General features: G+C 41.2%; 2 protein-coding genes and 1 long non-coding RNA gene across 3 annotated transcripts; all 3 read right to left on the bottom strand.

Moving 5' to 3' along the window:
- Positions 1-4238: 4238 nt before the first annotated feature.
- On the bottom strand, positions 4239-9690 carry HOXB9 (homeobox B9). Its single transcript, XM_048830368.2, has 2 exons — positions 8794-9690; positions 4239-5731 (listed from the first exon to the last, which is right to left on the bottom strand). Exons 1-2 carry the CDS (start codon positions 9299-9301, stop codon positions 5496-5498), a joined length of 744 nt encoding a protein of 247 aa, XP_048686325.1. The 5' UTR covers positions 9302-9690; the 3' UTR covers positions 4239-5495.
- A 10188-nt stretch (positions 9691-19878) lies between these two features.
- On the bottom strand, positions 19879-25000 carry LOC142068322 (homeobox protein Hox-B10a-like). The gene is made up of 2 exons (XM_048830366.2): positions 24133-25000; positions 19879-20054 (listed from the first exon to the last, which is right to left on the bottom strand). The coding sequence occupies exons 1-2, from the start codon at positions 24671-24673 to the stop codon at positions 19879-19881; spliced, it is 717 nt and encodes a 238-aa protein (XP_048686323.2). The 5' UTR covers positions 24674-25000.
- On the bottom strand, positions 20523-23985 carry LOC142070182 (uncharacterized). The gene is made up of 2 exons (XR_012666183.1): positions 23759-23985; positions 20523-21389 (listed from the first exon to the last, which is right to left on the bottom strand). It is a non-coding gene; the product is annotated as an uncharacterized LOC142070182 (long non-coding RNA).
- Positions 25001-61268: the final 36268 nt, after the last annotated feature.

Genomic DNA, 61268 nt, shown 5'->3' with positions numbered 1-61268 from the left:
TGTATTTGGGTTTTTAGCATATTTAAATACAATTTAGAGCTATTTAAATTTTAGATTTGTAAACAACATATTAAATTCTGCATGGGAAACTATTGCTTTCAGTGGTGTATCCTTTTAATTTTGTTATATTCCGTTCCAGAAAATTATATACTGAAAAGTCATACATTTGTTGTATCTGTGAAGAGAAGCATTTATCCAGAGAATGTTTTGATACAAAAGTTTAAAAGAAATCTTATGTTAAAATTGTATTATTGTATTGCCTTGTTTTGCTTCTTCCTTACCTATATGTGTGTGACTATATTTTAACAATTATTGATTCATAATTTGGAGGGGGGAAAGATCAGAATGAAAATGAATTTACAGATACAAAACTTTATATCGTTGTTGTTGCTAGACCAGTGGAATCTTTCTAAGTATTTCAGCACGGTAAATTTACTATTTTTGATTAACTTTATACTGTGGTTAGGCTCCTTTCTTATATTTTCTTAAATACCTATGGACGCCAGTTGAGCAAGCAATCAGCAATGTAATGGAACCGCTGGGCAAAAATACAAGCATACACAGTGCTTCAAGAGCCGTAAAACATGTGTTATTGAGACATTATTTGGTGTCTATGAGTGTAAACAATTTTAAATAAACAAATGAGAAAGGACTGTACAAGCATTTTTAAAAGCAAAAAACACGCTCCCCCCTCCCCGCGAAATCTTTGATTCATTCTTTTTCATTTCTGAACATGTAAATCTTAGATTTTAGCATAATTAAAATGTTGGCGTATAACAAACCGAACTAACGGCGTAGAAGACAAAATAGCAGTTTTTCAGATGGACGTTTAAAACAGATGCGTGTTTCATCCCAAATCCTGCTAGCATCCAGATTCCCAGATTTACCTTCTTTTGAATCTCATATAATTTACACACGCAGGAAAAAATAGATGTGGCCTGTAAAATCCGCAAAGTAGCTATAATTAACCCTATATTTTATCTCTCAGGATTATTCATACTCTTCCGCAATACCCAGTTTGTTGTTTCTAATGAAATCAAGGTGTTATTAAATAGCCTTAATGCTGAGGAACGGGCTCGTCTGCGATTTTTAACATGGAGCAACATCGCCATCTAGCGACCATCCGAATTAAAAATCCCCCTAGCCACACAAACAGATGAATCCAATAAAAACAGAGTAGGGGAAAGGTGGAGGGATGGAGGCGCGGGGAGGGTGGGGGGAGAGAGAAAACTTATTTGTTGAGGGAGGGGTGAAGCATGGAAATCGGGAAACCGTTCTTGACATTTTGCGGATAGGTGGTTATAAAAAAGTAAAAGCAAGCCCCAGAGTTTTCTGCAAACTATTCCTACCATCCAGTCTTTTTAGTAGCAATAAAGCAGGGAAAACGGGTTTGCTTCTGAAAACCACTATTGTTTCCAATTCCGAGACTAAACAATTGGGCATTCTCCTCTGGAGGGGGAAGGCTAGGGCTGTAAACAGATAAAGAGCTTCCCAAGCCCAGACGTCTCGCCAGAACTTCTGTGTATGTGTGTGTGTGTATGTATGTGTGTTGTTGTTGTTGTGAGTTTATGGCTCGGGATTCTGGCAGCCTGGAATTGCTAAGAAAGAAAGAACAAAGGGAAGCATCCAGAGTGCTGGATTTTCACGGCATCTGCAAGAAAAGAATAAAGAAGAATAAATTAACATACTCCCTTCCCCCCACCTCCACCCCTTAAAAAAATCCCTTAAACAAAAACTTTGTATGTGATTGAGGCTGAAAGAAGAGTATTTACGTGTTGGGTTTCCCCACATCCTCAAGTCATTGTAGTAATTTAGGAGCTCCTGAAAGTTTTCTTGCACTGTTTGCTTTACAGCCGTTTAGTTCTTTAACCTTCAGAAATTTATACCCTGTAAAGTTTTATAGCGGTCATATTCTTTTATTGCAGCACACTGCACGTATTTTTTTATGACAAGTTACTTCCCTTCCTCTCTTTCTCCAGTAAGCTCCAAAAATCTTTTAACTTATTTTGTTTTCTTTGGGCTACCCCATAGAAAGAGGATTTTCCCCCCATCTTTTTAAAGTAAAATGTTGCCTTTTAGAGCACTCTTTCTTTATGTTAACAAAATTAGGGGAAAGAGAATCTTGACTGTATTTCTCATTGTTTCCTGCTGATCTGAACTTTAGGGTCTAATTTTTTTTGTTTGTTTTACTTTCCAGGCACTTATGTTTCTGCATGAGACATAAAGTGTAAAACGACTTCTAAATCAGGAGTTACTTATCAAGCCCTGGGGAAAAGGAATCCTATGTTATATATTCTGGTCATTCCTACCATAGGTGGGAATATTTTATTTCGTTTGCAAAGAATTTTTTAAAATTCCCCACTCACCTTATGGCCATTGTAGCCTATCTAGATTTAAAATAACGGTGCATCTAACCCAAGAAGGAAGGTCTCAGAAATACTTTGCAAAACTGATTTAGAAAGGGAGTAGGTTAGAGTAGAAGCCAGGAAACACTTACTACACTGGAAATGAATAAATTTCATTTCTTCTATGGACACTTTTCCCCCACCTACACTGGCAAAAAATTGATCTTTATAATACACTTAACGAGCCACTGTAGAACTCAGGAAAACACACTGAAAATATTTCTAAAATTTTAGATGAAGCAGTATAACACAATGAGAAATAGGTATTGTTGTTCTAAAATCGATTTTTATTCTGGAGCATTAAACATCTGTGGAAAATACATTTGGGCTTGTGCAACAGAAAACAGGGTTTCCAACAATTTGTTCTTTAAAAAAACAAAATCCTCTACTAAAACGAAGTAACATTTTTTACCATATTTAAAAAGCTTATTTCATTGTTGCCTTAAAGATATCCGCTCATCACCACAATGCTAAGGAAAGTGAAAAGAGATGTTATATCCTAGACTCCAGTAGATTGAACAAGTGAATTAAGTTATGGGTATTATTTGATCGTTTGTTTGTTTCTAAATAGTAAGTGTTTAGATAAGCCTGTCTTGGATCAGTATGGAACCATATGCCAGATTTAGGCAGTATATTCAGTTCGTTAAAACTAGACTTTAGATTCATTTGTCCTTCTTTAAATGAAGAGAGAGAGAGAGAGAGAGAGAGAGAGAGAGAAAACAAAATATAATATACAGAACCTCAAACTTTAACAGGCCCAATCCTTGCTTTTCAATTCAGATGATTTTGAAAGTAAACCCAATGATCCTTTCCCCTTTTTTTTCAGCTCAAAATGGGGGGAAATCCTGGTTTTTTTGAATTTCTTTTGAGAAGGAAAATTTCCATACAATGTGAAGTTTAGGTTAGATTTAACACACTGACGCTCTTCAGCAGTTAAAGTTGGAAAGTTTTACATGAGAAAGTCGAGGCTTAACAAGCATCTGAAGATTGGCCTTCAACATTTTCAGATCTGGTTTCTAGTCGACTGAAACCTTTCTTTTAAAAATGGGAGAAAACTAAACTTGTGTAAATTGCAGTGTACAGAACAGCGCCGCTATTGCCTCTGATCTTCAGATAATCTGAAAAGCAGGCGCAGGCTCCGAAGATGAAAATATCCCTCTCGAATCTCTAGTAGTATAAAAATCTTTTCCTAAAAGTACAAGCAGTTTTCTTGTCTATGAAATTAGAATTGTATTGTTCTGCTCACACATCACCAGAAATATATTTCTTTTTTCTCCTTTTACATTTTTTTTTTGTCATTAAAACTTGCCACCATACACTGTGTTATTCCTAGAAAGACTTTTGGTAGCTTGGTATACAAATGTGCACACGAAAAAAAAAAAGGTAGGTTTATTTTGATCTTCGTCATCATTCTTTGAAAAGTAACAATTGAAGATCTCAACGTATACTCAAAAAGCCACATTGGAAACAAAACAAGCGTCAACGTCCACAGAAACACAATCACAGACACATTTTACAATACCCACCATATAGTCAACTTGTACTAAAGTTACTCCCCCACCTCCCTATCTCCCTCCCGCTCCTCTCCCACCCTTATTTCCCCCCTTCCCACCCCCCACCCCCCAAAAAGTTAAATCTTACAGAGCGATAAAGGAATCACAGTCGTGGTTGGACGGGTATAGAGAAACCTCCAAGAGATCTTTCAGATGAGAATTCAATTCCTTCCAGCATGAAATGAGACCTCTTTTGTAAACAATTAGGATACATATTTGTTACGTTAAATGCACACACACACACACACACACACAAAAGCCAACCACAAGACAATCACAATTCTTTTATGTCACTCAACCAGTAACAGTGTTCTTTTTCGTGTGGAAATGCAACAGCACGTATTAGAATGTAATGTAAACAAGGTATCAGTGTAAAACGTGACTAACTCCTTTCTAACAGATCAGAAGGAAATATTCAAGTATAAACTTCTTATCTGAAATATCAGGGGAAAGAAATGTACAACCAACAGCCGTGGCACTTTACCTCTGAAACAATCTAATTCGTTAGGAAAATTCATTTCACAATAAATTATAAATACTCTAACACTAAGAACACAAGTTTACCTTCTCTTATAGATCTACTTAGGTAGGGTTTTTTGTTGTTGTTGTTGTTGTTTTCTGTTTGTTTTTAACTAGAAAAATGTCATTTTTCCCTCTAAAAGTTAGAAATAAGTTGGAAGGGGGGGTCTTTTTTGTCTTTTTTTTTTTTTTCTTTTTGTTTGTGGGGGGTTGTTTTTTGTTTGGGTTTTTTTTGTTTTTGTTTTTGTTTTTTCTAAACAATTAACACTTTTGTTCTGATAGACTTTTCAAATGATCCCGTATAAAACTACCAGGTTGGGAAGATTATTTCTAAGATTATACTAAATTATCTGGTCAAAGTCACTCAACCACCACGGAGCGATTAAAACAATTTAAAAACTAAAACAGAGGCGCAGTGGGATATTTGACTGTCATTAATCTGAATACACCGGTATAAAGTTGGTGAATTGAAAATGGTGTGTTGTATGCAATTAAACTCGAATTTTAAGAAAGTGTCTGCCTTCTAGTAAATGGTCTGGTTTCTTTGCCACTTCAATTTATGTATGTGGGGATCGGTTAAGAGACACAATCATGTAACGTGATTACAGAAAGACAATGGGATGTGTCGTGGGCATAGACTATGTTTATTTATGACAAGGTAGTGGTGGTTGTTGGAATTTTTGTTTGTTTGTCTTTCATTTAGAAAATAAAGGCATCATATCCTGACGGCAACACAGGCTAGGGACCTGGCATGTCTACACTGTATGGGGGGAAAAAAACCACAACAAGGAACAGAAACAAAACTCAGCACGTGTCCTAAATCAGGATTTTCACCTTCACATTAGTAGCTTTCTAACTGGCAACAATACGAAAAAAATTATAAACTTCCGGCTTGCAAAGGTGGAACCAAATCCCCCCTCCCCATGTTTTATGTGTCTTCATTAGTATAGTTCGGAAGCTATCACCCATAAATATAGAGGAAGCTGGGAGACAGAGCATGGTATTTGCCTCCTGTATCTTATTCTTTGCCCTGTTCCTTGTTCATTTTCTTCATTTTCATCCTTCGGTTCTGAAACCAGATTTTGACTTGTCTTTCACTCAGGTTGAGGAGTCTGGCCACTTCGTGTCTACGGTCCCTGGTGAGGTACATATTGAACAAAAACTCCTTCTCTAGCTCCAGGGTCTGGTATTTGGTGTAAGGGCATCTTTTTTTTCTGGAGGAGCGGGCATGGAGCCAGTTGGCCGCTGGGTTGGCTGAAAGACAAGCAGTAAGGTCAATAGTCTGTATCCTGTTCTTTTCTCAGAATGGTCTTAATCAATAATACCACCAAATTTATATAGATGAATAAATGCCCACTGAGTTATGAGGTACCAGGAAAAGGCTACTTGAAAAGCATATACGTTGACAAAAGTACATCCACCCACCTGGGAGTATGGTTGATGTATAGGATCCCGATCCTGCAAACAATTACGCACGTGCTCAGCTTGACCACCTGCAGTGGCCCCATTGTTTTCCAAGGTAGCACGATTAAGCACGCCCTAAAGTGTCTGCAGGATCGGGACCTATACGTGTATAGATGCATGTATGTGTACATGTGCCTAAATCCACACACACACGCGTGTATGTAGATGGACAGAGAGTAATTTAGGCATCTGTAGGCATATTTTGCAGATATGTGTGTATACATAGGACTATATCCATTCCTATCTGCATTGTACTTAAGAAAATACATAGATTACTTCTGAATAAGGCATCAGTAAATCATGCCTATTTTTGCTAAGTGCCAAGCAATAATCCTAATAAACCTCCCTTCGGTGGGCTCTGGTCAATGTTATCCAGAAACACAATTGCATTTGCAGTTGTATTATAAATGTAAGTAATGCAATAGAAAAGAGCAAAGTTACATACACACCATCCTCCTCCCCTCTTAACGTGGCATTGGAAAGAAGAACATTTTATAAACACTTTCCAATAATTTCATCGAATCAAAGTGGAGACAAAAAGATTTTGGAACAAAGATCAGAAATAAAGTCTGATGAGTACAGTATCCCAGATCATTTGCATTAACAGCACACTAGCTTTAGGTGCCAAAGGTATGCTGGTGAATTTGCCACCAAGAAGGTGTGCTGAAATATTTTTTGGGGGAGAAATGCTTTGCACACTTTTACTAATTACATGTAAACATTGAACTGATTTGGGGGAATAAAATTAAAAGATTATGACCCAGATCACAGTCTTCTGTTTTACTTCCTTTGCCTCTTCTGAAATTATAGATAAAGTCATAAACCTGAACATAAATTAAATGGAGCATTATATTTAAAAAAAAACACGCACAGACCAACACAATGTTTCCTCTACGTAAAAGGAAATGTATTGAATATTTTAAAAATAATCCTGTTAATCTCCCACTGTAAGTACTGCATCTTACAAATTTGCACGGCTATTTCCTTAGTGGAATTGACTTGATCTAATATGCAGAATTAAATATTAAAGAGGAAGAAAGCTGTTAATAATTGATACCGTTAGTCCTGCTACCTATCTTTTAATGGCAACGGAGAGGCTCTTCTTCATAAAAGATCTTCTTGGAAAAAAACATGACATTTTATACAGGAAGAATAGGTTGATCTAGTGACTCTACACAATGCTTTAACCCAGCAAAGCCAATGAGAAATGATTTTTGGGGCAGGTCGTTCTTTTAAAATCCAACAAATAAATGAAAATCTTGTGGTGACACGAGCTTCCTTATTATGTAATATTAAAAATAAAATGAAACAGCCAGTGAGAGTGGTGGGAATGCTCTCTGAAAATCAGCTCCCTCTTCCAGTCCTGTTACAGATTTTTTTGCTGGCATTCTATCAACATCCGCCAAAATCAAACTGTTATTTAAAACACAATTTGCGTCTTAACCACATACTGTAGAAACCACAGAGTAACCTATTAGCGTGGATACCTGCACCTTCACAACGCTGTCCTGGACAAGATTCGTATTTATTCCGTTTCAGGGACATTGAGCACCGAGCCTGGCTCTGTTAATTCTCCCAAATCATTCACCTCACTCGCAGTTTGTTCTGGATCTCTGCCCAGTACAATAGACTAGGACTTTCTTTTTGTGCACGGGGTAAGTTAAATGATGGACATAACGCCACCACTGCACACCGGGAAAATGTATATTTTTATTTGGAATCACGTAGTTGCAATTGCAATATCCGTTACACGTTGCAAAAATAAATAAAATAAAGATAATTTAAGAGGGGGGAGAAATCAATGTGTAATTACACATTCTAAACATGCTGGAGAGTTATTCCTTCTGCGAATATTGCTCCTGGATACACTATGAATTGGGCTGTCAAGTTCGTTTTAAAAACGTGTGCATTCCATGCAAAATATTTATAACGGGACTGAATCTTGACTGGTTTCACCCTCCTCTTTCTAGACTGAGAAGAGCCCTGTTTTACCTTTCAGGTACAATAAAGAAGCACGAGCTAGCGAGAAGCTGACACGCGTGATATTTTGCTCGAATGTCCTTGTTTTGTGTCTAAAGCTGTGTGGGTGTCCATCTAAAAGTGCAGCTTTATACATATATGTACGTATTATAAATGCAAGCGTTTGCTCCACGTTGCAGAAAACAATTCACGAAAGAGACACAGGATTTGGTTTAACAGGTCACCAATCTGCTTCAGTACAAATAAAGACTTAAGTTCAGACCCCCTTTCCTGTTTGGAAGCGTGGCTCTGAAGTATTCATACCCTACATTTCATAAACAAGCAAAGAAGAGGCAACTTGACAGATGAAACAACGAGGCAGACCGTCAGCTTTGGATCTCTCAAGGTAAATAAGAGCAGCTAGCATGAAATAGACATTGTTGCTGTTTACTTCTCCACGTGAACTCTTCCACCTTTTTCTTTTCTCACCCCCTCCCCCGGTTTTATTCCATTTTTCATCCTCCATTCCCTTTCCTCCCAATATTTACGGTTTTTTCCCCTCCCCACAAACATCACCCTTTGCTAGGAAAAGCGACAGTTTTGGAGCTTTGAATGAGTCTGGGAAGAATGCATGCCAGCAAAGAGGAAGGCTTGATCAAGCTTTTTGCATTTGCCCTGGACTCCACACTGCGTAAGGAGTTTTAATCAAAGCAATGCCATTCTCTTCCCCACCACCACCTCTTTCCACCACCACCACCTCCTGTCCTTTAGGTTGGCACCAGTAATCTGAGAGATTTTCTTTCAGACATGATTTTAACTTTGCTTTGCATTGTCCCGTTTTATTGCACCGCCTCAGCTTTTATACTGTTTACTTCCTCACTTTTATAACTTACTTTGATCTGGCCTGTCTTTGTCCTCGCTTCCTTCACAAACTTTATTGTCCTCGAAGCTGGGCCTTTGATTGGAAACGATCGCCTCCCTTCCAGCAGAAGTTTCTAAATTGTACTCCTGTGCTCCTTGTTTATGGACTTCCCCGGGGTGCCCCAGCAGAGGCTCTGATTTAACTGATCCCTGCCCGGGTATGTTCTCTGTTCTGGGCACTGGATCCAGCCAGCTTCGTAGATACCTGCTATCAGAAGGGACGCTTTGATGTTGAATATATGGATGATAGACCGAAGGAAGGGTACCAGAAGAATGTGGATTCAGAGGAGTCCAGGAGGCGCTGAAAACTGGAGGTTTTGGCTGGAAACTACAAGAGGGGAATTCTAGATGATCATTATGTCCAGCTTGCCTGGAACTTGTATATTGCCCAGTTGAAAATTTAGCTGAAGGCGAGTCTTCACTGTCATGACTTATAATAGAGTCGACATAATAATTGCTAAGAGTCCCAGAAATGGACATTCTCAGACATCATACAAAGCACGGTTCAATGAAGGGAAAAAATATAGAGAGAGAGAGATAGGACAGATCTAGATTTGTACTCTACCCCCTTCTCCAACTTCCTAGCCAACAAAGTACAGTTGGGCTGCTGTGTTGTGAGCTCCTAGCAAAATGATTGGTCAAACTTTTTTCGAGCGCCTGATAAAGCGTCCGTGGAGGCGTAAATCAATCGAAGGCGAGGGGGCTGAGCAGCGCTGTCATTCGCCCTTGCATTCCATATCAAGGATGGATTGTTTTATGTTTATGCAATGTTGCAAAGCGTCAGTAGTTTAGAAAGCCACGAAACATACAGTGAGGGGCTAATACGCCTTCATAGATTTGCTTCTGAAACATAAGGGGCGGGGGGCGGGAGAGAGACACAACACGCGGATCTCTCTAGCTTTAATAACCATCGTCTGGCGGGGAATAGAAACGAAAGCAAATCTTTGCCATTCAGTTGCCCAAGTGCAATTGTAACAAGCCGGAGAATGTGGTACAATTCGGCCAAAAAGTTAGTTATTAGAGAGAGACGTTGATGCATTGTTAAACGAGGGAAGGCGCTGTGGTTATAAAGCGTTCACCCTTCTGGAATGGGTCAAAAATTGGATTCTTAACACAGGAAAATAACCGGAGTAGATTTGAAATTTCAGATGTCATTGTAATGTATCTGACATCATAATTTTGCCGGGCGGACCATAATACCTCCATTGTCTATAGATGGGTTTGTCTAAAACGGAAAAAGTAAGAATGCATGTCTCGGTACTTCACCAGTGTAACCCCAGGATTGCGTTGCTAGGGCTGAAATAGTCGCATATACCGCTCGAAACTAGAAGCCTTCCTTTAACTTTACAAGGCTAGTAAAATACAGTGTGGCACGGATCCTGCTTTGTTACAGAATGCGTTACACTTGTGACGGTTAAATAGTTTAATAACACTTACATTAGCTTTCTTTGATTTTTATAGCCTTGAATTTATTGCCTGTGGAAAAGAAAGGGGGGGGGGGAGGGAAGGAGGCTTTCACATTGTAGACTGCAGCTTATGGCTCGCCACCTACCCCACTCCCACATTCACATACATGCATGTATGAAAAAAAATCCACTTGTATGTAAACATGATTTTTTAAAACGGGGTGGATTTCTTTTTGCTAATAGCTCAGGAAACGAGTAACAGGCTTTAAACGAGATACAGCTACTAACTAGTCTGGACCGTAGAGGAAACAGCGTCCGTCCAGCCAAATTATGGCAGATGCATTCTTTCCAAGAGGGTTACACTAAGATTTTAAATGCTGGTTAAATTCTGCTGTGACTATGTGCAAAATTATCCCCGGTCTTCAGCTGAGCTATATACAGTCTGGACGGATTTGCCTCCTTGCATCTCTCTAGAGTTCTCCTAACACAGAATTCTTTTTAAAGTTAATCGAATATAACTTGCTCAAAATATTACCCATTAAGAATATTTTCTAAGTGTACTCTGATGTATATTTGATATGTCTTTAGGAGTTTACTAATAATCAGATATTGGGTGTTAAGTAACCATCTTCCAGTTAAGAGAAAGCAAACCAAATCTTTCTCCTCTCTCTCTCTTACTATATAGATAGAGATATAGCTAGAGATATAACACATAATGTGTGTGAAATATCTCTAAGACAGAGGCATTTTACTAGTGGAAAATGTTAAAGGCACTTAAAAGCCAATCCCCAAGCCTTCTGCATTTTCCCTTAATTCCCACAAAATGTGTCTTATGTAAGCAAGTGAGCTATAGAATGTGTAGAATGACATATGTCTAAATCTCCTGGATGTGTCTTCTTCTAGATGAGTTCTTATTAGTAAATAGGCTCTTCTCTAAAATAAATCGGGGTGGTGGGTGTGTAAGGATTGTAAATATTCAATCCTGTATTTAGTATTTTTAATCACATCTATACATACATCTGGCAATAACAACAAAAGTGCTGTTTCTTTCACGGTTTGCAGACCCTTCTATGATATGTTCATATCCACTGGTCTGGGGTCTTGAAATAGTGCCGGGAATACATTTGCACAGGTGACGAGTCCAACTGGTTCAGATTCTACCCTCACTTACATCAGGGTAAATCCAAAGTAACTCCATTTCCAATTGGATATAAATCGATGGAAGAACAGAATTCTGACCCACTAAGTTCCATGGGGCTCCTCATAATCATAGTTACTCTCTTGGGTAAGTGTGCGGGACCGGGCTCCTTAAGGAACAATCTCCAGTGTGTACCAGTAACAAAAAGGGTTTGTGTAAAACGCCTTGGGTAATCCTTGCGTTTTCTAACTTTTTTTAAAACTTCCCTAAGAGTCGGAAAGGCTCCGAAATGAAAATACCCCGATGTTATTAAAAGTGAAATACGAGCTTGCTGAGTACTTTGTCATCTTTCTCAGCTGTATTGCCTTACAGGAATGATTTTCAAAACTCAATCTCTCTCATAACGGATTCGGAGGAACTCTCCAAATGTTATGATAGCTTGAAAAGGAGTGGACAGATTTAAGTGCATTGTGGCCCTCAAACTTGGTTGGCTGGTGGGAGTGTGTTTATGATATAAATGATGGATAAACAGCCACGGCGGTGGTGGTGGTGATGGTGAATAAGTGTGTGCGGAACTATTGAACATTAATTGAAGCCAAACACCTGTTCTGGGGTTGCAAGATAAATAGGGCATGTCTTACCTGTAATAAATATATTCTTGGAAGAATCCTGGTGCACCTCCTATAAATAATTATGAAGCATGTCAGCTGCTGAGTATATAATTTTCTGTAGTATATAAATTAAAACCAAAAAGATTCCAAGAGCCTAACGCTGAAACAGAATCCAAAGGTCTTGGGATCCCTAATGAATGGAAACCACACAAGGAGATCTGCAGAATGAATCTATTTTGGCTACTTTGGAGGTTTCTGTTTGTCCGATGGTTTATTTTTAATTTGCATCACCCATATTTCATCTTCTTGTATCCTTTGGGGGGGGGGCGAAGGAGGGTTGGAGGATGGTCTGCCTTCTTCTTCACAGCTATATTTTAATACCAAATCTATCTGTTGTGAAGATGCACTTTTATGTGTGTACTTTGGTGTACATTGTAGAGAATTGGATGATAATAATAACGACACACACCAGAAACTGCATGAAAAGTTCAGTGCTTTGCAAACAACTTGGACCAGGAAAAGCCAAAGAGAAATTGACTGTATTAGAGATTCTCAATGTAAATTGCACGGGTGCAACTTTGATATATTTGGACAGATGACGTACAAGTTCTGTTTGATTTATGTACTAGATGGATTCATTTTAGAGCTGTGCATTTATGAACTGGATACAGGAAGCGGAACTGGGAATAGTTATTTCCCAGAAATCTAGAATAGCCGCTTTTTTTAGTTTTGTTTTCAGCATCCCTGCCAAACTTTCCAAGTCCTTTTGGCTGTGAGGAAAAATGCTAAATATTTTGTGCTTGGACTGGAAAGCCAAAGCTTTTTTGAACCCAGCTGCTATTTATAAATAACATTTATTGTTTACGGGAGGGGAAAGAAATAATTTCTAAATAGCTCTTCCCATTGAAATACACATCTGCCAAATTTCACCCTGAACAATCAGCTACTTGGGCTGATAGTTCTCTGCTGAAAACAGCCAAATATAAAGTGTGTTTTAAATACGAAGATTATAACTCGGTGTAACAGTCACATTTTACTGATTTATAAGATCTGGCACAAGAAAAAAAAGACGATCCATTTCTTACCAAAACCACAGTTACCCCCCCCCCTTTTTTTAAAGAAAAAAATCTGTTGTTGCCAGTTATTAGAAATGGCACCTTTTCCCATGAGATTTTTCTTCCTTATCTTCCACTTGAAGAAGATGGAACCGTTCTGCGGACACAAAAGCTTTGATCCGGTATTCCTTTCTAGGGCAAAAAACCCATTGACCTCAATAGTTCTATCTTAAGACAGAATTGGGTAAGGATTGTAGGAGTTCTGAGCCAAGAGGCCAATATGGCGTCTGTGCACAATGTGTATCATATCCTTTCATTTAAGAGAATTTCACTGTGTCATGCAGTTTTTCTTTTCAGTACATAAGGGCAAGATGGAGTGAATAAAAGTTGGGAATGAACTTCATAGCTACCGAGCGATTGAAGGGCCAGATTCCAAGATAACCCCAAATCCCAAATATCCTAGCGTTCATTCGGCAGCTGGGAAGAACATTCAGCGTTAAAGCATAACAACCAAGCTAATAACTGATTAAAAGGGAATAAAAAGAGAAAGGAAGCAGACTTCAAAACTCAGCATAAAACAGCAGCACAAAACAGAATGTTTACATTTACACGAGTCTAAAACGTTATGAAAGGAAATTCAGTCAGGGGTACTTGCAAAACTCATGAGGAGGGCGAATAATACATAAATAAATAAATAAATAAATAAAAATAATCAAAAAGGTCCTGAAGAGTAAAACCTTTCTTTCAAAAAGTGAAATAAGTTTCTGTAGCCTAAAAGCAGAAGCATCTACCTTTACCACTTCCTGTGTTGCCTCTGAGTATGAATACCGCCGTCTGTTCAAAATCCGCAAGTGGTGAGTGGCGGGGGATCGGGGGGGGGGAGGAAATCCTGGTCTGAAGAGAAGCAAAACAACTTACACATGTGGACAAGAAACGAAACTTTACTCTGGCTAAAAACACTATCCGAAACGAGGGTTGTAATCTTAGCAGTTAATAACGCATTTAGACCCCTGGTACAGTAAAACCTTGTGTGCCTTTTAAAGGACAAGCTGTGGGAAAGAAAATTAAAATAAAAGTGGGATTGTTGCTTTGAACCAGTATTGTGGCTTTCGCCCTTTGAAAGAATATGATAAGTTGTTTGAAATAAGTGGGGGTCTGAGTCTCCTCTGGCTGCATGTGGATTTTCACACATGGAACTCCACTGACTTCCGGAGAGCGGCTGCTGGGTTAGTGGAATCCGAATCGGGTCTTGGGATAGAATTGGGACCCAAACATATTATTGGAGGGGGAAGAGGGAAATGGAATTAACAAGCCATGGTAGTGAGAGAAGGCCGGTGGCTTCCACCCAGGGACAGAAGGAAAAGAAAAGCACACTAGAATTAGGTCGTTAAATAATTCCTTCAATAAAATCTATGGCATGAGACCTTGCCAAAAGAGAGAGAGAGAGAGAGAGAGAGAGAGAGATGGGGGGTATTCTTTCAAATAGCTATTTTTACAGCACTTTGCCAACAGCTTAGACTCATACTGAATGGGGTTGAGAGAATTTTAGGTAGACTGGAGCGCTGCGAAAGAATAAGATGTTGGGGTTAATTTGGTGCATTTAACAGGAGTTGTTCATTGTCATTCGTGTGTGTGGCGGGGGTGGGGGAGTGCAGAGCAGGAGCTGATGTTATTTTGCAAACGAATCCGTTATTATACGGAGCTTTCTGTAGCAATCCCAGCATCGCTGCTTCTCCAGGTGAAGTCGCTCTTATCCTTCTGATTTGGAATGAAAAGAAAACAAACCGCTTCAGATATAAGCCAGGCAAATCAGATGCATCATGGCAACTAGTTTTTAATTCACATATAGGATGTTTCCCCTTTTTCCTTCCCACCGCCCTTTGGAAAATAGACCCAGTTCTGTTTTCAACCGTGGGGGTTCGGGGGGGGGGGGATTCTGATCTCAGTTACAGCACTGTTACTCCATTAGCTTCAATGAACCCTGCTGCTGTCTTTACACTGGGGCAAGTGAGATCAAAATCTGGAGGCCATGCCTTTACAAGACAGGTTAGTGTTCGCCTTATGGGGATACTATTACCTAATCGTTGATTATTAACTTTGCAAGATTGTTCATTTCCGGAGCGATGTTCTGGTGATAACATAAATATCACTTTGTTTCTATTATAAAGACTCACAGAACTTATTACAAGTATGGAATGCAAATAGTTTTATGCTGACTTCCTCCCGCCCCCCCCCCCCCCCCGTTGTTTTTTTTTTTTTTCTGAATGGCTGCTAGTTTAATAGGGAAGATGGGCACATTGCCTACAACAATCACCAGTTGCAGGGATAAAGCATGCCCCTGGTTAAAGGCTATAAAACAGTTTTTTACCATTCTGACCCTAGAATAAACTGAATTCACAGCAATCCTTCGGCTACAGAAGAAATAGCAGATAATATTCTAAACTTGGATATCCCCTCCATCTTTAGTAATTCGAAACTCAAAGTGTGAGGCAAGCACACTTAAAAAAAAAAATCTCGCCCCAGACGATATAATATTTACTTTTATGCTCATTTCAGAAACTGGTATACAGAAAGCTATTTCCATTCTTTGATATCATTACACAGTATAAATATAGTTTTTAGGAGCCTACTAACGTGGAATATTTTAGGTTACCGAGAAATAACTTTGATCATCAATATTTCTACCACAGTGGGAGGCTTGTATTTAAACACTTTTGCATGCATTATCCTTGGTTAGCTTCATTTGAAGATCATATCTTTTAAGTTAAACGATAAACGGTTGTTTTACTACTAAACCGAAAACAAATTATCTACAGCCTCACACGGAGGCGCGTGTGTACCCACCTGTAAAAATATTTTTAATTTATCAGTATAGAAAAACACCAATGTGCACGTGGAGTACATAAGTAGCATCTGTTCTTAGTCCATATTATGTTCAACTCACTTTGTAGCTACCGTGTCTATTTCGAATGTAGGTAGAGAAGAAACAGGAGATCTCAAGAGATAACCGATTGCACAGTACCATTCAAACTATGTCTGATAAATAACTGAAATAGAAAGGTTTCAGAGTAGCAGCCGTGTCAGTCTGTATCAGTAAAAAGAAAAGGAGGACTTGTGGCACCTTAGAGACTAACCAATTTATTTGAGCATGAGCTTTCGTGAGCATCCGATGAAGTGAGCTGCAGCTCATGAAAGCTTATGCTCAAATAAATGAAATAGATGCACCTTTGTATGCATCTTTGCAATAGGGTTTATAATGAACATAACTTAATAATTCGGGGCAACTGAAGAAACCTGGAGGGAGTTTTAGTGTGTTCCCTGAATTAATATTTTATAATTTAAGCATAGATGTGGATTTCTTATTCAAAAAACAAACAAACAAACAAACCTCCATTCCCTTTATATACATAAAGGAATTATGGAATATATTTTTAAGAAGTCTCCTGTTGGGAACGGATCCTGATCCCACTGAATTTAGCAGGAGCAGGATGGAGCCCTTCATCAGTTGTTAAATTGTTTTGTGCCTCATTATACATTCTCGCGCAACGGTACTGAAACAGAATTTTGAAGGAAAAAAACAACCAAACCCCTGCCTGCATAATCCCTGATTTTTATTCTTATTTTTTGCAAAGCTAACAGGGACTGTTGCCAACTTGCTTGGCCCTTAGATACTAAAAAATTCGTTAATATGGTTTGAGCTGACAAATAAATAAAGGAATAAATAAATAAATAAACGTACCTATCATTTTCCTCTGATCCAACTGCCTGAATAAACAAAATCGAGGAGAATAACTGGAGTAAATCAGGTAGTTTTATGTTCTTGTGTTTAAAAATAAAACCCCAACAACATGAAACTACCTAATTCACAGAGCAGTTCTAGTTCTTTCCTGGGTCAAAGGCTAAAATTACCAAGAAAGGCGCCCGGGCGGCCATTTTGTTTGACATCACTTACAATCTGAACTTTTATAATAGAAAACAGTTGCTAGGAAACAAAAGCAACAAAAGGGTCTTTTCAAAGACAAAAAACCCCTACGATTTCACGAAATATCCATTCAGATTATTTCCTATGTACAGTGTCTAGAACGGATCTCTCCTGCAGGAGTTTACAAATAGTTTACAAATAGACTAGAGGAACCAGTAAAATGCTATTGAGTTTGAGAAACAAAAGATGATCTCAGCTATAAATAGAGCACAAAAATTTTAATAAAAGCAAATGAAAGCATCTTTTCCCGTGTGAAAATATTTTTTGAAAAATCTGATTTTTGTTAAAAAAAAAAACAACCGCCAAATATTTGGACAACTTCCTGCTGACAATAACAATAACATAAAACCAGTGAATTCTGGAAATCAAAAATCATAATTCATTTTCTCTCTCCCACACCCCAAAAAGTAAGTATAACTTAATCCAATTTTTCAAAAAGTTTGAATCGATGGGAACAATAGGAAGAGCATCGCCACATCTCTTCTATAGCTATAACCTAGCAACCTTAAGGAACTTATCTTTTTTTGCATTGAATATATAAATGATATGTTTACAGTGATTATATAAAATAATTACCAATTTTATAAAGGGGGAGAATTAGACCTAGCAAGCTGAGGAGAGGGTGAGGAAAGATGGTTGGATAACAGCCCCAAAAGGAGTTTTTGCTGAGGTTCAAGGTTCTGTGAGATTTCCTTAATTCTTAGAAGACTTTTAGAACTTTTCAAGAACATGAAAGGATTTAAATTTAGATTCCTTTAAAATATATAACACTGAGATTTTCTACTTCAGTTTTCCCGCTGCCATCTTTTTTTAAGTGTCATAAAATATAAATTAAATGTCTTACCTCGTGCGTTGTATTCTTCTATAAGTGGGTTAAATAAATAAATCAACTCACTCGAAAGACAATGAAGTAAAGATAGCCATGTTTCTAAAGTACAAGTTTCCTAGCGTTTAAAAGTTCATTAGAAGAAAAACCAAACCAAACCAAACCCACCACAACAACTAGTCCGAGTTCAAGAGATGCAGGGAGGAGCCTGAAACTTGACTATAACTTAGCTTCATTTCATTTGCAAAGCCTTTAAAGACTGGACGGGGTGGTATATAAATCTATTGTACCGGAAATACAATAAAACTTAGCCATGTTGTTGAACTTCAAACAGTTTACATCACATCAGGCGGTGAACAGAAAGAAAACACAGATTTAAAAGAAAACACCACAACACCACCATCCAACCATACATTATAAAAAGAGAAATAATTTACGATCAGAATATCAAGCAGCCTAGATTTTTATTTTTGTGCAATATTAGACCTTTTTATTGAAAAATACAAGGCATAGAAAAAATATTAGTAAGCCTCTCTGGCATCGACTGGGATTTAAAACAAAGATACACTTTTTATTTCAAATGTATCGTTTCGTTTTTGATCACAGTCATGACTCACAGTGCACCAGAGAGGGGCAGGTTCAAGTTTAAATCAAACTCTGGAAAAAAGTCAAAAGGCTATACTGCTATCAAACTTTATTTGTGTTTCATTGACAAATAATCCACGCCCCACACCTGTCAAAACGTCTTATATTGAATTCTATCTGCTACAGAGACTTTTTTTAAAAAATTGAAACCACTAGATCAAACATTTTTCATTTATCTTCTTCAAAGCTTCCAGCGTTGGAGTGACATTGGTACTGAGAGCTCTTCCACTTATACAAAACAACAAACTGAAAGAATATGTTTATCATTGAGCTTTCACTGCTCAAATTTGGAAATTAAATACACCACCCCCCATCAAATTACAGACTGAAACATAAATAAAACGACCTAGATAAGTGTGAAGTACAAAACTGCATGTGCCATATAATTTCACGACCAGGTTTAAAATAAATAATGGAAAGCTTAATAATAATCATAATAAAACTACATAAACTATATATTGGGTTTAATCCTTGAGCTGGAATAACATTTTAAAGTAATGGGATTCCCCCACCCCCACCCCCTTTCTGGCTGTTGCGAAAGTTCTTCAAAAGGTTTTAAATTTAGGCGTCACAGACCAGCTCCTGCTCTCATATAGTTAATGGATATCTTAGCTATAGGACAACTTCCACTCGTCAAGAGATACCTGCTAAAATAATTAATAGGCAAGGGAAAATGAAAGTGTATGCGTATATATCAATATATGTATATCTGTGTCTGTATCTATTTTATATATATATATATTATATATATATTATATATTATACATATATATATATGTGCTTTTGACGCTCAAGTTCTCATTATGTTTTATTTAGACCTGCACCACGCTATGGTTTTATTAAAATATTGTTACAACAGCTGTTTGTCAGGGTTCCCATCCATCAGAACTAGCCTCTGGGAGTATTTGTCATCAGTTCTGTAAGAGTGGGGGAATATTTTCAGCCAGAATGTGTTACATATGGAAGGTGCTTATCGCATTTAAATGGATAAGATTAAAAAGTTGTCTTAAAAACCCTTACTGTCTAGCATTGTAGGAGCGCCATTCGAAAGAAATGTCAGTGGGGCTATTACTTTAGAGTGAATTCTTTTTAACTATGCTTCAGCCTGAAGGATATATCACAAACAGAAAACACTACGTCGGAATATTTCTTAACCACATGGTTTAAGAGATAATAAAATATATATTTGAAACCCCTTAACATTGTTACAGCAGCGGTAACAAAGACAAAAAAATAAATATTACCCCTCCCTTTCTTCCCCACAAATTGATTTGCGTTGGTTTTATTTAGTCACTTGTCACAATGAGAACTGAGCTGTTAAATTCTGGTCGCACCCAATTATCTTTGGTCATTTTTTTTCAGTTTCATCCTGCGGTTGTGGAACCAGATTTTGTCTAATCTGTGAAGCTGGCACTTCGTCTGACCTCTAGGCGGCGCTCTCTGGTCAAATACATAAAGAAGAATTTCTTTCCCAGCTCCAGCGTCTGGTATTTAGTATAAGGGCTTCTTTTTTCCTTTCCACCCTTTGCAGTCAGCCAGCTGCCAGTTATAGCTGCAGCTTTTGAATCCTCTGCCAAGTATAAGACAAACATTTGTAACTGTGTTTTGATGCAAATGAAAAAGAAAGAAAGAAAGAAAGAAAGAAAGAAAGAAAGAAAGAAAGAAAGAAAGAAAGAAAGAAAGAAAGAAAGAAAGAAAGAAAGAAAGAAAGAATAATTTTCTATTCATTAAAAGAGTCAGAAAACGCAACTAATTTGTCCACTTTAAAAAAAAAACTAGTTCTCTGTAAACCAACTTCAGAGGAAGGTACCTGAATTTAGACTGTCAGTAACAATCTTTTAGCTCCTTTTTCACTGAACCCAGGTATCTGTTGTGAATCCCAGATAAAAGAAATTGAATTATGCTTTTAAAAAAAGTTTCTGTAAGGCATGGAATAACCAAGATTTTTCCAGTCCCAAGCAGCTTTATATGAGATAGCAACCCAGGAATGAAATTAAAACCAGAAGCCTTTATATTACACAACTGCGTAGTTTTACAGTTTTCTTATTACCAGCGGAACTCACTTTATTATATTAGTCGTTCACTGACGTTCAGGCGTACATAAATGAATCAAATGCATCACATTTTGCGAGGACCAGTCTTACAATGCAGACTCGAAGACTAAAGCCGCAGCATCACACATGGCGATTAGCAAATTAATACAAGGCGCGCAGTGAAATAACCCTGATCAGAGATAATGAAACGACACAGCCTTCGTCTCCGAAATTTAGACGCGAAAGCGATTGGCTGGAAATGTCCACAGGACATGTAAGACTCCAAGGACCAGTGAAAATCATATCCAGTATAAGATGTCATATCCCACCTTAATGTGTGCATGTACTAGAATAAAAGAGTGGTGGAAAAAATTAAGGGGGAAAAAGATATAATATAATATATAAGATATAATATAATCATCCTTGCAAAACTGAAAGAGACACCATCAATTTGTAATTTATGCTCAATTTTTTTTTTAAAGCTAAAGGTAGTTTCAGGTATTAGACCTGCTCCTGAAGCCCCCTGCCAGTTGTCTGTGGTTTTACAATTACATGTTAACAATTTATGATTGTATTGAATACTATTTGACCTCTTGTTGTGGTAAAGTTTCCCACAAAACAAAGGAGGAATTGACTGTGAAAAGTGAACCTGACTTGACACAAGTTGCTGCTGTCAAATGGGCACAATTTAAAAAAAAAATTCTCAATCTAATCTCTTTCAGTCATTTTCGGAGACAGGTGCAACGATAGAAAGTCAACATGATTCAGAGAAAAGCGATTTTTTAAAAAAAATCGACGGTGTCCATTTAAGTGAGTCAAAGAACTCAATAGGAAGCCATTCGACACATCATTTTGGTCCGTCCAGCATACACCTGAACATATTGAAAAACAGCTGTCAGTGAATGCGTTTCCAGGGCCTAAAATCATTTCTAGACTGAGTCATTTTCTGGATAGAAAACCCTAGAATCCGACCCACACCTTATATGTCATTACAGCATGATCACATCCCCCCAGTATGTGAAGAATTAAGCAAATCGAACTGTAGGAGCAAATTCTGTTTTCCATGATATAGATCCTTGTACTTAAGAGCAGAATCAGGTCTCCCAACAGCGGAGAGGAATTTTTCAGACACTAAGAAATATATATAAAAAAACCCCTACGGACCTGGTTCCCTCACAGTTAAAAGTTTTCTCAAAATACTTCTCTTATTGTCTGCAGGTGCTAAATATAAGTGAACGCTTTGTAAGGAAGATAAAAACCAAAAGTGTTCCTCTGTGGCAAGGCACAAACGCTAAACTATATTTCCGCAGCAGCGTGCTTCAGGTTTTGTTTGCTGCTTTGTTTTTAATGTATTAGAGGTCAATAGCCTTGTTTCTGTGGCTAATAAGGGACATATTTAAACACACATAATCTAGTTTTTAATGCAGTTGGGGTTAAACTGATTGTCATGGTGAACGCCAATCCTTAAATTCAGCACGTAACTTTAGTCACATGAACAATCCCTTAGACAACTCACGTGAGTAAAGGCTTTCATGTGCTTAGCAGGATCGAGCTCTCAGTGTGAAAAAAAAACCCAAACTTTATTTTTAAATCTTTATTGGTCTCTGCAGACGCTGCAAAGTTACTGACTCAGTCAGTTGAAATGTTCTTTAATTAGTAGTAGAGTATTTTGGCAGAGTGGCTAAGCCTTAAAAAGTAATTTAGCAGCAGGTACAGCATAATATAGGAAACATTAGGTTGATTGCCATTAAATAATGGAATACCAAAATGTTTTTTTAAAAAAACTTATTTTATGATCCAATGAGCAGTCAATCTGTATATGCACATTTAACTTTACCAAATTAAATGTTTAGTCTAGTTGCTTCACATATAACCTCAAGGGATCATAGTGTAAACCCTTTTCTTTCAGGCATTAACCTACCAAAAAAACTTCGAAAGATTACAACATAACCTGTTTTCAGGGTTGTTGGAGTTTTTTTTTGTGTGTGTGGGGGGGAGGTAGTTTGCTTTTTGTTTTGCTTCGAGTACTTTCATCCAGTTACCTTGATTCCAGGGATACTTTTGAAAGAGGTTTAAATCTTTCTAATAATTCTCCGTTGCCAAGAATTAGAACTGCTGATTGACAAAGGCAGTCCAGGAAATATACAAAACTATGCTCTTATTTCAATAAAATATTCAAATTGCTAACCTCAGGTTAGTTTCAGAGGGGAATACAGTTAAGAATTAATGGATTCATTTGTTTAAATAAGCCCGTTGCACTAACAGGTCGTTTTCACGGTTTTCAACACTGTTAGTAGAGAACTAGAGAAAGTAGGGAACTTCCAGGCAATTGAACTTAAAGTTACAATAATTGTGAAGCAAAATGTATATCTATCTATCTAAGCTCTATGGAGAAACAGCACTATAGACGTGGAGAGGAACATAAACCGGACGAGTTCTCCCGAGGTGGGTGGACTTGGCAGTCCTGTTGAAATGACCGCATAATTTCAAGTCTAAGAGACAGCCCTTCTTGTCCACTCAAAGGATAGCAATTACATAACCAATATAAATAGCGCCGTTAAAAATGTATCAGGAAGCAAAGAAATTAGGATGGCTTCGTGAAAATAAAAAGGGTAACTTGGCTAAAGCGAGGTAGTCCATTAAAAGTGCAATCTCACAATTTGGTGCTTTTATTATGAAGATCCTGGTTGCAGTTTAAGAAATCCCCACCCTCACGTATACCCCCCAGCAGAAAAGTCCTCTTTGCCATTTCAATACTTGTGGTGAGTCCACAATTTTGCATAGCCTTGGTGATTTCATTTTAATTCGATTTCTAGGGTCGAAAGCGATAGCTGTTTTTTTAAAGCCATGTTTGATTATGGACTGGAACGATGACCTCCCTCTCCCCCAAATACACACAAGCTAAAGGAGACACATATGGGGGGGGGGGATTTTGCCTCAGATCCAGACATTTAGGGAAAAACAAGGCAAGGCAAGGCTGGCTTTAGGTAAATATTTCAGAGGGTTGGAATTAAATTATAATTCAAAAAACAGGTCTAATGGGCAGTTCATGTAGCTAAACTGCCCTGGAGTTTCCTACACAGGTGTCTGCAAGTCTGATGAGAAGAATGCAACATTCTTTGGAATCTACACATGGGAAATTATCAGGGCTCAGCAGGTTATGAAAAGAAACCCTCCAAATTAGTTCCCCGGTCGCCTACCCACCTTTATTCCAAACGTACTGTGTCCATAACTGACTTACCTGTCTGTCTGTGACTTTGGATCTCTTAGCTAGAAGAATATCAGGGCAAAAATGCGTTTTCGTTTACGGTACAGCCTAGACATCGCGAAAAAAAAAAATCTTTCCAAGCGCTGGGTTATTTTCTTTTATTTTTAAATCTTTCCTATGGGGCCACTCAGGAATGAGGGCTGTAATTGAGTCGGCCATGAATGCTTGGGTGCTGTAAATTAATTTTTAACTAAAGGGTCATTGTGTTAGTGAGGGGAGGGGGGGAAGCCCACCTCCCCCCCCCCGCCCTCCCCCCCCCCCTCCGCTCCTTGGCAGTCTGGCTAAAATCACCTTGTTTCGACTGCAAACCTGCTTTTGGCCTTCTTTTTTTTGCTTTCTGTACCCACCTTGTATTTCTTGCGCCGTTGGGTCGTCTTTAGGCCTGTCTAAAAGTGAAGCCTCCTGGAGGAAAAAACGCTGCTCTTCCGTTTTCCCCGTCCCGGATGATCCATAGCCGGGTTTCAGTCTAATGGAAGCTTCATAGTCCCCCTTTACAGTATCCGAGCAAGATGACGAAGGGCTGCTTTCTCGCCGGTGCCCGGTAGCAGCAGGAGGGGTGAAGTGGTCAGGCAACGAAAGCACCTGGGAACCTGCAGGCTTGGTGGCTACCTGGGGCTGGGAAGAGGTGCCGATGCTTTGGCTAGGTCCAGTCCCGGGGCTGGTGGTGGCCCCAGTTTCGGACTCAAGCCTGGAGAAAGTGGACCCCTCTGGCTGCGGGGCTGGATAGTTCTCGTCATCAAATCCCAAACTGGACGGCTCGTCTTTGCCTCTGGGTGCACCCCCACGGGGATCTCTGTGCTGGGGAGCACCGCGCCCTGCTGGGTCCCCCCAACCTGAGTGGAAGGGAGGCGGAAGGTACCGCAGCGGTCCTGGCTGGTGACGACTCATCTCACCCCAAAAGGAGGTAAGGGAAATGTTTCCCCCCCCCCCATCCCCCAGTTTGCAATGGGAAGAAGGGGAGGGGCGGGGGGGGAGATGGGGGCCGAGAAGCAGCTGTCACGGATTGTTTTGGGCCCTAGCACCGATGGGAGGGTCGTCTGCACATGGAGCAGCACCGGGATCTGTGGGGCTGGGGCTGTGACAAAATATACTTTGGGGGGAAGGGAAAAAAAGGGTCTCTAGCAGTTGACTTATCTGTTGGAAAGGGCGTCTGCGAGCAACTTCCGGCGAGCGAACCAATCCGAGGTGGACGTGACCGCTAGGGCCATCCCATGGTGTCAATTTTAATGGGAAACTTTGCTGGGTTTTTTTTTTCAGGGGACTGGGTGTTTCCCCTCCCCAAAAAGAAAACATCTGTAGCTAAAGTTGAGCTTCTCCTTGTCTCTCCCTCCAAGCGCGTGACTCTAATACAATTATTATTAACCTCCCCAATAATATTTGGGGATGTTCCTGGGTATTTTTTAGGAAAGACTTATTGCATGAAACCTTTGATGGACAAGGGAGAAGGGATCTGAGCTGTGAAGAGGGCGGGAATGTATATCTGATCATGGAAGGCACACCTCTTCCCTCTACACAGAACTAAATTTTAACAACAAGAAGTTGATTTCCCAATTACACTTTTTTAACCCTGCCTTTGGAAGTTAGGGTTAAAGGAACTGAATGGAGAAGGTAACCTAACCAATCCATTGGCTGTATCCACACATACAAAGAGAGAAATATGCATACACCTATGGTATAGCTATTAAAATATATATACAACTGGGACATACATTAAATATATACACATATGGCAGACACAACCGTACATAGCACGTTAAAGACAAGACGACCTGGCCTCCTATTCCAAATTTATCTTATATTTTTTCAATTTTCATACTGATGGGGACTATATAAATGAACCAATAAGTAAATAATTGCATTAAAAAAACTAATCCCCCTTCTGAAAGTTGAAAAGACGGGTGACTCGTCCTGCATTTCATTATGTTGCCTTTTTTTCGGATCATCTGGATGGTTTTCCACCGTTATTAGTCACGAGCAGCTGGAATTGAGCATGTCAGCAAAAAAAGAATTCGAATGCTTTTGAGGCAGGCCATTATGTATTTACGATCGCTGGACTGTGAAATGAAACAAGTGTTACTTTCCAGGATTAAATATTTGTGGTGGCGCTAGGTAGAGTTTCGTCCATAATGGACTCACACAGAGAAATGGTCTAACTTGGTATGCGCATATTTGTTCCGATTAGTTTTTCCAATAGGCTAACTTTCTAAATTAACTCTTCCCCCTCCCCACGAAATTCAAGGTCTTGGCCGGTTGTTCAAGACATAGCGGAATAAGAACATTGCCTTGATAAGCAAAGTTCAATGCTCTAGCAACGGGAAACGCGGCGGGCCTGATTCTGACCTCCAATCTGTGTAAATCAGCAGTTACCCCGATGAACTCAATGGAGTAATGGGGTGTAAACCCACGAACACTGGATCAGAACCAGTGAGAAAGGCATTTATTGCATAAACTGTTTTAGATTGTACCTTTCTTTAAAAGAAAGAAAGAAAGAAAGAAAGAAAGAAAGAAAGAAAGAAAGAAAGAAAGAAAGAAAGAAAGAAAGAAAGAAAGAAAGAAAATCTTGCCTTGGAAGAAAGAAGGAAGCCAAGTTCTGCACACCCCACAGCAGTATGTATTATACATGTGAATCATAGAATCATGTGCATTTTTTGTAATGGATTATTTGCAGGTTTCGACGAGTGGTCGCACAGGACATTTAAAAAACATTCTGAATGAATCCTATCTCTGTCGTTGAGGGGGGAAAATGATGTTATATGTGACAAAATCCTCCCCCTGCTCTCATTGAAAACCCTTTAAATTTCGGGGGGTTGAATGGACACTTTCCAAACTCCGCAGTTTGGATCAGAGAGTTATAAATTGCAGGATGGGGGCAATCTTTGGAAACTGCCTATCCAATTTCGCCTTGAAATACAGCCGCCCTCTAAGGAATAAGCAGGCAGGGAAGATATTTTTCGCCACAGATTGATTGAAGCTAATCTTGCGATAACATGTGATGTCTTACTTTCTCTCGCGCGCACACACATAGTGTTATTTTATCTGAGTCTTTTAAAAAGTAAGAGATTAGTAAATCACAGTGGATAATTCACTCAAAGACAGACAATCTTGACAGCTGTTTGCGAGCTCCAAAAACTGGTTTAACAAAACTTCCCAGAGAAGCAAAGCATCGGTTATAAAATAGCCGTGCCTGGGCTTAGACTCCTCTAACTTTTTTTCGCCTCTCAGGTGTCATTTTTAAAAGGTTTCAAACTGTTCCAGACTGTGTCTGAGATATTTTGTTCATATCAACACTGAATACGGAATTCATACATTTGACATGGAATGCGGAGAGGCATTCTTGGGTGAGACATTCCTACTTGGAGACTAGACCTCTGGCAACCGGAAGAATTTAAAATAGTCTTAAATTAAGACTCAAATAAATAATAAATAAATTGCTCAAATAAATTGGTTAGTCTCTAAGGTGCCACAAGTCCTCCTTTTCTTTTTGCGAATACAGACTAACACGGCTGCTACTCTGAAACCTGTCCTTGAATTAAGGATAATTAGTAACTGACTCTGATAAATGTATTTAAACCGTGGCTGCGAAATATACACTCCCTGTCGAAGTTTCCCCTCCCCCCCTACAGTGTTTACTTTCTAGGTGTTCCTGTGTCAAAAAAATATCTCCCCCTTTGCTGTCTACATGGGATTTTGCAAACATATACAAAACGTTGTTTCTAATGGTCGGACCTTTCCACACAGCCGTCCCCATCATCAGAACACTTGGGTGCTGGACTCTGGCTCAGTGAGAGTTTTGCCTCCAGGGTCGGGCCTTTGCTGCTAACAAAGTTTTGAGTTACTTTGCAGGCTCACTTTGTGGTTCAAAGTATCATCTCAATCTGGTTTAAGGGTAGCAACATGATAAAGAGAATTAGAGTACCCCTCACGTGCACTCAAGCCACCAGATCTGTTTATAGGTGATAGATAAGTGTTGCAAGTTTTTCATAGCGTATTCAACTGGATGTGTTTTCTGAATGACCCGTAGAAGTCTGTTACTGTTGCAGACATTTTTAGCAGTTAATTTTTCTGGAGGCGTGGGGGGGAGGGAGAGGGAGAAGGTAACTGGATAAGATCCAAAAAAGGGGATAGTATGGGGAAATCTATACCATAGCATTGCTATTGGCCTTACTAGAAGAAGAAGAAGAAGAAGAAGAAGAAGAGAATCATCTCACTTTATAATTTAATTATCCCGTTCAAGTTCACCAAAAAAACCTATAATTTGAAAGAAGTAGGGCCCGATCGATGTTAATAAAAGGGCATCCATTTCAGGAGTAGAAGGCAAGAGGAAGGTAATTTTATTTTAAAAGCAGTCTTCCCCTCCCCTTTTAAACTAAGCATTTGACCACGAAAAACGAAATCTTGGCAAATCTACTGCCCATGTAACATTCAGTGAAGCAGACTGCAGAGTCTAGTCACACGATGGCCATCGCTAAATGTACCTACAATACACAGTGGGCCCAATTCCGATTGCATCCGGGCAGTTAATCACCCACCAATTCCAGAGTCTTTAATTTTAGTTCAAGAATCTCCCTCCCTCCTCCCCCCCCTCCCCCCCATGGCTTCATACTTCTGAGAATCGACAGATATTCATGTGATCCGTATTATATTATCTCTCATGCTAGGCTTGCTACTTGATCAAGCACAGGCGATTATATCGTATATGATATGTTGAAACGATTTGTTTTGCGTTGTTTAGGTAACATTTTAAATATCCTCCGTATTTTCTTTGGTGTTTTTAAAGTGAACCCGACAAGTGGATTCTCCCCCCCCCCCCCCCCACGTCCCACCCCTTTCCAACGGTCTGCTGAGCCGCTGTAAAGCCATGGAAAGCCATGGAGAAAGCACAGGGTTTTGAAAATGGTGCCACATGAAGTCAAGTCACATGGTGATCAGAAAAGAGATGCTTACAATGTTGCTTCTGACAAAGGCTTCATTTCCAGCCTAAAATGTTAAGTCCTTAGACCGCTTTCATTGGCAAACTATGATGGTAACTAAAGTATTAAAATATCTTGCCTATACTCGAAATACCTTATTTATTCTTACGATCTATCTATCTACCGATCTATCTATCCCCCCATGCACCCCTTCTATCTATCTATCTATCTATCTACCTATCTATCTATCCCCCCATGCACCCCTTCTATCTATCTATCTATCTATCTATCATAGCCACTGCTTTCACTAAAGGGGTGTCATCTTTAAACCTAAAGGCCTGTTTAAAAAACAAAACAAAAACCAAACCCACAAATCTTTCTTGCAAAAAGTCACCTTACCTGAGTTTTACACCGAAAACTACAAGGTAACAATTTATTTTATGACCCAAGTTACAGGACACAGTTTCATATCACTCCTTCATTTAACTTTGTCTCTCTTTGTGTGTTTGATTTCCCGCTCAGACGCCTAGGGATTTAGCATGAATTTAAACACTCAAACCTTGCAACGGGAGTTGACTCACGACTTGGTCTGAACCCGCCGGATGGTCAGAACGTCTGGCGTCGAATCCTGCTCTCAGCTGGGTGGATTTTCAGCCTTTCACATGCCACTTCAATCACCCTCAAGGCAGGGAAAAGGAAGAGGAAAATAATAACCAGAGGAACACCTCAACCAGCAACAGTTTCAACACCTCCAGCAGGAAAGTAATCAGATATATTTTTTTCCTCCTGGCTCAGACGCCATGACTTCTGCAAAAGGTGTCTTTGATCCTTCCCTTTAAGGCCCATGCCATAAAAAAAGAAGTCATAGCTAAAGTCCACTTTAAAGTGAAGAGATTTGAGCCCTCTTTTGCTCGCCCCCGCCCCCTTCTTCGTCTGAGGACCTTCCCTAAGAGTTTTTATGATTCCTCCCTGTGCAGTGTCAAAGCTTCGCCGCACCTAAAGTGGAATGGGCCCTTGTTACTACAGAGCTGCGTACAGAGCAGACAGGCGGCTAAACTTGGCCATATCTAGCTTCTCAATCTCTTCCGCTCTCTAGTTCAGGAAGGCGTGTGGATTTCCTCTATTCCGCCATTAAAAATAAAATAAAATAAAATAAATAAAAAGGTGGATCCGAAAATCAATAGGTACAAAGAATCTCCAGACTGGCTGGTTGCCTACCTCAGTGGCAGGCGGCCAATCCACTACATCACCCTGAAACTATTTAGCAAGCGTCCCGCTGAAATGGGGTCTTTTAAAAGACTCTCCCTCCACCCCCTCTTCCCAAACGCCACTGGCTCTCATATATTATTTGGGCTAATGTGAGGTTGTTCTCTTTCGTGTAGGGGGTGGGATTTGTATAGACAACCGCCTTCCATTGCTAGGAATTTGGAGACAGAATCCCCTGTTGACCAAGGATAGTTTTCTTGGGATTAGAAATGTCTGACCTTGAAGGTCACAGGTCATGGTCTTGAATAAGGAACAGACTCTTACAGAAGACTACGTTGGGCTGGTGAGGCTTCCAACAAAAAGAACGCCTTTTGTTTGGTACTAGAACCAGACTCCTCCCTCAAGAGTTATGGACCTCCTCAAGGTGATCAAATACCTGCAGATAAAGCAAAATAAACATTTTGACACATTTTCTGGGGGTGTGATGGGGAGAGGGAAAGAGGGCTGGAGCCACAAGATCTTATTATTTATTATTTGTGTTCTAGGAGGGCCTAGTAGCTACAGCTGAGAAGAAGGTCTCATTGGGCTAGGTACAAACACAGAGAAAGAGAGTTCTGCCCACAGAGGTTAGGCCCAGATCCTCAAAGATATTTAGGTGCCTAAATGACATGGATTTCATCCTAAATACACTGCTAGGGGAAAGGAAGCAACATTATCCCCATTTTCTAGAGGGCAAGAAAGATGAAGTGATGCAACCAAGGTCCCACAGGAAGTTTGTGGCAGAGCCAGAAGCAGAGTCCATGCCTCCTAAATCCCAGTCTGATGGCCTCACTACACAAACACCCTTCTTCTCTTCCCACTGGGCTATGGGATTATTGTGCTGCCTGGGGCAAATCACATCACCATTCTGTGCCTCAGTTTCCTCACCTGTAAAATGGGGATAATAATACATGCCTCCTTTACAGCATTGTTGTGAAACTTCATTCATGTTTTCAAACAGTGCTAGGTCTGTACATGGAAGTATTACAAGTATCATAAACATTCCCAAGTGGAGAGAGGTGGATGTCACAGATATTCAGTGATAAAAGCCCTATATTAAATAACAAACACAAAACTACTTCAGTCAGCAGTGATGCACCTTTCCATGAGTTCTAATGGTTTAGGAGTTTGGTAAGGGTTACAGACACATGAAACATATAGGACCAAAAATTGTTACCAGTTCATGATTGGTAGGTTGTTTATGTGAAAAGGAGCTGGCAATGCCAGTCCAGTTTGGAGAGGAATTCTTGTGTACAAATCACAGTTAGAATTTACTGTTCCTGTGTTGTCTCAGCAAAGAGGCCAAGGGATTGAGTGGGCCAAGGAAACTGAATTCTCTATAGGCATCCCTAGAGATGGTCCCTCCAAATCAGGAATGGGCTATATTTATTTAATGGTGGAGTCATCTGAATTGTACCAGTTTGAGGACAAAGAGGACTTCACTCTCCAGGATTGTTTAATTAGGCACCATTCACTAAGTCCGGATCCTATAGACTGTTACACATATGCTTAGCGTTACACAGGTGAGGAGTTCTATCAAGTTCAATGGGGCTACTCACATAAGTTGAAGTTACTCTGGTGCTTGAGTGCATGCGGGACCAGGGCCTTAATGTACTCTTTGAAAAACAAGAATTTTTATAATATTATGGTCTGATTTTCAGGAGAGCTGAGCACAGGTGTCTATCACTGAAGTCCATGGGAGCTATAGAATCTCAGCACATTTGAAAATCAAGCCATTTGGTCCCAGTCCTGCAATTAGTTAAGTTGCTCCTTAATTTTATGCAGGCAAGTATTCCCACTGTGTTCAATTGCATTAAAATTAAACACATGCATACATATTTGAAGAACTAGGGGCCTGATGAATTGCATAAAACTGTCTCCCTATATTTCAACACAAGTGTAGGTAGATATTGAGGTATAAATATTGGAGGTAGATATTGTCATATCTTCAATGGCAGCAGATGCTAACTGGCACTGTGCAGTCACCTTTATTCAAACTGCACACTGGATTATTTGAAGAAGAAGTGGTAGGTTTGCTTCTTATTTAGCGACAAATAATATGCCGCTTTCAGAGAACGAGCATTCAGTACACCTGAAAATTGCAGTAAACCAGAATTGACTTGGCCAGTCTCTCAGATTATGTAAATCAGGGTGGCTCCAGTGACATCACTGGGTTGATCAAGGAGTTTATCAAGGCAAGGAGAGGAATGCTAGGGACTATGCTTCCAAAGATCATTCAGAACACTACGGTTGGTTATTTACAATTATCAACTGAGGAAAAATATTTGAAAAAGTTAATTTCACTCTCCTTTCTTTTAAAGTATGTCCTAGTAGCTGTGACCTCCAGAGATTAGACGGGTGAAGGCAAACAGTCAGCAACACACACAAATAGAATCATGTCATGCATATACATACTACACGCATACACACACACATATAGTCATGAATACGCATGCGGAAAGAATTTTGCATGTCTAAAAATGGGATTGGACATCTGTATGAGTCAGGGGTAGAGAGGGAGGGTTGTCAGGGATAGGAAGGAGAGTGTAGTGGGTGCTCAGCATGGGAAATGAGGGAAGCCACCACTGGCACTTGGAAGGTGGGGGTATGGGCAGAAGGGTGGCGGGGAGGCTCCCAGTGATTCACACTGGGGGTAGCTCCTCCCAGGCTCAGCCCAGTCACCCTGGTGCCTACCTGTTCCTAGACGCCATGGGGTTAGATCCAGCCCATCCGTAGGGTGACCATATTTCCCTCAACTGAAAATGGGACACTGGGTAAGCAGTGATGCCAGCCCAGCCGTGCACAGGGCTGGTCTCAGCCACCTGGCATCGTTGCTTGCCTGAGCCCTGCCACGCAGGGCCGTCAACCCAAACCAGGGCTGACAGCCTGAGCCCCACCACATGAGGCTGGCCCGAGCCTTCTGGCATCGCTGCTTGCCTGAGCTGACATCACGGAGGTCATGACTTTTTTTTTGGCAAAACTGGGCATTTGTCCCATTTGCTCTTGCCTGAAAAAGTCCTCTGTGCCCCCCCTCCCCCTCCCCCCCCCCGGGCAAGAGAAAAAGAGACAAATGTCCATTTTTGCCAGAAAATTTAGGATGTCTGGTACAGAGCTTAATGGGCCAAATGGGGTGTATGGTCACCCTACCCATCCAGATCCCACTCTCACCTCTGCCCCCAGCAGCTGCAGAGTCCCACCTGGCCTGATCATGTGAAACAACTCATGTGGGGGTGAAAACGTAGATCAGCCCCTCACAGTATTTCCATTGTGCCAGCCCACAGTGCCCCAGGTTCCACCACCCCTGGATTATGCCACAACAGCCGACTGTGGGTTTTTACACCTTACTCTGACACATCTAGGACTGGTCCATTTGGGGACAGGATACTGAGCTAAATGGGTCACTGGTCTGGCCAGGATGGTGATTCCTATGTTCCTACACACACACAGAGTCACAGAAATCATAGAAATGTATGGCTGTAAGGGATCTCAAGAGGTCATCTAGTCCAGCCTACCTGTAATGAGACCTGATTAAGTATTAAGTCATGCACATACATCCTAGATACACAAAGATATAGTCATGCATACAAGCACACAGTCCCACTACTTCCCTTTACTGTTTGGAGAAAATGATTTTACAGATACAGCTGGAGGAAAATAAGTGTAAGGAGAATTTTTGTCCATGTTTATTGTTTACACAGTGCAAAATGATGAGTGAATCGTTGCTACGTTTGCATCCCATCTTCTGCTTTGCTACTACCCTGTTATTCCTTTGCCTGTTTCAAATTCTTGTATTCAGCCTCTGGGCTCTACCTTTCCTTTACATTTTATATATAGGCTTGTCAGAATCCAACTTTTATTTTTTTATGTATAATTTTTTTTTGTATTGATTTAAATTTTCACAGCTGCACCAAATTATGGGTTTTAAGCATTCCCCCCGCAATTTGTATCAATTTAAATTTTCACAATTGTGAGAAATTATGGGGCAGGGGTCATGCACCAGGGATCAGACAATCATTATTTAATGACAGTAGACACTGAGATTCAAAGAGTTAAAGCTTTATCACTGTTGCAAGACTAAGTGCCATGTCACAAGTCACATGTCAACATATGAAGTAAATATCCTTAAATCAAACTCTAATAAGCTCTCAAGCAACATTTTTCTTACTTTGCCTGTCTGTAAATGTTTATTCTTAGTGAGGGCAATATTTTTTTGTCAGTTTGTGTATGTACGATGAAACATTTACCTACAAAAATCTAATCCTTCCAATCCTATGTATATATCCTTTGGAGAGGCAAGTATGTTCCAGTTATTATCATTACAATGCAGTTACTAGTGAGACCCTGTCAGCTGGGTTTTGGGTATAAAGATTTGTCCATGGGAAAGGGTACATCGGTCCATTCAATACATGTGACACCAGAAAGCAAACAGAGACAACTTTTGGCCACAGTACCTACCAAACCGTTTCAGGTCCAACAGTTACCGAATCCTTTGGACTGTGGTAAACAGTGAGAGCGTATTGCTGCCCTTGCTGAGAAGCTGCACCTTTCCGCTGTTTCCCTAACATTAGGTCTAGTGTAATTTTCTTTCATTTCATGGCTCAGGTTTCCACTGAGTGGAAAGGAGATGCAAAAACTTGAGGTTTAGAATGCTTCCAAAGTCTTTGCCAACTGCAGTTTGAGAGCGAGGTAACACTAGAGGGCGCCATGGTTTCAGTTTAATTAACAAGAAAGGTTTACCAATCCAGAGCACAAACCTGGAGCAAGGAAACAAATCAGAACTAAAAGATTACTAGTGCTTTCATCAGGATTTCATGCTGAATTTATCTTGATTTACATGAAAAGATTATGCAGCAATAGGATCCAAACGACAGTAATCCAAGGACTCCAAAGGCCATATCCTGGTGCACTTGTAATCTTATTCAAGGCAATTTGGTTTAAGTGGCTGGCACAAAAAACTTTTTTTTCTCTGCCTAGTTTTTGATTCTTTGCTTTGATGCATTCTGATAAAATAATGGCCCATAAATTTGCTTTCAAAATGTATTTGTAATGTCTCTGAAGGAATGTGACTATGAAATAAAAGAAAGCAAGAGATCTAACAAACATTTCACAACAGAATCATTAACTATGACACAGGCATAAGCAGGCATAGTGGTCAGTACACACACCTGCCACAATTTATATTCAAAAAATTCCTTGCCGTCTAACCTCTCTGGGCCAGACCCAAAGCCCATTGAAGTAAATGGAAAGACTTCAGGAAAAACATAAGGCCCAAGGTGAGTGGCAAGATTTTGTTGTGGCTCACCAGGCCTTTCACAAACACATTATTAGGTCTGGCCGTCTAGCTTCACATCCTTTTTTAGGCCCCCGCTTTGCAAATGGTCTAAGAATGTGCTTAACTTTAAGCAAATGCTTTGTCCCTTGGAAGCCAGTCTAAAGACGTGCATAATAACTCCTTTGCTGAACTGGGCCTGAGTGAATAGATAGTGTGTAATGGCAGGCTTACTTTAGCTCATTATGGGGGATTCTGCAGGTGTTAGGTCCCAGAGCAACTTGTGTATACTTTTGAAATTGCCAGCCACAAATAAATATGATAAAAGAACACCCCAAAATGGAATGCAGGAGTTTTGGTCCAGCCTGGTATGCAATGCAATGCAGTTAGACCCAGTCATTTGTTTTCATCACTTGGCTCGTCAGTTGTTTCAGGGCAGAAGCCAACCCCTAAGTGACACAAGTTAGCCTGTTGGGAAGAAACTTCCCTTAAGGACAGGTTATGCCATAATTGCCCTCTTGCAGCTTTCAGTGAAGTAAGCGGCATTGGACATGGTTGGTGGCAAGAAGCTGGTCTACACGGTCCCCACTGTAGATGTAGCACACGCGACATGGGTGAGTCACAGACAGGTGTCAGGGCCTTGCAAACACACACTTCCCTTCCCAAATGGGTAAATGGGAGGGAAGGCCCAGCTAGATCCTGGCTATGTGGGAGGATGATGTCAGGAGTGGGGTCCCCAGTCGGGAAAATGTTGAGAACTTTGTGGCAGTTCCTATGTTTCTGCTAACCCCTTCCTTCACACGAAGCACTCACCCAGACAGATACATTTCCTGTGACGTGAAGGAGAAATTAATGTAGGGCCTGATACAAAGTCTATTGAAGTCAATGGAAAGGCTCCCATTGCCATCAATGGGCTTTGGATCAGGCTGCAGCTGGGGAGAGGAGAAAGGCCCAGATCCTCAGACATATTTCGGCTCCTAACTGTCCCTGATTTCAGTAGCAGTTAGGAGCCTAAATACCTGAGGATTGGGGCCAGAAAGGCCAAAAAAGGCAAAGTAGCTTTCAGTAAAGAAACCTCTGACTGAAAAGCTGTTTGGCGGGTGGAAAGCCTGATTCATTCATTAACAAAATTGAACCAAAACGAGATAATAAAACCTACGTTGGGGCTGATTTATTATCATTTTAATGTTATTAGCTTTCTATCCAGCCATTCCTTTGAGAATTAAACGCTGGTATTATGTATTGACCTAGACAGAAACCAACCAACCTTAATAAAAATGAAGCACTCAATTAAAAAAAGAGGAAAAGGGGGAAATTGCCTCCTCCCCCACTAAAATTTCTATATTGCCTTTTTAATTAACGAACCTGAACATTCCCTGCACACATGGAAAAAAAAACCTCTTTGAAATAATGGAAATTATGCAATAGCCCTACTGTATCCAATTGCTCAGATGTAAATAACACTCCTGTTAATTTAAAACCAAGGCTGCTTGTGTTTACGGCTTTATTGCACTCACATTATCTGGATCTTTATACTGTGTCATGGGTGCAGATAGATTGGGTTGAAAACTTTCCCAAGAGCCATTTTAAAGAGACTTCTAATCTTTCCCTTTAGTGGTGTTAATTCAACTTCACAGGAGTGTTTGAAGCACCATTAGGCAGAGAAATGGGCTTTCTCTCCTGATGGTGCCCTTATACAAATAACAACATTTTAAAAATCTGTGTCATATCAGACTAGCTCTCTAGGGCACCAGGGCAGTGGCCAAATGGAGCTTTCAGCTTCTATTATAATAAACAAACACCTAAATAATATCACTTTGCATTTCTATAGCACCTTACAATGGATGAGCTCAAATCACATTACCAACCTTCATTCACACCTAACTATCCCCCTGTGAAGTTGGTAAATGTTACTCTCCTTCACTATTCAGATGGGGAAACTGAGGCCCGGAGCAAGTTAGTGGCACAGCCAGGAAAGAATCATAATCAGCATAATTCAGACCAGCCACTAGGAGGCTGTGAAACTGTTGTTGTAGGACTATTCACACTGTTGGGACCATTGCACCCGAGATCTCCATCCATGCTGGCACTGCAGTGGTGGAAAATTGGCATGCTGGAGAATCACATGCTAGTTAGCATTACATGGCTGATTCACATGGTGGTTGGACTCTCTATGTGCTTCAAACTTTTGAGTGTGTGCTACAAATGTGCCAGGGGAACCAAACAGTGGCTAATGTGTTAAATAGCTCTCGTGCGGACAATGCCAAAGCGGGAGAGGCAGAGGCAAAGACAGAGACTTATCTGAGTATCATCAATGTCATTGTAATCAATAGTTCCATAAGATCAATGTTGCTGGCTGACTCTAATGGACTTTTGGTTTAACACAGTTCTCAAGTGTAAAATGTGACAGTAGGGGACCTTCCCAGTCCAGCAGAGGGTGGTCTCTTCCCAGGTCACATCCAGGGAAGCCAAACTGTCAGTAAGGCTGGTGAATTCTCCCTTAACCTAACAGATTGTCTGAGAGGGGGCAGTCTCTGATTAAAACTGAACTGAGGCACACTGGTAAATTAAAAGCCTAGGTCAGATGTCTCTTGTCCTTTTCTGCCCTCTCCATGCCAGGGCTCAGTTACAGTGATAGAAGAAGGGTTTGTAAGACTGAAAAAATGGGGAGGGGAAACGTTTTGTATTTATTTACCACGCAGCACTCTGTTATTACAAACAGCTTTTCTTGTCTGTTAAAAGGAAACGGTCAAAATAACTTGTGGATTTTTTTTTCTAATCAGCCACAACAATCAAGCGATCTAATCATTGGAGTGAATCTTTTCTTTCCATGAAGCTCCCATTTGATCGATGAACTAAATGACTTCATTTATTTTGATTAAAAGAGCTACTCTAAAACTCTAGGCGCGTGTACATTCTCTGCAAAACACATGCATACCTGTATGCAGCTAGCCATCAAAATGTTCCGAAATAGTTGATTTCAGCCACACATTTTGTTTTATTTAAAGCAACATGCTCTCATGCTGTTAAAACACACTCAGCTTGATCTGAAATAGAGGTGGCCAGTGTGGCAGGGTGGATAAGGTGCCAATCTATTCTGGCTCTGTCACTGGCCTGCTGAGTGACTGTGGGCAAGTTACTTTCCCTGCTCTGGGCCTCAGCTTTCCTGTCTGTAAAATGGAGATAATGATACTGACCTCCTTTGTACAGTGCTTTGAGATCTACTTATGAAAAGTGCTATATAAGAGCTAAGTGTTTTTCATCAATCCTACTCTCTTCTGAACTAAGGTCATGATCCGTGTGCTTGTCTTTGAGCAAATGAGTAGTCTCATTGGTTTCCATGGCATTACTCATGTGCATGTGCTTAAGTATTTGCTGGGCTGGGGACCTAAATGCTTCATCAGAGTCCAGGGCCCACCGGCACCATCATGATGTGTGACCAAACAGCTGATGAACCCTCGTGGCTTGGTGACTCCTTCCAAGAAGAGTGTGTGGGGAACTGAAGTTATAAATAAAAATGTCTGGACATGGAGTGATGTCAGTTTGTTCCTGCTGAGGCCCTGCTTCTAGGCTATAATCAAAGAAGTTGGCGAGTGATGAGAGAAGGGGTATTAGGAAAATAAATGTGCAAAACCATGGTAAAAAAATCCTGTGTTCTTTTCTTTCTCTCATTCTTGCTAAGAGTTAAGTGAAAAAAGAAAGCAGGGCTCAGATCAAACCACTCTGGCCTAGGAAGACTGGAATATGGGCTTTATGGCACAGGCAAGCAAGAGACCTTTCCAGAAGAAATAACATGAGTGAGAGGATTATTACAAAAGGCCAGATGTCAGATCTCTGTGCTGTGAGTTAAAGGAGCCCATAAAATTCACTAGGGGAGAGATGGAGACAGAGTCAAGTCAGGAATTAACTCCTTAAAGTCTGTAGAACAGCGATAACAATCAGGAGCACCTTTACCTCTGTGGGTTTCAGAGCCCGGGCAAAGTCCGCTCTCAGCCTTCACCCAGCAAGCTGTAAAGTGGTAACAGGAAGCTCGATCATGCTAATGAACGTTTTATGCAATGTGATAAATCCAGTCTCCTGAGCAGCTCTCTAGTTCTAGCCTCCTATTTCATAGTAAATTATAATGATATTTTTAATAATAAAAATTAGCCATGATAACAACATCTAGAGCTTGTTTAAGCTGGGATTTTCCAGGGAGCCTAAAAGAGATGTTAGATGTCTTCAAGTCAGCAGGGCATCCTAGAATACTTAGGGAACTAGCTAAAGAGGTCTCTGAGCCATTAGCGAGTACCTTTGAGAACTTGTGGAGGACAAGGGAGATCCCAGAGGTCTGGAAAAGGGCAAATATAGTGCCTATTAATAAAAATGTGAATAAGGACAATTCAGGGAATTATAGACCCGTCAGCTTAACTTTGGAACCTGGAAAGAAAATGGTGCAAATAATCAATCAGCTGGTAAGCACCTAGCAGAAAATAAAGTGATAAGTAACAGTCAGCATGGATTTGTCAAGAACAAATCATGTCAAACCAACCAAATATCTTCTTTGACAGGGTATTAAGCCTTGTTGATGGGGGCAAGCAGTAGATGTGGTATATCTCAACTTTAGTAAGGCTTTTGATACAGTCTCACATGACTATCTCATAAACAAACTAGAAAAATATAGCCTACCCTATTTGAACCTACTGCAAGGTGGATGCACAACTGGTTGGACAAGCATACTCAGAAAGTAGTTCTCAATGGTTCACAATTGAGGTGGAAGGGCATATTGAATGGGATCCCACTGGAATATGTCCTGTGCCTGGTTCTATTCAATAGCTTCAGAAATTATTTGGACAATAGCATAGAGAGCACACTTATAAAGTATGTGGACTAAACCAAGCTGGGAGGGGTTGCAAGTGATTTGGAAGACTGGATTCAAATTCAAAATGATCTTGATAAGCTGGAGAAATGGTCTGAAATAAACAGGATGAAATTCAATAAGGACAAATGCAGAGTACTACTCTTAGAAAGAAATAATCAATTGCACAAATACAAAAAAGGGGAAATGACAGCTTAGGAAGGAGTACTGCAGAAAAGGGTGTGGGGCTTATAGTGGATCACAGCAAAATATGAGTCAACAATGTAAGACTGTTGCAAAAAAAAAAAGCTAATATTATTCTGGGATGTATTAGAAAGAGAAGTAACTCTTCCACTCTACGCAGCACTGTAAGGCCTCAACTGTGTCCAGTTCTGGGCACCACACTTTGGGAAAGATGTGGACAAATTGAAGAAAATATAAAGGAGAGCAACAAAAATGATAAAAGGTCTAGAAAACATGACCTACGAGGAAAGATTGAAAAAAGAGGGTTTGTTTAGTCTGGAGAAGAGAAGACTGAGGGGAGACACAATAATGGTCCTTAAGTATGTAAAAGGTTGTTATAAAGAGGAAGGTGATAAATTGTTCTTATCCATTGCCGACAAGACAAGAAGCAACGGGCTTAAATTGCAGCAAGGCAGATTTAGGTTAGACATTAGGAAAAACTTCCTAACTGGAAGGGTAATTAAGCACTGAAACAAATTACCTGGGGAGATTGTGGAATTTCTGTCACTGGAGATTTTTAAGAACTGTTTAGACAAACACCTCCCAGGGAGGGTCTAGATAATACTTAGTCCTGCCTCAGAGCACGGGACTGGACTACATGACCTATCAAGGTCCCTTCTTGTCCTACATTTCTATGATTCTATGAATTACAGTCTTAGGTCTCAAAAGTGAATATAGGCTTCTATAATCAGCAAGCTCCATTTGCCCTTTAGGGCTAACCCATGCTAAGCAGAGGAGGATCTTTTGTTTATGCCTAGAAACACCTTGCTCCTTCAGAGTCCAAGCATCAGACAGCCACCTAATTCCTTTAATTTGGGGGTTTTTATCACCCTCCTGCCATGTGCTCTGAGCTGCAAACTCAGCTGATGGGAGGAGTCCATTTGCATGACTCATCTTCACAGGGAGAAGAGCAGAACAATAAAAGTATGTAGCCCTTTTGTTGATGATTCCTCAATCCAGATGTAGAGCATTTCCAGTTGTAAGATCCAACCAGAACCCTTCTGGCATTGATGGGTCTCCTCTTTCAGGAGGGGCATAACAATTTCTATAGAAGAGCAGTTCTTCACACTAATTAATGTCCCCCTTCTGTAGGGTGAGTCATAGGGTGACAGAGGCTCACAATACAACTCTCAGAGAGCACTTTACAGTATGGAACACAGATATTATGAGTAAGATTCATGCAGGCAGCAACTCGCAAGCATTCAATAGCATCTAAACACTAAACACTTACTTATATTTCTAATAAGTATTTTATCAATATTAACCCACAAACAAGCCGGACAGATTCCAGCAATGTTTCTGTTAGTGTCCAGTTGAGAAATAGGGTCGTTGGCATGCACCGGCACCTAGCCTGGCAGAGTCACAATTCCACCTTAAAACTAGGTAGGTTCTTTGCCCCCCACTGGGCTTATTGGAAGGCTCTGCCAGAACCTCACTTTTTTTGAAGACTGGGGCATACAAAATCACCCATCACCTTTGAAGATATAGGCCATCATATTACTGTGAGGGATATCACATCACTGAGTGGTTTTTCGCCTCTTATATGCCAAGAAATGACCCTTATTTAACACACACAAGCATAAATATTGTGTATCCATTGATGTGGAACAGAGCTTAAATGGAGAATCAAAATGAGGTGCTTTGGAAAGACAAAAACCAACAACACCCACCCCAGTATAACATAGAAGCAAAGACAAACACATTAAAGTCTGGATGAATTTATGAGGTACTTTAATGAAACACTCACGCATACAAAACATGAACTTGTAGTTTACACTTTTACATGTGTAGTTAGCGTGGAACTCCCATGACCAGGAAGGCCATAAATTTCATATTTGCCCAGAGAAACCTTTGCCCGGAGTTAGTATATATGGTTAGAGAGAGATCCAGTTAAGGGATTTGTAGCAGCAGTTGCATAATTGATTTATTGGAAGGCTCTATCATGATCTATCAAAGGTCACGCCGCTAAGTGGAAACATTTAAGGATTGAAGTTGAGCAGCTTTGTTCAGCCTGGCATATGGGTGTCTAATTCGGCTGATAAAGAGGAATATTACAAAAGACTAAGAGGTACAAACAAATCACCTAGGATCCCCCAAACACGAGAGCGTGACAACTGTAACAGACAATGCGTGGGCTCAAAACATGGAGAGGAATATTTAAATAGTCATTGGATGTTGTTATTATTTATTATTTGTATTGAATAGCACCTAGGAGCCCCAGTCATAGACCAAGAACCTGTGGCGCAAGGCAGTGTACAAACACAGAACAAAAAGATGGTCTCTGCCCCCAAGAGTTCACAATCTAGGTATCTACACAGATACCTGTTTTCTAAAACAGTTCAACAGTGAGTTATTGGGTTTCAGAGTGTTCAAGGAAGAATAACTCTTTCCACGGCATGAACAACATGGTGAAATTCTGTCTGAAGTAGTAATGTGGCCTGCATCAACATAGTATCTAAGCGCCGCACAGTCTTTAATGCATTTATCCTCACAACAATCCCACACAATAGAGAATTGCTAATAGTCCCATTTTCCAGACAGGCTAAGTGACTAAGCTAAAGTCATACAGGAAGTCAGTAGCAGAGTAAGGGTTGAACTCTAGCTCTTTTAAGTACTAGCTAGTCCCCTAATCACAATACTTCCACTAGGGCCTGTGTTATGCAGCAGGTCATAATCATTGTGGGTCCTTCTGACCTTAGCATCTCGGAATCCATCCCCTTCTGTAGAAAAACCCACAGAAGGGGGGAAATTACATATCTTTTCTTTTTAAAATTGATCTTTCAAATGTAAGAAAACAATTACGGTAGAACCTCAGAGTTATGAACACCAGAGTTACGAACTGACCAGTCAACCACACATCTCATTTGGAACTGGAAGTACCCAATCAGGCAGCAGCAGAGACAAAATAAAAAAAAAGCAAATACAGTAAAGTACCTTGTTAAATGTAAATTACCAAAAAATAAAATAAAATAAAGGGAAAGTTTAAAAAAAATAGATTTGACAAAGCAAGGATACTGTTTCTGTGCTTGTTTCGTTTAAATTAAGATGATTAAAAGCAGCATTTTTCTTCTGCAGAGTAAAGTTTCAAAGCTGTATTAAGTCAATGTTCAGTGGTAAACTTTTGAAAGAACAACCAGAATGTTTTGTTCAGAGTTACGAACATTTCAGAGTTACGAACAACCTCCATTCCTGAGATCGTAACTCTGAAGTTCGACTGTAATGTGGAAAGAACAGCTGGCATCAATCCTCACTCATAACCCTGATGCAACCACCCACAACGGATAGAATAAGTAGGAGAATGATCTCAAATAGGGGAAATGTTACATTAAAAAATGCGCCAGGCTGATGAAAACCCAACTCATTCTTGCCCTTGCCTAGGTGGTGACGAGACTGAGCATGTGGAAGGGCTGCCCTAATTACGGGACTCCCTGGAGACCGTAGGGAAACCTGGCCACAACGCTACAGCTCACAGAGCAGCGATATGGAGTGCTTGTCCCTTAGCAGTGCTTTCATCCCTCCATCTCTGGAAACAAGGTTGATGTGTGGGTATCTGGGCTACCAGTGGTCCCCCAGTGTCTGGATGAATGTTCAGAGGGGAGGCAGAAGTCATCACAGATCAGATGTTAAAGCTATTTTGAGGAGTATTAGGAGTGGCTCTGTCTCCCTCTTGCCTGCCCTGTCCCTAGGTGGAGATGCAAGGGTGTGTTGTTTGCACATGAAGGCCGCTGCCGAATCCTTGCTGTGGGAGTGCATCATGTGGCGGCTACTCCCTTCTGGGCCCTTATGTCACATTCGGACAGTGTTTGCATGCAGCTGCTACTTTCTGAGCCATACAGTGACGAGAGGCATAGAACCCGTTGTCTGTCATTCCTCCAGCTGATGGTCTGGATAGAAAAGGACAAGGACAAAGAAACTCAGTGTCATTCCATGTCTAGGACAGAAAGAGATGGTCATGGAGAGATACAGGGCTCTTGGCTAGAGCAACTGGCCTGGGATCGGTAGGCCTTGGTTCCATTCCTGGTTGTGCAGCTTACTGGGGCATGTCATTTCCTCTGCCTTGCCTCTTTATATTGTTAGCTGTTTGGGGACTAGATGGTCTGTTACTTTGCATCCCTAATGCACCTATGCACTTACCACAATGGAGCCGCTAGGTGTCACTGTAAAACAAATGCTAATACTGTAGTAGCATGGTTGTTTGGAACAGTAAAGGAGCAATTCTGGATGTAGGGAGGGGAATGAAAAAAAAGCAGCTAAATAATAATATAGAAAGAACTTCATAGTACATTTTGTGTCTCCAGAACAAGCCAGGAGACTGTTCTGATTCTCATTATGGCTCAAAAGAAAAGGAGTACTTGTGGCACCTTAGAGACTAACCAATTTATTTGAGCATGAGCTTTCGTGAGCCACAGCTCACTTCATCAGATGTGTACCGTGGAAACTGCAGCAGACTTTATATACACACAGAGAATATGAAACAATACCTCCTCCCACCCCATTGTCCTGCTGGTAATAGCTTATCTAAAGTGATCAGCAGGTGGGCCATTTCCAGCACAAATCCAGGTTTTCTCACCCTCCACCCCCCCACACAAATTCACTCTCCTGCTGGTGCTAGCCCATCCAAAGTGACAACTCTTTACATAATCAAGTCGGGCTATTTCCTGCATAGATCCAGGTTCTCTCACTTCCCCCCCACCCCCATACACACACAAACTCACTCTCCTGCTGGTCTAAACTGACCACTCTCCAAGTTTAAATCCAAGTTAAACCAGAATATCTGGGGGGGGGGGGGTATTCTTTTTGCGAATACAGACTAACACGGCTGTTCCTCTGAAACCTGTCATTATGGCTCAGTTACCCATGAAGTTCTTGGCTTTTCAACACCCACATATGTTACACTAAATGTGTGATGAACACACACACAACCACATCAAAAGCAATGGGTATTAAAATTAGTGAAAAGACACAGGAAGAGGTTCACAGTAAAAAAAAGAACTTTGAAATAATGCGCCCTGAATTCTTTTAACATGAGTTGCTTTCCCCATAACCTTATTGCATGACTCACAATTGTAGATGTTGGTACTATGCCCTAGCACAGTGGTTGTAAACCAGGGGTCCAGGGCCCCCTAAGGGGTCATGGCAGGTTTCAGGGGGTCCACCAAGCAGATCCAGCATTAGACTCGCTGGGGTCTAATGCTGGGATCTAAAGCCAAAGGCCCACTGCATGAGGCTGAAGCTGAAGCCTGAGCAATTTAGCTTTTTGGGTGCCCCTGTGGCATGAGGGCCCAGGCAGTTGCCCTGCTTGCTACCCACTAATGCCAGCCCTGGCTTTTATATGTGGAACAAGTGGGCTGTGGAGTTTTTATAGCATGTTGCGGGGGGGCCTCAGAAAGAAAAAGGTTGAAAACCCCTGCCCTAACAGACAATGAGAGCACTTTGTTGACAGGGGCTGCAGTCAGGTCTCAGGGGAGTTGTGTGACCCCTTGCAAGATATAAAAACAACACACACCTGACAACAACAAACCAGAAACACCTTTGGAATTAAATGAGAATAATTCCTTTAAGTACCACAAACCCCATCTCTTGTTCAGAAGGGAGTTTCAATAATTCTTATTTATTTACGCTTTAAGTTCTGCCACTTTCTCTGCCTCACTCCCAGTCTCTCCCATGCCAGCCGAGATTTGGCATGGCAAATTTCACCACCAGGTAATTTTATTTAAAGATCTCCCTAGATATCTAAACCATGAAAGGAGGATTTCAAATAGAAAACTTGGGGCGGGGGGTAATCTCAACTCCATTCTTATTTGCATTAGAGTAGCACCTAGAAGCCCCAGGCAAGATCAGGGTTACATTGTGCTAAAACAGTCCCTGTACCAAAAAGCTGACACTTGAGCCAAGAAAGGAAACAGAGAGTGGAACTGACTTGACCAATGTCACATAATGCAGAGTCAAAAATATAAGCCAGCTGTCCTGATTCCTAGCCCATGGCCCACTAGGCCACACTACAAGAGTTGTATTACTGAGATCAGCTCTTGCAGAGTAACGTGACCCAATTGCTGCCACAGTCTGCCAGTGGGACACAAACTATAAGAAACATAAGGCCCCCAGGATCCAGCATCCTGTCTTCCAACAGTGGCCAATGGCAGGTGCTTCAGAGGGAAAGAACAGAACAGGTAATCATCAAGTGATCCGTCCTCAGTCACCCATTCTCAGCTTCTGGCAAATATACAGAAAGAGAGAGCCTTGGCAAAATTCATTTAAAAAAAAACATTTAAACAGATAATATCAATGTTTATTTATAAGTTTTTTTTGTTTTTTGTTTTTATTTTTATAAATTTAAATTTTCATAGTTGTGGGAAATGATGGGGGGGAGGATGTCAGCCAATAATTTTTTAATGACCGTAGAGGCTGAGATTCAAAATGTTTAAGATTTATAACTGTTAAAACACAAACTGTCAACATCAGATACCAAAATACGCAAAGTAAATATCCTTAAATCAAAGTGGTCAAGCAGCATTTTTCTTCCTTTGCCTTTCAGTAAATTTAGATTATTATCTATGGAAATATTTTTTCATTGGCTTATGTATGTATGGGGAAATCAATGGTTATTGAAATTTACTGATAAAAATCTAATCCTTTCAAGCCCTCCCTAATATATAAATTAGAAAGCTGCAACTTTCCTATGAAAACCCAACCACCACATGCAGGCAGGTAAGGTAATCTTTCACAAGTGACTTCACCAGAATGGATCCCCATCTTGGCGAATGTGAGACTAGATGATCATAACGATCCTTCTGGTCCTAAAATCTATGAATCACCCACTTCATATCTTTATTGACTAGTTTCCTGGTCACTGGCCAGAGTTTTCGCTTCTCTCCAAACTCACTGTGGTAACAGCTCAGACCACCCCAATAAAGAATGAAATCTTCCCAGCCTCCACCCTATCCAGCTTTGTCTCCATCAGCAGGCTAACTGTCCTGTGATGGGTCAAGTCTTTTCTAAGTGTATGACCACAGCCATGCCAGTGCTCCATATGGATCAAAGCAGGGAGAAGTTGGTCCCACTTCATGCCCTTTGCTCTGTGACATGTAATCCTGACAGGTTTCAGAGTAACAGCCGTGTTAGTCTGTATTCTCTGTGTGTATATATTCTCTGTGTGTATATAAAGTCTGCTGCAGTTTCCACGGTATGCATCCGATGAAGTGAGCTGTAGCTCACGAAAGCACATGCTCAAATAAATTGGTTAGTCTCTAAGGTGCCACAGGTACTCCTTTTCTTTTTGCGTAATCCTGACAATGTCCTAGTTAAGAGCCAGTTGAGAGCCATGCTTTCTTTCAGGTGCTCATTTTAATGATGAGTGCATTCTACTGTGATATCTACATATCCATAGGCCTAGAGGGAGCTGGAAGGGTGGAGAAGATTGGCTAAAATGAGAAAATAAACAGAAAGGTTAGACTCACATCAACAATTCAGCCCCATACACAGTCATAGAGTTTATGGCCAGAAGAGACCACCCGATCCTCTAGTCTGACCTCCTGTATATCACCGGCCACCATCACCCACCCAGCACCTGTACTCTAAATCCAACAACTGAAATGAGACCAAAGTATCATAGCCAACAGGACAATAGACTATTATGTGCCACAGGCAGACAACAGGAGAGACTGAGGTTCACTAGTGGCTGAGGCCTCAGCAATGGGGCATACATATAAATGTATTATCCTAGATGCAATTGCCCAGTGCCCTGTATCACCCTCTCATGAAGCTCCAGTTACACACCAGAGGTGGTCATCCCAAAGTCAAAGGAGCATATACTAGACTGGTTAGGCGGGGACCCATGGAAAGTCAAAAGATGTTAAGGAAATCTGGACAAAGCTTGACAACTCCGTTGAGGGAAAAGGGCTGAAATTTTTCAGCCAGAGAGCCAAAAAGGTGCTCACCACCTACAAAGGACACACAAGTGTCTCTTCAGTAAACCTCAGATAGATCACCTCTCCAACCCAGCTGGTCAGCCTTGGGCTACCCTATGTTAGTTTTTGCACAAATCTATCTGAGCCATGTATATGCCACATTTTAGTATTCCAGGCTATCAGGGGTCAACCACCAATCTGCCAACTTGGAAGTCCTGAAGGGTGCCACTCTAAGTGTTGCCTGAAAAATGGAGAATTCCAAGCCAAAAAAAACAAACAAACCACCTAATGAAGATCCCATGGGATGAGCCCATTCCACATGAAAATCCTCCAGCCTCTGCCAACCAGTGCAGCTCATCCTCCACATGCTTCAGGCCATGAGTTTCTGAATCTTCTCTTGAAGAAGAAGAAGAAGAAGAACACAGCTCAAAAGGGTGTCTAGGAGTGTGATTGGTTCCACCTCTGCTTCTAGTATGAAATTGGCTACCTGAAATGAGATAAAATGTTTCCAATAGAATTATTAAATGCTGGGTGTATGTCTCACCAATGAGACACAAGCAATATAAGAAAAAGATGCACGCCATCCAGTCTTCTGTTTAGGTTATTTCATGATTCACCATCTGAGTGTCAATAACACAGAAACACCAGCTTTTTGTGTCTTGCTGGTTTGACCTACAAAAAGACATCCCACCTGAAAAGGAAAATATTCCAAAAAATGTTATGTCCTACATGACCTCATTTCCCAATGCTGGACAGTTTTATACAACATTCACTAGTGAAATAAACACCAAAAATCATGTCTATCCAAGTAATAACAAAGGTCTAGTGACACCCTCTAGTGGACCATCAAAGGGAAATCACAACACCTTTGTCTAAAACTTGGGTCCAGGCCACCATATCCTCCTTCATATTTACAATCATGCACAAAACCTTGCAGGCATGAACTGTTTCAAACCCAAATCAGATATAGGCGGTCTTGCCTGGCACCATAATTATAAATGTGAGGTGATCTGGAAGGGATTAGAAATGTAGTATCTGAGCCACAACCCAGTCTACCAAACCCATGAGTGTTCTCAGGGAGATGACCCTTATTGGTGAGACTCCATTTTTAGCCTCAGTCAAAAGTAGCACCACGGTCCCTGTTCAACTGCTGGAGAAGACATCAGGACAGATTTGCATGGCGCTGAAGCCACAGGACCTTAGCCTGCAACTCTAAGGAATCCAACTTCACTTTCCAAGGACAATTCCAGGAAGGGTCTCATCTTTAAGGACCATTCAACTCCCATGTTGAAATCCTTTCACAGGTAGGGTGTAAGTCCCCTGCTGGCCCAGGCTCATGGATGCATGTGGGTCTAGGGTACTTCCCTTTGTATAATGCCCATCATACAAGTCCCTTCCTCCTTCCACCTCCTGCTCAGGCCATGAGCTGTGGAGGAACCCACCAGAGGCTTGTCATGAGCAGAAGTTACCTTAGCTCAGGAGTTCTCAAACTGGGGGTCAGGACCCCTCAGGGGGTCATGAGATTATTACATGGGGGGTCACGAGCTGTCAGCCTCCACCCCAAACCTCGCTTTGCCTCCAGCATTTATAATGGTGTTATATTTATAAAAATTGTTTTTAATGTATGGGGGGGGGGAGGTCGCACTCAGAGGCTTGCTGTGTGAAAGGGGTCACCAGTACAAAAGTCTGAGAACCCCTGCCTTAGCTAATGTGGCATCCCTTTGGACAAGAGAAGCTGAGTGCCCACTTGATGGTGGCATTAGTCACCTTAAAGTGCTCATCAAAGAAGAACCAGAAAAAAAACACCTTGTACAGGGCATGTGCCTTCTGGATTGTGTCTGTCCAAGTACTTAAAACCCAGCAGCACAGAACTGCAATCGACATTCTAAAAAAAAGAGAACAAATCTTTGCAGGTTCTGGAGACCTGCAAACCTGCGGGGGGAGCCGAGAAGTGGCCTCCCCACTTACACTTTATATGGCTGCCTGCCAGACAATGTAATGCAACCCTGTTCCTCTCCCCACCAACTCCCTATTCCTACAGCTAAATCCAGTCCCTATCCCCTGCCCCAGGACATCTGGAACTGAGAGAAAAGATGGTGTTAATACAATAGAGCAGTAAGAATACAGGACCTATGGCTGGAGCCCTAAAGCAGATTTTACTGGTTGAGGGTTGGATGGTCTGGTCCATAACAGGCTATGTATGAAATTTCATCATGATGAAATCAAGTCATGTTAACTTGACCAGTATAACATGTTACAGGCAGGTTTCAGAGTAGCAGCCGTGTTACTCTGTATTCGCAAAAAGAAAAGGACGACTTGTGGCACCTTAGAGACTAACCAATTTATTTGAGCATAAGCTTTCGTGAGCTACAGCTCACTTCATCGGATGCATCCGATAAAGTGAGCTGTAGCTCACGAAAGCTTATGCTCAAATAAATTTGTGAGTCTCTAAGGTGCCACAACTCCTCCTTTTCTTTTCATGTTAAAGGCAGTGTTCCTTTTCTACACTTTTCTTTTAAAAACGTGCTAATATCACCCCAGAATCCTGATCTAGACAAGGCCAAATGGCAGTTTTGCCTGGAGAAGGGTTGCAGGCTCACAGTCATAGCAGTTCCCTGGTTCAACTTTTTATATGTCGCAAATGATCCCACCTTTATGTATACAGGAAAAGCCATCAACCCTGTTGCAGTCTATTGTCAGTAGCATTTCCCCCGTGTACAATGCTCCTGGTTAAAATTTCTGACACATTTCAGACGGCTGGCTTGTCTGCAGCTTAAATCTGAAGACTGTCTCAGGCCTTTATTTCCATAAGTAGCCAAGGACTGGCAAGGCAGAAAAAGGAAAGCCATTTTCCAAGCATATTTGTTTCCTTAGCGTTAGTTATCCAGTCTGCACCACACAGGAACACACAGCAACAAAGAGGCATACATGCAGAGATCAATAGACATATGCATATATACACCCTTACAGAGACACAGAATATACACATGTACACACATGAATTCATATAAGCATACACAAATGCCTATGAAGACACACTTGCACATACATACAAAAACACATGCGCCACCCTTCATGGGAAATGGATAGCACAATTATCTTGAGAAACTCTGGCTTGTTTTGAGACCGAATCCAATTTCAGAATAATAACCACTATTATTTGTGGTATATATCATTGGCAGTCGAGTGTTAACAGCAGGGTTGTTGTTTTTTTTAACATTAGTGGCATTAGTCACACCACTGACTTTGTCATTAATAGAAACAAATTTTCCGGACAGGCCCCCAGCTTCACCGTGCTACCTGAATCGTGAATTGTTTGAAGACTTTTATGGAAATAGGTCGCTTGCATGTGCCAAATCCTCTCGCTGTGATACTAGCCACAGATTTCTCACCCAGGTACACTACTTCAAAAGCCACCATCCCAAGACTTAATGCAGCCTAGATTACCCGTATGTATGTCTTTCTTTTATGTTTTTTTAAAATAAAATTGTCACTTGCAGGGGGCTTGTTCCTTTTTTTAAAAAAATTGAGAATGTGCTTCCAGTGTATTTATTAGGAAATATGGATCCCAGTTTGAAAAGAAAGAAGAAGAAGAAGAAGAAGAAGAAGAAGAAGAAGAAGAAGAAGAAGAATTAATGGATTGAAGAGCAATCTTGTTCTCTAATTGGATTAAGATAATAAAGTGAAACATTTCCAGTGAAGAAGTCATAGGTTCCTGAAACAACACAGAAGCGATCGACATAGAGTAAAATTCACTTTTAGGCTGCTTAATCGCTATTAAATAATTACACGATGCAATAGAGAAGGTGGGTGAGGTAATATATTTTATTGGATCAACTTCTATTCTATGATCCTATCGTGCAAGAGACAAGCTTTCCGTCTACACAGAGCTCTTGCACCCACTGAAGCTGGTTCAATAAAAGATATTCCCTCACCCACCTTGTCTCTCTAATATCCTGGGACCAACACACAACACTGAAAACAACAATACAGTAAAGACATATTGGGCCTTGCGTTTGAAAACAAAGGTGTTTTCATTTGCGTGAGGCAAGTAACATTTAAAATGAAGTCTCACAAAGGTTAAAACCCCTTTTGCGGCTTCATAACGGATAGATCAGCGATGCGACGCTAGGTAGTTTGCTGTGGACTGATGGGTTGTATTTTCAATCCAGTGAGCGGGCATGTTACTGGGACCAATACGGACTGTTTGGTCCAGACCTTTCCTTTCCAATCTGCTCTTGCTGCAGTGATTAAAAATGCTTGCAGCCAAGGTTTGCTGGCTGTAAAGGTTCTTTGTTGAAGAGGCAAACTGATCTGTAACAAACATTTGAACTCAAGGACAGCTCAAGTTTACCTCTTCTTCCTTGACTTAGCGGTGAAAGTGACTTCCTTTTTACTTTTCCTAATGAAACATTGTGTCTCTGGCCTCTCTCTTTTCATCTCGACCTACAGCTTTTAATGATGTTTAAACTGTATGGGTCTCATTTGCTTCCCTCCCCCACCCTGCCAAAAAACAAAGCAAAGGAAAGCCTTCACCAAATATATTAAAAATGTAACCTGGTAGAAAGTGTAACTGCAGATAAATGTCGGACCGGCCTGGGCTCAAGAATCTGTAGACATAAAACTAGATAAAGATCTATGGTTTCTGGCTCTAACAAGAAAAAGGGTTGGATACGGGCTCTGAATGTTTGCAATAGTTTTCTACAGTCTTTGATACGATCAGTATTGCCTTGAACAGATGTATTTTCAAGGTTGTAACGTGGGAGTGTTTTGTGAAATCACAAGCCCTGTATGCCTCTTAAATATTCCGCCCAAAGCCAACCAATGCATGTTTATTGTTATTTGTGATTATGTATCTACCTAAGTAAAGGTAATCGCCGGATCATTGTGCAACGGATACATTTAGAGCCCGAATGCTTAATTAGCCTCTCAGGAAAAAGTTTATTTGCCTTTTGCGTTCTGAAAAAGGTGTTCTGAATTTCTGAGGAGTGATTATTCAGACTAGAAGTTACTGGTCTCAAAATAAATCAAAGCCAGCTTAGGTTGCTGATAAAATGTCTATTTTTATTATTTTTATTTATTTATTATTTATTATTTTATTATGTCTATTATGAATTATTATGTCAAAGATTAGGGAAATAGCCTTCTCGGGCAATTTCTCATTTCACAGGGGACCAGCGCAATAATTCGATATTATGCGATGGTTGGAGGAGAAATGCTCCACTGTGATCGTACTTGCGTTGAAATATGGCTTTGTTCGCTGTCATTTCAAAGCCAAACATTTCTGTTAAGGAAATTAACCCTTCTCTGGCAGGACGGGAAGGGACAGCCAGTCCAGATCAAAAAGGCCAGCCGAAGACATCAAGATCCTGTGATGTAAGATCACAATGATTGTTGTTGTCTGTCGCAGCCCAGGGCAGAGAAATCCAAAGGAAAATTCCAGCCCACCACTGAATCGAAGATTCCCCCTCATCATTGAACTCCACTGAACATTTTCAAACGCCAATTTTCAGGCCAAGGACAGCCTCTGTATTCGCCCCTATTTGTTTTTGAGTTTACACGCCAAGTAGCTACCACCTTCCAAAGTCCTCGTTCTTTGTAGTTTCCATTGGCATCGCGTTTATCTTTGCAGTCCTTCAGCTGCATTTACAATTCACCCGATGAAGCAACATCCCGACAGATAAAAACCTTAGCTCTGTCTTTTCGCCACTAACTACCTCCACTCGCTATCTCGGTGTCAGAACCCCCTTTTATGCAGTGAAGACACAGCTATACTAGTCGAAACGGCCAAGTGAAATAAACTCACGGCGCTAAACAAGGGACTGCATTTTCAGTTCCTTGTTCACCACATCTTGAGGCTCTGAGCATGTTGCCCGTCTCGCTGATTTGTGTTTCTGACGCTTATCAGGAGCTGAGAAGTTTCTCGCTTTGTACGTGAAATCCAATTTAATGGCGGCGAGAAGAGCAGGTTCAAGTTTCTGGCAACTATTACATACAGTTTGTAGGAATAATTGTCCTCATAAGGCGCCGCCAGCTTTGTCAAAGTTGGACTCTTCAGACTAGACGTAAGCACCTAATTAAGAATAAAAAGAAAAGGAGGACTTGTGGCACCTGAGAGACTAACCAATTTATTTGAGCATAAGCTTTCGTGAGCTACAGCCCACTTCATCGGATGCATGCCTTTTTTTCCACTGAATGCATCAGATGAAGTGAGCTGTAGCTCAGGAAAGCTTATGATCGAATAAATTGGTTAGTCTCTGCCACAAGACCGCCTTTTCTTTTTGCGAATACAGACCAACACGGCTGCTACTGTGAAACCTGTAATTAAGAATCGTCTGGCATTTACTGGTTCTGAGAATCTACACGTTTGAGCAGGGGATTGGACCCGATGACCTCCTGAGGTCTCCTCCAACCCTGATCTTCTCTGATTCTCTGATTCTACCCCGTTGGAACTGGGTGCGCTCAGTAATTCGGACAGGCAATTTATATCCAAGTGCGTCGCTGTGGATTTCGGGGCGCCCAGCTTTGAAACCGGTGGCGATTAGCCCTCGGGGTTATTATTACAGAACACAGCAAAGAAAAGTCAACATCTCGGGGTTGCATCTAGCCAGTGAGGTTCCTTAAAACTCTGATTGCTATGGATTTAAAAAACAATAATTCGGGTTGATCTAAAAACCGATATGGGTGTACTAGATAATCCTGATTTAATGGCTTAAAATTTCCCCTCCCTATTAACTGTGCTTTGAGCCCCAACTTGAAGTCAGTGGAATCATACAGAACAGAGTGAGATCAGCTTGTCCGCATTTTAATAGCAGAACTCCCTACTATTTTTTGCAAAGGGCTATCTTTAAAATAATCGGCATTTCTAAGAGGTGGCAACTTGTACAGATTCGGCTCTCACCAAAGCTTGCCCAGCTAGTGGGGAAATAACCATCTAACTGTATTTGAGATGCAGAAAAGCTCCCCTCTGCTCTGATTTCAAAGCGTTTAATGAAACGGAAGTACATTGACCCCGGAATATTAAAATTGGGATCCCCGGGATATTTCAGCCCAGTTCCATTTGCTGTGCAGTTACATTTTCCATCTCTACGAGCCCTTTCTGGAGACATAAATTTCAGACAGATGGCAATGTTCCCTCCCCGCCCCCATCACACACACACGCGAAAAGAATAATGACAGTAATAATAATAAATACAGTCTAAATATTAAATTTTCTCTTCAGCCCTGGGAAACAAAACCACTGGCAGATTTACTGTAAAAATTACGACGCCCCTTTTTGGAGAGGACTGTACGTTAAAAGGGCCCAAATAATTTAAGTTTAGTCACAGTTTGTCACCCAAAACGTGCTCTTTCCCTGGGCAGCTACTTCTCCCCACCGCTCCTTGGATGGCTATAAAATTGCCACTCTGGCATGCATCGCATGCTGGGGACTGCAAGGGGGGGGGGAAGAAGGAAGGGATGTGTGTGTGTGTTGGCTGTTATTTCTCTGCATCTCTATCCCTGTGGGTCTTGATGCTTGAATTCACTCCCTCCCTCCCCCCCCCCCCCCCCCATGCATCTGCGGAGTTGGATAAGAAGCCGACACGAAGCCATCTCATTCCTACCCCGTGAGAAAAGATTTGTGCTTCCCACCGCCGTGGGCAAATTAGTACAAGGTACCGGAGGGCCACTGCAGTGCACGCGGTAAAAGCGGTCTAATGGAGAAGAAATCCTGCTTTATGCCATAGGGATTAAAATGGGGGGTTGGGAGCGGAGGGAGGGGGAATTCCCTTAGATTGAATTACATTTGATTTGAGATGAAAAGGAGAGAACATCCACAAAAAACAGGCGCGGGATTATTGGGGCAGCTCCTGAGTGTATCGCAAACGATCACCTTTCAGGGTAGGACTCTCCTGGGAATCAAAACCCAGAGTAAAAAGAAAAGGAGTACTTGTGGCACCTTAGAGACTAACCAATTTATTTGAGCATGAGCTTTCGTGAGCTACAGCTCACTTCATCAGATGTTTACCGTGGAAACTGCAGCAGACTTTATATACACACAGAAATCATGAAACAATACCTCCTCCCACCCCACTGTCCTGCTGGTATTTACACGCCGATCTCTCAGTTCCTGTCCCCCTAGGATTCAGCGTTGGGTCATAGCGGCAGGCATGGCCCCACGGCGATACGAGTGGTGTTTCGTTTGAAAAGGGCCCGGGGCTTTACCACGAAGGAAAGCGTAAGCAGCGGTGGGGCTATGCCATCGCGTGGGACGGCTTGCCCACGGAAAACGAATTCATGCGGCCAGAGGCGTTGTAGCATTTGGCGACTCCGGTGCGGGTTTAAAGAAAGAACGGGAGCATAGAAATGTTTTTCACAAAGTCCATGTCCAATAGCCCTTTGGAGGATTTGGGTGGATCCCAGTCTGAGGTGGAACCTAATGGGATTCCCTTTGGATTTCACAGTCCTAGGCTGGGGAAATACAATAAAAAAGGAAGAAAACTGGGGGAGGGCATGTGGCCATTTCCTTTTCTTGTTCAGAAAGAAAGAAAGAAAGAAAGAAAGAAAGAAAGAAAGAAAGAAAGAAAGAAAGAAAGAAAGAAAGAAAGAAAGAAAGAAAGAAAGAAAGAAAGAAAGATTGGGAGTGGGACTGAACACACATGGAGTCTTCCTTCCCTGTCACTCCCTGCTCAAGTCTCAGTCTTATGTTTAGAGAGGGGGACAAATGGAAGTGGTCTTTGAGGGCTAGAGAGGGTAGAGTCCCCCAAACTGAGACGGGGAGGACGGGAGAACGAGAAGGAGGAAGAGACAGTCCAGGACGGAGTGAGGAGTGCCCGTGGAAGCCAGAATGGGGTTGGAAAACACAATTCCAACAGCTCATCAGAGCAAGTAAACTAGGAGTCTGAATCGCTAGATTTTTCTTTCCTGATTCTGATGAAGGAAACTGGCGCTGCACTTCCAATTAGCAAAAGAGCTACCGAACTCACAACGCTACAGACCTCTAAGTCTTTGCCCAAAACAAGAAATCCAGTAGATACTCTATTGTCAAATCCTTAAATTAATTCCCAGCTAAGGAAGTTATTACTCTGAATTCAGATCACCTGAAACAAGAGGAACTACAGCTACTAAATATCTACTGTTCACCTTCCACTCAGGCAAGTCATATGAAAAATATAATGAGCTTTACAATAAATTATCTCTTCCAAATTAAAAGAGACCCTCTTTTCCATACATCATGCAAGATGCCATAAGCCGGAGGGACGTTTGGAGCTAGAATTTACTTTGCAGAGAACTCCCCCAAAAGTAACCAGCATGTGTCTGGAAGCAGGGGGAGGGATAGGCTGTCAAACAGCACAAAACTAAGGCCCCTGATCCAGCAAGGTGCCTAAGCATGAAGCAACGGGCTTAAGCAATTTGCTGAATCGGTGCCTAAATGGGCAACCCGACTGTTGGTGCAATCAACATTGATAAGGAATCAGTGGGGCTGCCTCCGAAATATTTGCCAGTACCCATGAGATTTCACTGAGAGGTAGGGGCAGCAGGGAGGGAGGGGGACAAGAGTTTGAAAGTTATTTTGGTTCTCACACACACACGCATCTTAGCTTCAACTTATTCCTGCATTTTGTCATCTGGTCTCCAGGCAACACATGTGAGCTCATGCCAAAATATGAATGGAGTGGTGGAAGTGAACTGGATCGAACCTTAGAGAAGTCCTACAAACCCTCACCCGGCAGCCACACTGCAGGAGCCCAGCACTTGGGAGCTGACATAACTGTGTATCTCACGCTTACCTTGATTATTAATATGACAGTAACACCAAGAGATGCCACCAACCAGGACTGGGACTCCATTAATACTAGCCGCTATAGATACACGCGAGAGATAGACCCCAAATCCAAAGTCAGGTAGCAAAGCCAAGATCAGAACCCAAGTCTTCTGCATTCGGTGCTCGGGGCCACCCTAACACATAACCCAGCCATATATGTGTATATCTTGTGGGTCGTGCTGCTTGTGGTAAGGGACAGAGGCAAATGCCGGCGCAAATTATTGAAATAGCCCAAGGTAGTCTCTTGGCTCGTTTGGTTTATTGATGCTTGAGCTTGATGAGAGATCTGAATTCTGCCTGACCAGACAGTGCTGGAGAAAGTAGCTCGGAAGCACCCCTTCTATTTGTCTCTGCGCGGTAAGGCGGTGATTTTTTTCCTTCTGGAGTTCAGGAGGGACTGGTATCTCAGGGCGGAGGGGGAATTGATGGATCATTTGGGCTGGTTTGGATGTGTTGGCTAAAGACAAACAACAGTGATTCCGTTAATGCTGGCGGTTAAATTTGCAACACGTTTCAGCGTTTGTACCCCTTTGCGCTGAAATAATTAGTTTTTATTGCAAGCTCTCTACGGCCTTGGCGAGATGGGGAAATTTGCCGTGCTTCACCGAGCATGTTTATTAAATGTGTCCCACCCTCACACGCAATCTCTTCGGTCTTTTATGAATCGCTATGATTTTGCAGAATTTAATATTGATTCGGTCCTGGTATTGCACCAGAACCAAGCCTGATCTGCTCATATCTGGAAGGTTTCCTTTGAAACTTCGAGTATAATAAACGCTAGCTCTCATGGAGCACGTTTCATCGAGGATTGAAAACAGCTTCGCAAAGAAGGTAATTTGGGGAAGCTGAGAAACAGGGGGAACTAGCTTACTCTCGGTCACCAATAAAACTAGGAAAACAAGCCAGCTCTCTTGAGCCCCAAACCACTGCCTGATCCATTAGAATCATAGACTAGAATATCAGGGTTGGAAGGGACCTCAGGAGGTCACCTAGTCCAACCCCTTGCTCAGAGCAGGACCACAGAATCTTCAGAGAGACATAAACTCTTCCAAATGAAAGGTCAGGTTTCAGACTAGCAGCTGTGTTAGTCTGTATCCACAAAAAGAACAGGAATACTTCTGGCACCTTAGAGACTAACAAATTTATTTGAGCATAAGCTTTCGTGAGCCACAGCTCACTTCATCGGATGCATGCAGAAGAAAATACAGTGGGGAGATTTTTTTATACACAGAGAACGTGAAACAATGGGTGTTACCATACACACTGTAAGGAGAGTGATCAGGTAAGGTGAGCTATTACCAACAGGAGGGGGGGAACCTTTTGTAATGATAATCAAGGTGGGCCATTTCCAGCAGTTGACAAGAACTGAAATGAAAGGTCAGTTTCCGAAGAAACTTTCCAGGATCCACACTATGCATTGGAAGTCTGTGCATAGAGACCTCCAGGGATTCTGTTGATCACTGCGGGTAAATTGTACAATGAGACTGGCTCAAAATTCCCCTGGATTCTCGTGGGAGTGTCCATTGTGCAAAGCTGTGCAAACTGAGCTGTATGGATGTTTTATTCGTCGTGGAAAGGAGACGGAATGCACTATTTTATTTCCATTACTTACTTGCCTCGATTCCTTATTAAACAGGGTCTGGCAGTGGGGTGCACCATCTGGGGACTTACCCTCTGAGGTTCCCTCAAAGAACGGGAAGAGTCTCAGGGTAGTAGGTCACATATACATACTTTAAAAAAAAGCTCTCATGACTTGTCTGGTATAAGAACAATAAATGCCGAGTTTTTTCCCCTCCTCCCACAGCCATAACTCCTGCAATGACCAGACCATCAAGGACAGAGCCTCTATCTACTGCCAACAGGCTGGCCAACCTGAGAGGGAGACAAAGGAAGACTTGGGATGAGATGTTTGCTGAACTCTAGCAAAGTCACAGAGTCACAGGCTGGCTGGGATGGGGAGGACCCAGAGAGAGAAAGAAATGCAGCTTTCCCAGGAGATGATGGCAGTGGCTAAGGACAGAGTCACAGAGGCCAGGGAAAATGTGATTGTGGCCCAGGACAGTATCACCATGGTGAAGGAGACCATGGAAAAAGTCAGAGAGATGCAGAGGCAACTCATGGATGCTGTCCTAAACCAGAATGCAAAACATGCTCCTACCAGGCCAGCAGGCCCCTCAATCCTGTAATTTGGTTCCCAACCATGACCTTCAGCCCCTGGACAGTGCTGGTTACTGGGACCAGCAGCAGCCCCTAGCCTCTGCTAGCCCCTAGCATCAGTGCTCCCAGTGGCTCCCATTCACCTCTCAGATCCAACTTCTGGACACCAAAAAAAAATGTTTTCCTCAGAGTCCAGTTGTTTGGAGCCCTGCTACTCCACTGAGAATTCTGAGCCAGGGTACGTAACCCCAGAACACATGTGGACTAAGAAGAGCTAGAGGCAAGGCCTATACTCACCTTCAACTTTGTGTTCCCACCCCCATGGTTTATTTGAAATGTTTGTACTGTTGTATTTTGAGTTTTATTTGCCCTGTTGCAGTAATTAAAGTCTGCGTATAGTTGATTATTTAAGAAGATTGGCTAGTTAAATGTATTTCCAAATACAAAGATATTATTTTTCCATTGGTTTCATTAAAAACTTTATTTTTAAAAAATTATTAAAAACAAAAGAATGACCATACGGGATCACACCAATGGTCCATCTAGCCCAGTGTCCTGTCTGCCAACAATGGCAGGTGCCACATGCTTCAGAATCAGTGAACAGACCACTGCAATTTATCAAGTGATCCATCCCTTGTCATCCACTCCCAGCTTCTGGCAGTCAGAGATTTAAGGACACCTAACTGGGTTATGTCCCTGACCATCTTTGCTGGTAGCCATTAATGGACCTATCCTCCATGAACGTATCTAATTCTTTTCTGAACAATTACTGTATATTTGTGGCCTTTACAGCATCCCCTGGCAAGGAGTGGACTATGTGTTATGGGAAGAAATATTTCCTTGAGTTAATTTTAAACCTGCAGTTTATTAATTTCATTGGGTAACTCCTGGTCCTTGTGTTATGTGAAGGGGCAAATAACACTTCCTTATTCACTTTCTCCATCCCATTCACAATTGTATAGAAGTCTGTCATATTTCCCTTCAATCGTCTCTTTCCCAAATGGAACAATCCCAGTTTTTTAAATTTATCCTTACATAGAAGCTGTTCCATACCTCTAATCATTTCCATCGTCCTTGTCTGTACTTTTTCCAATTCTAATATATTGTTTT

The sequence above is a fragment of the Caretta caretta genome, chromosome 27, assembly GCF_965140235.1.
Source record: "Caretta caretta isolate rCarCar2 chromosome 27, rCarCar1.hap1, whole genome shotgun sequence".
Classification (NCBI taxonomy): domain Eukaryota; kingdom Metazoa; phylum Chordata; order Testudines; family Cheloniidae; genus Caretta; species Caretta caretta.
Note: the sequence above shows the minus strand (reverse complement) of the source record. Positions and strands in the feature narration are given on the sequence as shown.

Bases quoted from the DNA above. Each gene is read 5' to 3' on its own strand.
- HOXB9 (XM_048830368.2), bottom strand. From the start codon at position 9,301: ATGTCCATTTCTGGGACTCTTAGCAATTATTATGTCGACTCTATTATA. The intron at 5,732-8,793 runs GTAAGTTATAAA...CTTGTCTTTCAG, and splicing joins CAAAGACAGGCCAGATCAAA to CCAACCCAGCGGCCAACTGG.
- LOC142068322 (XM_048830366.2), bottom strand. From the start codon at position 24,673: ATGAGTCGTCACCAGCCAGGACCGCTGCGGTACCTTCCGCCTCCCTTC. The intron at 20,055-24,132 runs GTGGGTACAGAA...TATACTTGGCAG, and splicing joins AACGGCGCAAGAAATACAAG to AGGATTCAAAAGCTGCAGCT.